Here is a 69,779-nt window from a genome sequence, read left to right as displayed (position 1 = left end):
CATAATGGGGCAGCGTTCGCGCGAGCCCTTACCCCGAGTTCAAACGCCCGTGAGGAGCTCCTGTTTGTGCGATTCCGATGGTCACGCTAAAGCCGAACTAATTACGGGGTCTGGGCGTCGCTGAATGAGTGGCTGGCGGCTGCAACAAGACACACAACCGCGAATAGCGAATGCAGCCGGTGCTGCATTTGCATCATCCGTACCGTTTTTGACGCTGAACGCGGTGTGCCATCGTCTACTTGCGTGTAGCTCGTGGCTCTCGGTAGCAGGTGGAATCTATTTTGTGCTCATTTGCCCATTGTCCCTTGCTGCTTCAGCTGCTGCTGCTGCTTCAGCTGCTGCTGCTGCTTCTGGGTGTCGTTGACGGTCTATTCCGACATAAAAAAAAAGTGTAGGGCCCATGATTGGCTATTCGAGAGGGCGCGGTTACGCGGTCTCATCCGCAGCTGAAGCAGCAGCAGCGTTATGTGAGCCAGTGGTGAGATTGGTTTTGTTTTGGAAAGAAATTATTTATTTACTTTTGCACCATCACCATGTTGCCGCATTTGCTCCACCTTCGGAAAATCAACAAACATCACCGCGGGCTGCGGATGATGGAAGACGATCTAACCGATCGTACATACATCGTCGCTTTAGACAACAGCGAGTGGAGGTGTGTTCTTGCGTGTCAAACGCGAACAAAGAACGCGAACGTCTTCGTCTTCTAAATCACATCAGTAACGAACTCAGAATGCGATTACAGTTTTGTGTGAATTGTTGTCACGCTTCGAGGGTCGCAGAACCATCATTCCAGGGCCACTCGTCGTCGTAAAGCCACTCGTAGTAATCTGTGCGCCGCGCCGAGTTTCCATTAAGCAGTTTCCTGCTAGCAGAGTAGAACGGACGGAAGTAGGAAGTAGTGGTTGCTGCTGACAGGCCTCCCTTTTTGGGGTGGAATTAATGCGAGGGAATTTGCGTTGGACATTCTTTCCGCAACGCATGCCATGCTGTCTGATGATGAACGCGCGCGAAAGACTTCAAGGTCGCTGAGACACGAAGCTTTATTTTCTTTTCCGCTTTTGGTTGCACTGAAAATCTCATGAAAAATGTCCAGATTGCATATTATTTCGTGGCCCAAGAAATCAAACGATGAATCGAAGCGGCATCGATTGCGGAGAACCAATGAACCAAAAATGATCTGGTTTCAATCGGCCGGGGGGTCCTCATTGCCACCTGATCAAGACGAGCTCAACTCCATGTCATTGGATGACAAACTAGCTCCAGCTCTGTGCTGGCGGAGATGCTGTCGAAATGGCGGGAGGGGGGAGTTATTGCATAACCGGACATTCACTTTTCAGGCTGCGATTGGTCAAGCGAAGACAGCAGCAGCAGCAGCAGCAGCAGCCGACCTGGAGCAACTGCTGCAGCTCAAGGTAGTCCCTTTCAGCTGAGGAACAAGGAGTCCATGTCGAATTCAATTGACCTGACCTTATGCATCCTCTCCCCGTGCGGTGGTGGCCAATGAAATGCGCATTGATTTCGTTTCGGTTTTGTATTGCTTTCCGCCGAGCACGCCGATCCTTTACGGCAAGACAGTTGAAAGGATTCCGAGGGCCAGTGAGGAGGGTACCGAATGAATGGTTTTGTGAATTGATTTGTGTTTTGCGCATGATGATGATGGTGTCGGCATTTTATTTCATCAACCTGCTTGGAGCTTGGAATGTGACAAAAAGCGGGGGCCTCTACATTCCTCGAGGAATCCGTACGATGCGCACCTTGTAGTTTGCTCGCAATTACCTAACCACCACCACCAACCACCAACCAACCAATCAACCAACTTCAGTTCAGTGGTCCAGTGCGTGGTTTTGACAAGCGTGATGTGCAAATGCAAAGCAAGAAAGCAAACGGAAACTACACAACCAACAAACAGCGGCAGTGGAAAGAGGAAACGTAATTTCGCCTGTAATATAATTGCCGCAATGCACTTGACTGACAAGGAAGGTTGTGATGTGTTCGCGGTGACACGCGCTGCGTGTGGTGTGCTGCCCCGTGCATGAGGTCATACGCGTTTGGAACGCTCGAGGACTCGCGCTTCGCGCATACACGGGCGGGCGGGCATGCATCTAATGAGCTACAAATCATAAAACATATACTTTTTACCATCGGGGAGTGCGCGGAGTGCGTTGCTCTACTTTAGATGGGGGATTGTAAAAAAAAAAACGTTAATGGCCACTCATCCATGTGGATGTCATGGCGGCATTCGTTTGCATTGCGGGGTATAACCACGACAGCGACTAGATTCGGTTAAGGGAGAGGCTAAGGTATTTAAATTTTCGTTGCGACATATATTTTTAAGATTTTTCCGAGAATGCTAATCCTTTCAAGAATATTGTGAAAAATTTTTGGGTCGATCGAAGTAAAACTGACAAAGATATAGATTTTTGAATAGCCGCGCTTCATACAATGCTCAATGCAGCGAATCAAAAGACTTGCACTTTTAAGCGACGAACCCGGTTTGGTCATAGATGAATTTTTCAACTTCAAAAATCTGCCAAGAATCGAAAAATTGGAGATTTGATAAACCTGAACAGGGCTACCTGGATAAACTAATAATCTATGAAAAGAATATTGATTTGCATATTTCGGATGACGCATCACGCAGCTACGATGCGCACTGGAAAAAAACCCTTTTCGAAAACACGCCTTCCTATATCTGATGTCATGGCTAAAGTTTTTAACAAATCTTCCCTAAAAAAGAACCAAATATTTTTGAAAAGTTGTACTTAAATATGACATTGACTTGAGAAAAATGTGTTGAAGGGTTTCTTCACAAAAAATTGCTAAAAATTAGCTTTTTCTTTGGCAACGGTTGGTATGCGATTGAGAGTTGCAAATAAGTTTTACGCGGTAACTGGAGCAAAAAAAAAACAAAGGATGCTCCAGTTGTTGCTCCAGAGCGGCTGCCGGGGCCGGACAGATGAAGCAAAGAAAGGCCTCAATAAGCTGGCACTAATTTGAGCTTCGATCCAACTGTCACACACATAGATATTAGCCGCTCGCGCGCGCACCGCGGCTCAATCGAGCGTGAGCGTCTCCATCCTGCGGCAGCGTCCACCGACTGTGCGGTTGCGACCTTGGCGCAGCTCAATTAGGCAATGTGCCCATCGATGATGCCGTGCTGCCCCACCGTCCTCCGCGCACGTACACCGCGCGTAACGACGCAACATAACTTTCGCTCTCGTTTTGCCACCCTTCCAACCGTTTCCACCAAAACATTCCCCTCCGGTGGCGGGTGGCTGATGGCTCGCACGCATGCGCTCCCGATTCTCCCGAAGCGGAGGGGATCGGAGGGCTCTCTTCTCCACGTGATGGACGTTCGTTCGTTCGCTCGCTCGGTTACTTCACTGTTTTGCTGTTGATTCATTTTGTGTTTGTTTCTTCTCCATCGCGCCAGCTGCCAGTGCTCGTACATCGTCCTCGTCGTCGTCGTCGTCGCTGTCGTCTATGTTACGAACCATTTTACAATCTTTTCCATCTGGATCCCCAGGGGGGGAGAGTGTGAGATGCAGTAGGTGCCACCTGCAACATGTGAGTGCATTGCAGCGGCACGTGCATTTCTGGCGCTGGAAGGTGAAAGACAATTGGCGCTGGAATGGGTTAAGAATTCGAAGGGACTTACACCGCTGTGCACCTGTGTGTGGTGTCGGGGCCTCGTCCGTACGGGGAAATGTATGCCACGAAATGCATAATGAATGCGAGAGACAGAGAGACAGAGAGATAGGAAAGGGTGAGAGTGACAGCTGAGAAATGGCGCTGCAGATCGGTCTGCACGCAAAACTGATCTCAACAAAGAAGACACCACGCGTATGTGGCCGAAAAGGGAGCCCTCCGTCTGTGGTTTGACCGCGGCCACATCTTTTGTGGCCAATTTGGTACTGTGCTCATTCCCCTCAACCCTTCCCCATGCACTCGATCTCGATCGTTTCTAGTGATTCCAATTAAGTGTTTCGCTCTTCTCCGTTGCCACATCGCACCTTCGCTCCGATCGCGAAGATGATCGCGAGCTGCCGGGGAGAAAAAAAGGAAAATAACAATTTTTCTGCTTCATTTTTTTATTATTATTTTATTTGGCACAATCGCCGCACCCCGCGGTTTGGCCTTTTATTTATTTCTCTCTTTCGATCGACGTCTAGTTTTGGGCAGTTTGATGTTTCGCCTTTTTTTGTTTTCCCTCCCGTCGGTTGTTTTCACAAAACAACGTTTTCATCATTATTGGCAGGATTGCAATTCGTTTTCTCTTTCAATCCGACACCGCCGTCAATGGCGCGAGCGAAGGCTAACACACGAACGGGGAGACGATCAACACCATCACCCAATGACGACACGGAACGGAAGCAACAAATGGTGGTGATCGCCGACACCAAACGTCAAGAGTTTGAGTTGAGGTTTTTTGTTAGTTGAGCAAAATGTGTCGAATGCGCACCGACCGAGCGAGAAAAATGACCGGAAAATTGGTGGAAAATGTGTGTGGAGCGACAACAAGAGCCGCTCGGTGGATCGATTGGCTAATGTGGGGTGCAGAAGGGGTGGAACCTCAAAAGCGAACCCCAAAGCAAACATCGATCATCACCGCCGAGCTGGCCAAGGGTGGTTTGCGCGGAAGCACTTGATCGGATAAATTAATTTACTGGCACCTCACTGAGGGGGAGGGGAGCGCTGGTGGGCTCTGAGTGCATCTGTTACGGTGTGCGGGCTGCACTCGAATCTGGGTGCCTCGGGGGCCAATCATGGCGCCTTCTGCGCAGGAGGAAATGCGGGCGAAGCAGCTGATTGCATGGCTGTAGCGGCGTGGCGGTGGAACTGCGACAAAGAAAGCACCCCCCCATCCCCCCGAAGCTGGCCTACTAACTAAACCCCGCTTAGCTGCAGGGCGTTTGATTATTAAGTCACGAAACGCACGATAACGTGCAAGGCGTGTGCGCTTGCGGATTGAATTGATGAAGGGAATTCCGTGGCGTGTTTCCTCGTGTTGCGAAATGGCACACCGTTGTGTGTTTATGTGTGAGAACACATTGTTGTTATTTTTCGGGAAATCCTTATCAATCTCCGCACCTGAAAGAAAAAATGCAAATGGAGCAAAACAGCTGAAGGGAGGTGCGAGTTTAATTGGAGCTTCGAAGTGACGGAAAATTGTAAATACACCAGGCTACACCAAAAAAGGGAAATTCCAATCGAAACAGCTACACCGGCAGCGGAATGTGGCCTTGGGGCGTTTGTTGTCGATCGATCGGGGGTCTTAACAGTGACCACACGACACTGCCACTCGTCACGAGTGTGCGTCACGAGAGTATTGCGCTAAAAACGTGCCTCCAATAAACAATTAAACGCCACGCAACCACGTAACACATACACATACGGTGAGGCGTCGAATGCAAAGCGACCACCGATGCAGACCGCTGTTGACCATATAATCAGCTGGCACATAAAACATAACAAGTGTCTCCGGCACTGCCGTTAGTTGGCTCATTCAGAATCGTCTAACGCTGATGCTCGCTCCGGTTGGTGATCGTTGGCCCCATCACGTTGCAGAAACTAGTTTTTCCTCTTCAAGCGGTCTGGTCCTAGTGCTGCTGGTCCCTGGGATCTGGTGAACCGGTACGATGAGTAAACGGAGTCAACGGGGCAGCGATGGAAAGCGATGGTCTGCAAATGAAAACGAACCAGGCGAACCGGGTCCAGGCGAGAGTGCGAGTTTGCCTCCCTCCTGCGTGAGGGTTGCGAGAACAAGAAAGATACGAAAGAAGTGTGTTAGTAGTGCCGTGCCGTCGATCGCCGTAAGCTTATGTAAGGTTGTGCGATGATCGATGCCGGTTCGCAACCGATCGGTGATCGCAAACGCAGCGTGCGTGCGTTCGTTCGTGCGTTGGTGGTGCACTTCTCTGGTACCAAGCCCCCCCCAAAACCGAACCGCAGTCCGATCGTCAACAGTAGCAACTGACGATCGTGCGCTCACCGCCCGGTAACTCTTCGGTGGAAAACTCATCGCTTTCGCGTGCGTGCGTACGTGCGTTGAGTTCGGCGCCCTGATAAGCTGGGAGAGTCGCGCGGCTGCTTCGGAGCGTGAGTGCCGTGCGGGATCGTGGGCTCCACCAGTGAGCCGTATTTTCCGTGGAAAAGTTTGCCCTCGGTGGCATTAACGGACACTGTTGAACTTTTGAAAATTTGAACCGAAAACTTCATTCGCTACTACTGATATTGTTAAATTGTTTTAAGATATTATTCTAGGCGATTATCACTTCATATTTTTGGACAATCCACTCGGATCAGATGTATTGAATTAAGGATCAGTTACTTTCATCTCAAACCACATAATTTGTCCTACTTTTTGCTTATTTCAAGAGCTGTTTGAAAGCAAATTCGGAAGCTTCTTCAACTCAATATTCATAAGAATCTTCAATCTTCTACCGTTTTTGTCAAGATTGATTTGAGATCAATCAAAGGATATGGCTCGCTCTAACCTTAGCGACTGATTAGAAGAAATAAACATATGATCCCTTTGAAAATGAAAACATGAGGCATCAAAAACACGTGGCATGCGATTTTAACGGCCATTTCAAATTCGTATCGTTTGACCGTTTCACGGGGGGGGTTTGATCCATTTTTAGCGTTTTGATCGTTTCTCAGAAGAAAGTTTGAAATCCGCCTTTTGGATAACGTTTCGGATAAATAACTTCAATTCATCAATTTCCTTTAATCCCTCACTCAACTAAAACCCACAAACCAAGAGAAATCACCCTTAAATGCACATTTTAGCTTCCAACTTGTTTTGGGCCAAGTTTGAGGCTTCCTTTCGGCTGACGACGGTGACGACGACGACGATTGATGGCGGTGATCGTACCGGCCGTACAAAGGTTGTCTGCGAGTCGTTAATTAGAAAATGACCGCGTACTGGATGGCCGCCAAGCCAAGCCACGTTTCGCCTGGTGTGTCTAATGTACGTGAGCACCATCGGTGATCTTAATGATTTCGTCTGCCATCAACAAATGCGTTGATGCCCCAAACACACATCAACCACTCAGCCCGGCAGTCAATCAGTCAGCTAGTCAGTCAGTCACTCGGTCAGCCCATCTGTCGAAGTATGGAACCGCAGCAGCCGCGACCTGATCTCGCGCTCTAAAGAGGCTCACATTGGCCGACGAGATGTTGCAATAAATTAATTTGCTTTCGTTTAATGTGACTGTTATTATACATAATGTCCATTTGGGTATGCGCGCGCGACCGAGTTATGATTAACGAACGCGCGATCACTGCCGCCGATGCCCCCGGGCCAGTGCGAATCCCTTCGATGTCCCTCTGGTGGTTCTGGTAGACCTTCTGCTACCAAATGGAGTCACCCATACGCGCGCCTCGCGTCTGTGTTGCGACCTCATAGCTCATACCGGCTGCGCGCAGGAATCAATCTTCGTAATTATCGTTTGCCAAGCGCACAACGCAACGTGCAAAGAGAGGGTCGCGGATCATGCAGACATGGACATCGTCTCGGGGGCTGAAGCACGCGGATTCATACGGAAAAGCGGTCCGATTGGAAAATGGTCAGTTTGCAAACAACGTGGTTTAAGACACACCGCAGCTGTGTACGTAAGGGATGAAATGTTAATTAGTGGTCAGTGAGCGAGCGAGCGAGCAAGCGATCGAAGGAAATGAATGCTTCATTAGATTTATCGTGCACCGACCCTGTCTTTATATGTCGGTTGTGCTTGAGCAATATCGGCGTGATGCGGAGGTAGATACACACTCCAAACTACCACCTTTGTCAGTGGACTTTGTCAATACCGTTGGTCAATAAGTCGGAAACATTTATGCTTTACTCGTCGTGGGGTCAGTGTTGATGATTATTTTATTTGCCAGATGGAAGGCAAACATATCGCAACATATCATCGTTCCAAGGGTAGCGCAAGAAGTGCTCTCGATGCAACGGGATTCAATAAAATAAACCCTCCAATAAACAACCCACACGCCGAAGATCAGTTGAACGATCAACGAGAATTGATTGATTCCGATCTCCTTCGTCAAACTCCCACTAAACACTTCGTTGCCTTCTTGCTTCGTCATCTTGGCATTCCGCGCACACAGACACACATATTTTTCACACTTTATTGCTTCGATGGAGCCTGGCCCGTTTGAGTGGTGCACACTGCATTGCTGGAATCCGGCAGCCGACCGTGCGATCGACCGTGCGCTGCAGCAAACACTGCAATTCGCGCACTCACTGATCAGCCCGATAATTGGTTTGATATTTCGCTACCAATCTCCCGGTACTCCCGGTGCTTACGCCGGTTATGTAATCGGCATTTCTTTATTTTTTTATCTTTATCGCCCAGTCAATCAGTGGCGTCACTGTGTGGTCGGGATGAAAGAGTTGTTTCAGGGCAGTGGTTCAGTCTGCGGCAGAAATGAGGAGGAGGAACTCAACTTTATGCGGCTATCAACGTTCATCGTTGATCGATGTCTTAATTGAGTGTTCGAGCGAACTGTCCGAAGCCAAGGATCTCTGCTCGTGCCTGATGACCGATCAGTTGGCCAATTAATTAATGCTTTACGCTTGACTATGTTAATGTTGCGAATCTTGGATCTTAGCTCGTGCATCTTCACAACTAGAATTATATGTCGTCTCCAAAGGCTGATCGTGAGTATTCCGTTTAATCCGGGATCAGCTCAGGGATCAGGCCACAGTCGGTCTCGCCTACAGGAACGCCCAGCGCTTATTGTCTTGTAGTCCGCCAAGTGTGTTGTGCAATCCATGATCCAGGTTCAGGTTCGTTTCCTGCTTGTTTGCAAATTTAAATCACTTACGCACCGTCGCCTCGTTGGTTTCGTTGAACGCGAAAGCCAAGGGGACAGATAATGTTCACACATTACGCACTCGCTGCTCCCGGTACTGGGCCGGGTTTTTGGGGAGGGAAAAAGTCAAATACTATGTGCTCAGTCGTTTTGCGCGCGAAAAAAAAAACCAGTGCTCCGAAACAGACACACTGTCACGTTGCTTCTACAGCTGCGATAGCATTGTGGGACCGAACTCCGGCTTCAGCGCCTCACAGCCTTCGTTCATGGCAATAAGGAAGTATTTGCTGAGCAGAAATCGTTAAATATCGTATTGCTTGGAACGGGAACGGGGTGCCGTGCTGCGTGGCGCAGGAAAATTAACGAGAGCGCCAGGATTATGAAGCGACATGAGGCGGGCCGGACAAGACGAGGTGAGCTGTGCTGACTCTCGCCCCGGTAAAACTCTTTTCACAGCACGGCGAGCCAGCAGCAGCAGCAGCAGCAGCAGCAGGAGAAATGAAACTTGTTCTGCTGGTGCTGGGCTCTATTAGGTAAGTGCAAACCGTATGTGCATGCTGGCATGGGCCATTTTGCATTGTGCTGGCCGCTTGCCAAGCTGTTCTGTAGAAGGTTCGCTTCATTCCCCATGCTCCGGACCGATACTGAAAGGATAGGGAATCATGTGAGAGACAAAACGCCACGATCGATAAACGCGCGCGGCTCTAAAGGTGCTCGCGCCTCCTCCAATATTCAAATCAGGTTTGGTGGCCAACCGTCCGACCGGCAAGCTGGCCATCGTCCAACGCGACGTGACGTGAATGCACCGCGCAGAACACCCGGCACTCATCGGGCCCTGGATTGAACAGAATTTATGTAATCGAACGGTCAAACGGGAGCGAAGAAGCCAGACAGGAAGGCAGGCAGGCTTTTGCTGGTGTGGTGTGGTGCGGCGTGGCCTAATAACGGGTTCGGCGTCACTCGCCGTAAGTCCCCGCAAGATCAAGAGAATACAAAACGCCAATTGCCGCATGGGTGTGGCGGCCAGAAGGGGGAGACCGATTGATCGGGAACCACCTCCCGCACGATATCGATGCTTGGAGCATAAAACTGATCAGCCGGGAATGGGGAAAAAAAACATTGCCCACATCGGGCTCCTATTTAGCTGGATTTGTGGATGATTAGATAAACGCAAATGCTTTCGGTGCGGGAAACGGCGATCAGACCGAAGGCGTGGACAGCTTTGGTCCTTTTTTTTTTGGGAGGTGACTCCAGATTTGATGGATGTTTGTTTTGATTGACACTTTCGAACCGTAACTCCCGATAGATCGTTAGATGATCCTTTCCATTCCGATCGTACGCACGCGTTGGGCAGTTTTGGGATGGATTTCATAATTGTTACAAGTTTCGTGGAGTTTCGTGGAGTCCCTCGAGAGATAAACGAAAGTGAATGCACGCATCGTTTATGCAGCGATCTATCGGTCTGGCGGTGGATCGGTTGCAGCATAACTCCTGCTGCAGTCCTCTCGATTGCTTCATTCCAATCTGCTCCACTTGCTGATCAGTCAGTTCAGTTCGGTTCGGTTGCCACCCCAAACTAATGACCAGGAACAGTGGACACACGTCAGAAATTGAATCACCATCCGGCTGACCTCGAAAGCAACGCCAATACACACTTGAAACCAATCAGCAATCATCGGGAATAGGCCGGTCGACGGTGTCACACGCGACCGGCATTGATGGCGCAGACTCCCGAAACCCGTTTTCTGCCGGCCTGCTCGAGGGCTTGCTTCGAATGAGCAATCAAACCATTGATTAGCTACCGGCAGCCATGATCACACCCTCCATTAGTCTAAAATGGAGGGCGCTACTAACGCTCCGGGTTGGCAAATCAAATCAGCGACAAAGAAACACCTTCTCGCAATCCACCATCCATCGCATCGCGCTTTTGATCGAACACGATGCGTCGCGGCGCAGCGTTGGTCCACAATCCGTTTGTTCCATTTGTTGGCATCAATCGGGTGTTGTCAAGGTCGTCACGAGCTGGAAGGGAGTGGCAGCGGCTGGTTAATTAAGCCATAAAGAAACGGAGGGAATTAACGCCAGCTCGAGTGCTCTGTCGCTTTTGCTGCGACACGTTCACCACTTTCCGGAAGGAGGCGGAACGAAAGCGAACAGAAAAGGGTGAAGAAAGTTGTGACGAATGTGTCGCTGCACTTGAGCATAATGTTGCTGGTCCTCGGGATTACGTGACACCAAAGGTTCAAAGCCAAGTGCAGCGGCAGCAGCAGCAGCAGCAGCAGCAGCAAGTGGATCACGTCACGCCAACAAATCGCGGCCTTCCTGGTGGACTTGTGGTGGATATCCGGTCGCTTGGGTGCAATTAGCTGGCTGATCGTTGCTGGTTGTTGGTGCTGCGAGGTGAACCCACTTGCCATTTGCTTCTCACAGCGCCACTTGTTATGCACCTGCCCTCGGTGTCCGGTATTACAGCATCCTTCGTGGGATGTCGTGGAATGCAGAGAGTGATCTATGTGCTGGCCTTGGCCACGATCACCACGTCACGTCAAGTGCATCGCAAGACACGTCGGGTGTTCTAAGTCGACGCACGCTCCGATCGTGCACTGGCAGAAACCAGGTTGCCCTAGATGTCGGCACCAACTGCGACTAATGGCAGATCACAATGCGGATCCAACGGTAGCAATTAAGAGAGAAAACAGGATTCTCGGCCGTTCTTGGTGGGCGATCAAGTCGGTTCGTGATCGGCGTAACATGCCGATCGTACGTACAACTGTCCGAAGGCTGGCTGGCTACCCGGATGGGGTGCTGGCTGAAAGTAAAAGTTGAACCAACGCGCGCGTCCATTCCTTTCGTAATAAGGGGCGGAACCGGAGGGGCGGGACGGAGCACAGGCACTGTGGACCAGGAGATGGACTGGGTTGACCTGTTCCGATCTCAGATCTCCGCCCCTCCGCGTAGCTCAACCTCTCAACGGAGGAATTAATATTAATGAGACACAACGCAGCAACAGGCAAAACAATGACGATCGTTATGGTTAGGAACGGAGAATCGGAGATCATATCCATTGGTCGCGATCGCCGTGCCGATCGCAGTTTGCAGTCCGGTACGCCTCGGCGACAATGTATCGAGCTCGGAGCGGACAGCATGCAATGCAGTTCGTGGTCGGGTTTGGGAGTTCCCATGTGGCAGCTGTTGGTGTGTCTTTCGTTCGTTTATTTACTAACTAACCTTAATTCATTTAAAAAAAATATTTGAAAAAAAGTATCAACATTTGTTTTCTTTAAGAAACTCATGTAATGTGCATTAACGAATGAAAATGAGGAATAAAAAAATCTGTGTAATAGTTTTTATGCTTCCAAGGACACGGTGAATTTTTCTAATGTTTTTCAAAATATTTATAAAAATTCTTCGTTTCAAAAATTAAAAATTAAGATGTTCCAAATAGTGAAATTTTAATAAATACTTCAGTATCATCTAAGCGATCTAAGTTTTCAATAAAAAGCAGTCTTGAACTACACAAAACATTTCTCAGTTTATCAGCCCACACAGCCACAATCTACAGATTATCGTCCGGATTGACGTAACCGTTAAACGATCATGATATAGATCGGACATCAATCGCTCTAAACTGCTCCTAATAATGCCATAAAAGGCTCATAAAATGCATAACACCTTTTCTGGACCCGGCTATCTCGCTCACCTTAATTAAACAAATGATCCACGATCGGGCGACGATATCACCGAGCACCCTTCTGAGAAATCATAAAACACATTAACACGCCCGCACTCCAAAGAGCGGTACGTACATTGTAATCTATTTTCCGCCCGATTTTCGTTTCCCTCTGAAAACGTTGAGATCAAGATGCTCGAGATCGCTGTAGCAGCAGCAGCAGAACAAACCTCTCGAGACATGAGATGGTAATGGTTATGCCATGTAATTTGCGATTGAGAAACCCCAGGCTCCTATTGCCCTCAAAACAACAATGAATGAACGGTTTGGGGAGGGCGATTGAAGGGGTGAGAGGGCCAGAGAAAAGCCCCGTGGCTACAGGAAAATGCGAGAGAGAGGCGGGAGAGAGAAAGAAAGAGCAAGTGTTTCACCGAGCCACGAGAACGGCCGCTTGCCACGCGACTCCCCAAAAAGGCGGCTTGACCTTTGTCGGTGGATCTCTCGTTGGATGCGGAGCACGCCGGCGCACCATCGGCAAAGGGGCAAAGTGGGTGAGCTGGGATGCGGTTTCACGCCTGCGCGCGCGCGCTGCGTTACCGCATCGGCGAACCAAACAATCGAAGACGAAGCTGCAAGCGGAATGCTGGAATAACGTTCACAAGATCGCGACGCTGCTGCTGCTGCTGCTTCGATGGCGTGTTTGCGATGGCAAGATGTAAGGCAAATTCCATTCTGCACCCACCATCAACCAAACAACCATCCAGTGCTCGTGCTTTTGGATGCACCATGGGTTGCAGATGGGAAGATGACTCCCTCACGGGTGGGTTGTGTGTGTTCTGAGTGGGCCACAACATTCCTAACGCGATGCTGTTATGGTGGGCCCCGGCTCTTCAACTAGGCCGAGTCATTATGCGCGCATACACGTGTATGTAGACGCCATTGTTGCGCAAGCGATGCAATTGGAAACGATCGTTGGATCATCTGTCGGTCTTGACGGTGGAGAAGCCACAGCTCCATGTTTGGTCCATGGTTTGCACTCAGAACAAATGTCACTCGAGGGTAATGGATGTCGGTGGCAGGCCCATAACTTCGTCTCTTTGCGATCAAGTTCGCAGCAGTCTTACGGCGCTGCTCACATCCGGTGTTCTAGGTGTTTTGGGCCGACCAACGTTCTGCTCATCATTGTCGCGGTGCTTGAACAGCGCACAACAGCGAGAAGGGGTCAACTGGAACGAGTTTACGATGGGAATGTCCTTGAAAAGCCCCGTGGCACTCAATGGAGCAGCTCGAACAGGGCCATTCCTAGTCTGCGATTGTCCAAGAAAACCTGATTCCAATTAATGTTTTATCCACGGTTGGCTTGTTATTGTATAATATCTTTGTTTCGTTTATTTTCGCATCTTATTTACACGTAATATATAATAAAAAAAAAAAACAGACAGACACACAATATACATCATGCCCTTTCGAGTGCGAACCTTCTCTTCTCTGCTTCTGCTTCTCAGCCGGAAGTCACCAACCACCGGACACCTGGTGGTCTGTGCGTCCGTGCGTGCGTGCGTTCGAGCGATTAGATCTCTCTCATCTCAATTCCAGTTTCCGAATTTCCTCTTTAGTTTGCTTTTGTTTGCAATTTTGCTCTACAAAAATGTCAAAAACAACTTGCTGCTCGACGCGACGGTTGTGCGACGCTAAAGTGTCTAAAAAAAGTGTCGCTAAAGTGACGCACGGACATTTGGGCGCCTCCATCGTGGTGGTGGTGGTGTGGCTGATACTCCCATGTACTAATCGTAGTAATGCATGATGGAAAGAGGAGAAGAAGAAGAAGAAGGAAAAGACAGGCAGTGTGGTTGGATGGTGGGTGGGGGGCGGGCAGTGCGTTGCGAATCACGATCACATTATCACAATCGTCGGCGCTATAATTGATCAGACCTGATCTTGTTCCGTTTTCCGTTCCTCATCAAACCAAACTCCGGCTCGATGAGCGATGAGTGAGTGAGTGGGGAGTATGTGAGATGTGGTGAGGGGTGAGAAGGAAGAAGAGGACGATTGGTGTACTGGTGCTCGATGATGAGGTCGATAGCTATTAAAGGATCGAGATGGCTCTGGCTCTCGGTCGTTCTCGAGTGGTCAAGACAGAGGAGTGTGCTCCGTGGCAGGTGCTTAGTGGTTCGTTAGTATCCCGATTGGTTGTGTCCTCTATCCCTTGCCCTCTTGATCTCTCTCTCTCTTGGTGTATAGAAAGAGTTCTAGATCTAGATGCTCTCTCTCTCGCTTTCTCTATTTCCTTAATGGTGATAGCTGTAGTCGTGACCGTAACCGCTGAAGCTAGTATAGCTCACATCATGATGGTGGTGGTGATGATCGTGCACCGGAACCGGCACGGCAACTGGCACCTTCACCGGTACCGGCACATGCTTCTCGACCGGAATGTGCTTCTCAACGTGCACCGGGTATGGGCGATCGATCGGAACCTTGACCGGGTACGGCACTGGCTTCTCCACGGTGTACGGAACGTGCTTCTCGACGTAGTAGGGCTGTGGGACGGGCACCTTCACCGGGTACGGAACCGGCTTCTCAACATGCACCGGATAGGGACGATCGACTGGGACCTTCACTGGGTACGGGACAGGCTTCTCGACGGTGTACGGGACCGGTTTCTCAACCTCAACCGGATACGGTGCTGGCACATGGACTGGATAAGGACGATCGACCGGAACCTTCACGGGGACCGGGACCTTCTTCTCCACGGTGTACGGCACTGGGACGGGGACCTCCACCTTCACCGGTACCGGCACATGCTTGGTCACTTCGTAGGGCTGCGGTACCGGTACCTTCACCGGGTATGGGACATGCTTGGTAACTTCGTAAGGCTGCGGAACCAGCACCTTGACGGGGTAAGGACGATCGACCGGAACATGGACCGGGTAGGGGACCTTCTTCTCAACGGGGTATGGGGCCGGCACATGGACTGGCACCTTGACGTACTCCTTGACATGGACTGGGACATGCTTGACCACCTCGTAGGGCTGAGGAACGGGCACCTTCACGGGGTATGGGACATGCTTCTCGACGGTGTATGGAATGTGTTTCTCCACGGTGTACGGCACCGGAATTCCCTTTACCAGTGTGACCGTCTTGGTGACATCCGTGTGTCCACCGAGGTACACTCCGTGACTGCCGTAATGGTGGCTGTGGGCGTCATGGTACGCTCCGCCGTGATGTCCACCACCGATGTAGCCCACATCGAGCCCATTGATGCCGTACCCGTAGCCCAGACTGAGCAGACCACGTTTGTCCAGCTTCTTCTCCAACGGGACCGCCGACTTACCGCCCTCGGTCGCCTCCGACTTCTTCTGCTCTGATTCGGCGTTGGCCGAAACCAGCAAAAGGGCCGACAGACAGATCTGCAGAAGAGAAGGAACCCAACGGGGATTAGAAACTGTTGAGCACACGCATGAAGGCTTGCGATCGAAGATTCCACGATGGCCACGTTGTGTCACTTTTTGAACCAATTTCTAACGAGAACGAGACTTTTAAAGACATTGAAGAACTTGAAACTCTTGAACTAAAAGGTCCTGAAGCAGGTCCTGGGAATTTTTTGATCAACTAGCACACTACAATCGCTTCACTAGACTTCGCTTCACTTTTTTTCGATTCATGGCAACTACTCTTCACTTGGGCTACTAAGATTAACGAGAAAAAACGGACACAACCAGGGCAGGCCACGAAGAATCCTTAGATCCAGGCTCCAGAAGATCCAGATGCTTGGTGACCACCACCCCGCTGTACTCACAAACAACTTCATTGCGACTCAGCGACTGCTGCTGCTGCTGCTCCTTCGAAGCGAAACCACGTGTGCGCAACTGTGGCGGTTCCAGACACCGAACTGGATGCTGATTTGTGCTAAGTCGCCGCTTTTATACTACTTAAAACGGCGGAATTCAGCTGCTGCTGCTGCTGCCTTCCCGTCCCCTTCTCGGCACTGTTTTCTGCATTCAATACCACCGCCGTCGTGTGCGACACCGTCGGCGTCTCCCACCCTTGGTTGGTCCGGCCAATCGTTCGGTCGGACGGTCGTTTGGTCGGTTTCGAGGGTGGCAAAAGCTACAGCGACCGAGCGTCTCCCTCCCAGAGTGAATGAAATCGAAAGGGATGAGCACCCCAGCACGCATGCGATGAACCGGCGGTTGAGTGGCCAGCGCGCTCCACTAAGTCACCATCCGCGCGATCGCGTACTATTCCGCTGAGTGCACGATGATCGTGAGTTGCTGCCGCCTCGAGAGTGGTGGTAAGCTAGCTATCTCCTCAAGCTGGTTATCGGTGGTTCACTGGAGGTAGTGCCCGAGATCTAGAAGCGTCACTGGAGAGCCGCGGATTGGATCTTTGGTTGGTTGTCGATGGAAGGGGCTCGACTTTTCCGGGGCGTGAGTTCCAGGAAATGTGTTTGCGGCTGTGAACCTGGGGCGTGTTTGCGAACAGGAATTTCCCACGTCTCTCCGCTCCGCTCTGAAGTACGCTTTGCGCAAGATGTCGGTCAACCTTGAAGTGCGACCATGCAAATTCGTCCGCTCGTTCGTACGTTCGTTGGTTTAGATAATTGAGAACGAAGTGAGATCGCTCTCGAGCGTGCGTTGTGCGTTGTGAATGGCAGCGTCTTTGTCAAACGGGAAGGAAGTCGTGTTTCCGCTGCTTATGTGGCACGTTATGATTGTTTTCCACGGCCACGCCAACACGCCGGTTTAATTGATCATTTTGGCGGCATTCTGTACAACCTTGGGTGCGTTTGGCCTAGATTAGCCGCAGTTCGCAGTTCACAGTGCGAATCGATGTGGAAATGTGGACGCACGAGGCAAATGAGCGGCAATTTTATGCTCATTTCCTTCCGTTCCTCACAGCTGAATGGTGCCCTCCTGCACTGAAGGATGTTCTAGTTACCTTAGGTCCTTAGTGAGCTGGTGAGAAGAATCTACTCGAACTCGTTGACCTCGCACGCAAATAGCTTGGCGATTGGCTAACAACACCACCACTGCCATCGCAAGCGACCGGTGCGCGCGAGGTCTATAATGTCTCTCGAGACGACTACATTCCATCTACCACAGTCACAACGTGGTTCATGCTCTCATAACGCAAGAACCCGATGCGAGCTGCTGATGGTGCGACCGAGTGGCTCAAAAGCTAAAATGTTGTGATCGAGCGCAGCGCGATCGAGACAAAAGATAAACTAATCATCGCTAATGAGATGGGATGGGATGTTGATGGTTAATCGCGCTCATTGTCATGGTTGGTTAGCAAGAACGCAATGGCAACGATTAGAAAACTGAACACAAGAGATGAGCCCATAAATTGTGGTATCCACTGCGGTGTGTGACTAGTTCGCGCATCGTAAAACCATCGTTCACCTCCCAGTGATGGTCTGATTTGTCGTGCGACAACAAACCCCCCTTCCAAGGACACCTCAGGGAAAGCAATGAGATCGATGACCTTGGCGTCTCTTGGTGTGGGTGACGTTCTCAACCTTCAGACACGACGTTCAGGTCGACCAAATGCGTGAAGCCCACATCTGATCAGCATAAATCAAGCATCCAGCCAGCCGACCAGCACCTGAACCACAAACATCATTTCTCAGCCTTGAACGGAGGACAGGCCCTGCTGGTGCTGGTATGCAACCGTCCACTGGCCACCTTTTTGGTGTACTTTTGATGGTGGTTTGACCATTGTCGTGACGACGACGTGCGCGTGGTCGACATAATTAGTTCAAGATTACTCACCAAGACTGTGGGCAGCGTGAGATGATGGTGATGATGATGATGATGATGATGGTGGTCACCAGCACCACCACCATCTGATGCCATCGGACGCTCAATCGAGCTGAACACAACACACTCCGGTTGCTGCTCCGGTGCCCGTAGCATAATCGGTACGCTCGGTACGCAGTCAACCAATCCATAAATTAATTAACCTGCGTGCTCACCTCGCTGTCCGGTCACTGCTCATCATCACAGCCGATGTTTGGACCGTGGCTACGGCGTTCGTTCATTTGTTTGTTTTCGTTGCGGACATTGCGGAATGGCGCCACACTTTGGTTGGCGCTCCGGATTCTTGGGCAACCGTTTGAGTAATCTCGGGCCAACAATCGGGCGGGCGGGGTGCCAAGCATAAATACACACCCACCCCGAAGAGTGACACGGTGACCCTTGACTTGGCCAAATTTGAATCCATTACTCAACACCCGGTCACCCCGGGTCTCGTTCCGGGTACATGTGTGTTTGGCAAATGGGTTGAGAAGCAGAACGCGGAACAGAGAATGCAACAAGGGCGAAGGCAGTCACACGATATATGGGGCCGTTCTAGATCACCACACACGCCATGATGCATGGGAACACATGGTGACTGCTGCAGCTACTGAAAACGTGGCTTCTCGGTGCAAATGTCGAGCATGGCAATGGTGTGGCCCCCCGGGGTGGAAGGTGTGGTGCTCAGCCAGCCAGCTCTCAATGTTATCTCCGGTCCTGCATCAGATCATGCAAAACAATATCGCACGCTCGCAAAAAGGTCCAACCGAACCCCCCGGGGTGGTGATCTTGTGACCTGCGCTACACATTAAATGGTGAGATAATTGTGGGGTTTTGGGTTTCCCGAGCTGCCGTGGAAAAGGCGTTCGATGTTGTGGCTGCAAAGCGAACAAATCGAATGCAATGCACACTAAAGCGATAGTTTTTACATGTTCTTGGGTGCGCCCAGATTTGAGCAAACATATTTTTCCTCTGTTCCTCGCGCTCTTTGACATTCGCTGGAGGCTGGGTAAATGTCTTGGTACGATAAAGGTCTTGTGAAGGATTCAATTTGCATCGTCTTCAATTAGAGTTGACGCAAAACAACACTACGTGACTTTTGTGAGGACGCATTTGGGTGTTATTTTTAAATTTAACTATTTTCAAGTTGATAAGCGCTGCAGCTGATGTTGATGCACACCGTACCGTACCCTCTCTTCTTATCGAACAATGCAGCATGACTCGACAGAAGCAGCAGTTCGCCGAGTTCGGTTGCCAGCGCATGCCTTTTGAAGCCGGCAGCATGATTCAACCGGCTACTGAACTGAAAGCAGGCGACAACACACAACAATAACGGCAGCAACACCGCTGCGCAATTTCGCTATCAACGCTACGGTCTCCCTTCCCTTCCCCTTCCCTTGAATGGGGCCATCGACCCTTTTGCAGTATTTAGGTCGGTTGCCCTAAAACCTACGCCAATGCCATTTGCGCGTGTCCCAAGGATTCCTTCAACACTCTTTCTCAACCATTCAGCTCACGGACGGACGGACGCATGCACGCACACCAGTGACGCAGACGCCCTCGTGATGTGACTCGTGAACATCTCTCCGGCCCCAAACAAACTCGCATGATCTGGCTGCTGTTTTATTTTTTCGCAATCCAAAATCGGTTGCTTGCTGTTGTTGTGTGACGCATCGACCCACCGGTTAAGAAGAAGATGTAACAGTGTGGGAAAACCCACACGCCCGTTGTGCGAAATGTATAACAAACCGAATTCCAATCCGCCGAATACCGACCACCTTTTATCCGCAGTAGTCCATTGTGTGGTCGCAAATCTCGTACTTCGAATCTTTACCATTTTTCAACGGAGCACCGAGGCGGCTATCTTCTTTTGGGGGACAATTTACGGTCAGTGATAAGTCCATTCATCATCAGAACGTAAGATGAGAACACGATAAACCAGCTAGCGAGGGCTTTAATGTGTGCGGTTCATGGTTTTGTTAATGATTTATGATATACGATCGTCCGTCGTGCTCTTGGCTACTGGATCATCGGGTGCTACTACGACGCATAGAAGATGATTTAATCTTCCTGCACGCCGAGGAGGTGCACGCTCGGGTCTCGCGATGAGCCGGCAACCAGCGCGCGGTAATAACACACGTGAGCGAGCGATCGTGTACGGTGGGAGCTAGGGGTGTTGTGCGAGCGAGTACTATTTGGAAACAGCGGGAGCTCCCGCGCTTGATGGCAACATGCCAGCATGCCAAGATGTGTGTTCCACTTCTTTGAACACTTCGACAATTCGGTTAAGTGTATTGGCGGTTTTCTGCCCATCAACCGATCGCGCAGAGTACTCTAATGGCAAAATGCCTCTTCAACCTCTTATGACGACTCAAACAAAAGTAGCTGTAGGCTATTCTCTTATGGTGGATTCATTTGAGATCATTTTGTCAAAATAATTTCATTTAAATGATTAATTTTCAATTAGATAATTACATTTAATAACGATAATTTTATTTAAATGATTTTATTTTCATTCAACATATTTGCAATGATCGCGGTAACATAAAAGAAATGAATGTGGCGCCTCTTTCGGCGTCCGCGATCAGCATTCACATTCGATAGCCACCTGAGTGAGTGACATTCACAACCGATCGGCGATCCGCGAATCCGCGACAGGTGGCAACCATTATTGGTCAGCCAAAACCAGCATAGGGAGCATATGCATACACTAGATTGCACATCCCTGCTCCCTAGCTGACAGTTGCGCAGCGCAAATACCGCCGCCGATGACGTCCGCGCAACAAACAAAACAACAGTCGGCCATCCCCCCCGGGAGGGGTGCTGGTGGTGTCGAAATAAATTACAGTTCCCGTCTGGTCGACTCCGAAACTCCTCCATCGAGACCATCGCTGGACTGGACTGCATTTATGCGATGCAACCGAATCGAACGACTCGGAGAGAGGGTCGAGGAGCGTTCTGAGCATCCTGAGTGAGGTCGATCCTCGCAATGCACCTCGAACCGTATGTTTATGCTCTCCTCCTCCACCGAGTGGGACGCTGACGGCATCATATGCTGTCACCCGTGTGTCTGTTGGCGGTCGCGAGCAGACTGCATACCATTGCATCATCGTGGAGCAGGTTGAGGGACGACGACAGGGGACGGGGGCTGGCAGACGTCCATCGGGGTTTCGGTATCGTTATGGTTTCGCGCTGAGTCAATGACAGTCAAAGCCGCTGCTGCTGCCGCTGCCGCTGGTGCTGCTAGACAGCAGACGAAAGATTTCATCATTTGGTAAGCGACGAACCCCCCAGGCCAAGTCACATCTTCTGGACTATCTAGTTTTTTTTGCAACCCCCCGGCTGTCCCTTGTGCCCCTTTCCTTTCGATTCGTGATCGCGTGATCTGATTTTGTGTGCGAGCTTCCGTTTTCCCTACCAGCACTCGATGCAGCGTCGCCGTCAGTCGGCGCAAAAATATTGTAATATTCAAATAATTATCATGCAAGTGAGCTCAATGCGCGGTACGACGGAATCGTTGTTGACGTTTTCCTCATTGGTATTCGTCGCAGGGCGAGTGCATGATGGATTATTTATGCATCTTACGACCGGCTACCGGCCTCTAGCGGCTGCGGAAGAGCCTCGCCCCTTTACGGACGATCGGAATGATGGATCTGTTGGCCCGGTTTCGCGAACATCGCACACAGTTCGAGACCGGAGTGATTGATCCTGCGAGCTCAACAACTCAACAAAAACAATGTCGCTGGACGCGCGGCATCGTATTCACTTCGATAAGACGAAATACTCGCTAAAAAATACGCCTGATCGCTGGTTGCCGGTCACCATAAACCATCCACGGAAGTGCAATAAATCCCGCACAATATCAATTTACGTTTGGTTTGGTTTGTGGTGCCGCGTAAAGGCGACCTCAACGCCACACACGTTCAGCGCACATTACATAACAACGTTTGCCGAGGAATGACACAGTTTTGGCGATCGTCAGCAGGCACACAGGCACACAGACACACGTGCGAGCGCGACTTAGTGATTTCGCGTTTACTTTTCATCATCTAGAAGAGCCTCACGGTGCTACCGTTACTCCGTGCAGAGCCCATTCTTCATCCCACCTACCAATCATCGTTCCAGGCGCCAGGTGCATTGACAAAGCGCTACCTGGGCTCCACAAATCATACAAACTGGCACCGGCTCGCTGTTCTGGTGACGATATGTCCTTAAGTTAATAGACAATTGCTCCGGGCGCCGCCATCTGTGCGATCTTGTGGTGGTCTGCTGCTGCCGTGCTGCTTATTGCTAAATGATTTTGCTCTTGGGCGCGCTGTCTACTTAAGGGGACCGTAATGAGATAAAGAGCGCAGAGCCTTCACTACCGCATTGTCCAGTGTGCATGGTCTGTTTGCATTAGGCAAAGCGCTCTGACTAAAGCCACCCTGATCGCTGTCGATCGGCCACGATATGCAAACCGGGCGCACAGCCATGGGGTTCCCTTCTGGAGCAGCTACCTTATGTAATGAGCCACACTGGCCAGCAAGCAAAGCACCACGGTCTCTGGTGGTGATCGGGTTCGTTCTTGGTCCGCTCCAGCAAGGAAGGCAGGCAGCAGCAAATGAAGGAATCAAACACCCGAACAGCGTCTGGGCTCGTGTGCCTGGGTAGAAAATAGGTTATGGATGGTCTTACGCGCCCCGAGCGTCACCCGGAGAAGCCAGAAACCAGTTGCAGTTGCTGCATGAAGGAAAAGCTCCATTGAAGCGCGCGACGTAAGGCGACGTTGGAAATGGAGTTTGACTCGATCGCTTGCCCCTTCCCGGTGGCAGCGACGAGTTCTCGAGTCTGGTTTCGAGATCGTTTTGTGTGGAGAGGTGCGCCTGGGATTAGTTTAGTTTCTTCTTCATCTTTTTCTCCATTTTCGCCCACCCGGCTCCCTGTGACCGATGGCCGTAGCGGTCACGATGAGCCACGAGTGCTACTGCGCGATGCTCGGTTGGTTTGGATTCTGCAATAGAATTTGCATGTCGAGCGAAGAGATGTCGCGAGGTGGTTACGACTGACGCCGGGTTTTGGACTCGGTGTCGGAATGCACAATGTTGCTGTGATGCCCTGTTGTACCCTGGTTGTTTTTTGATGTAGTGGAGTGTAGTGGAGGCCAATTTTCATCATCGTAATTAGCATTTTCATCTCGCTACATTTTAACATTTTAACACAGATCGCCAACCTCCTGTTGTTCCTTTGCTGCTGCTGCTGCTTCAAATGATGATGAAACCGAGCTCTACCGTCGCGTCAATCAAACAGTCAAAAGGCATTTAAACTATTTGTTGCACCTTACCAACGGCAACATTGACAAGTGGACAACAGGAACTCTCGTAGAATTGCGCCACGTCCATTGCGGGCACAAAATTTTCCTCTCGTTCTCGACACGCTCGCTCGCTCGATGCTGTGATGATGCGATTGATTGAAAGTGCCCATTAGTACCAGTACCTTCCCTCCCTTCCGCCCTCCGAGGTAAACCAGATGGCCAAGCGGCTTCTGTGATCGACGATTGTGGCTCCGCAATGAGACATTTCGCCAACTCCATGTGTCTGTGTGTTTTCCGTGGCCCAATGCCTCGAGAATGCCTACGCACCGTGCGCCACCGTGCGCAACATTGCGGATGTTTTGCGCTCAAACATCCAAGCTCGAACGTACTTGAACTCCGGCCAACCAGTTTGGTTCGGTGTGCCAAGTGCCACCACTAGCAGCAACGGCAGCATGTAGAAGAAATTTAATGACATTGTCAATCTGAAGAAACGGCCGGTTTTGCGGTTTGAATGCGCCAAGCCAGCCAGCCAGCCAGCCAGCCAGCGCGCGCTGGTAGTGGAACTAAATGGATGCAAAAAGTCAGCAAATCGCACACCATTAGGGGGAGTGTTTTGGTGGTAGCGAAGGAAGGTTGGGGGTGGCTAGTGGCATTGCGATCTCGGCGTAAGATGAGAGATTTAATTACACTCGTTGTCGCCACCTACTGCCCTACTGCCTTGGTGTTCGGTTCGGTTCGGAAGGTTGGAAAGGATCGCGACCGCGTGTTCGCGTGTCGCGGGCGCTCGCTGTAGTGACCATGAGGGAGAGGAACCAGCGCCATTTCCTTGAGCGTACGGTGGTTCTCCATTTAAAACTCGCTTATACTGTGTGCGCTTAGTGGATGGTACTAAGTGACGCGACATGTAATAATGTCGTTGTCGAAGGCAAGGATTCCAGCATTTTCGCAAGCGTGCTCGGAGTGCCCTGGTTCCCTTTCGATTTTTTGTTTTGTTTCTATGTTTTGAAGTTCATGCTGCTACCATCTTTGGCTCCTGTTTGAGCAACTTGAGCAACAGGCGACGAAAACCGAGAAGCAAATAAACAATAAATCAAGCAATGGAGCGAAGGCTCAAGTTGCGCTCGATCGGCAGCACGAAACGACAATTATGTTGCCCCGAATCTTAGCGCCAGGTCGCCGTGGTCTCGCCGGGCCGGTAATAAATCGATCGCGATCGCGATTGAACGATCCGCGGATCATCGGTAAGGTGTGATATTGCCGGTGCACGTTAATTTGAGGCCATAAATCACTCGCAAAACGCCTCCAATCATCGAACGGGCCCCTCAGACACCGAAATTGGTGCCGTCTGCTTTCCTGAGATCGAGAGAGCGACGCCGTGCGCGCTTCTTATCGCTTCGTTCAGCGCGCTCCAGAAGGCTGTCGACACCTTTCGCTTGCTGGTGGCCGAGAATAAAACCATCAGTGTTTGTGGAATGTTATTGCCGATTTATGTGGTGCCACCATTTTAAGGGTTCAACCGGACTGCATTCGCAAAACAGTTTTATGGTTTCGTCCCTGAGATGAACAGAGAGGTTCTTCGGATAAGGTGAACGTCTTCGAAGGTCTCCTGGATGGAAGGGATTCTTCTTATCGCTAGTTGAAAGCCTGGTGACACTTTGCGCCATCCAGTTACATTTTCTTAATTGTCGTCGAACGATTTTCATTCGATCTGCTTCGAACCACTGACTTCTGATCACTCTTGGTCACCGATTTTAGTATCGATCGCCATCAGCCGTTCCATTTCTCATCGGATTAAACGGCACTCGATCGATCGTTCGATCGGTAATTGATTGCTCTGCAACGAAACCAGATCATCTTCGGCACGATCGGTCGTCGAGGTTGAATGGATAAACTGCTGCTAGCTGGACCGTCCGTCCGGCGCATTATCGCGCAACCGTTCGTTGAAGAACCGAGCTGCTGGAGTGGAATGTTGTAATCTACGTGCTCGAGATGACCCCGGATTGGTGGCTGAATCACGAATCACGATCACCGCTTGTGCCGCTGGACGCGAAAGAGGCTGGTAAGTGAAGCAATCCACCAACGCGGTTCGAACGTTCCAACCGGACATAATTCCGCTGCCGTGTGTCCCTCATACCAACGTACTCGATCGCTCGCCTCACGCTTGATCCGGCTAAGTGGTCGCGCGCTTCATCGTCTGTCTCGAAGCTCCGGGGCTCCGTTCGAAGTGAAAGCCCTTTTGCGACGCGAACGGAACCAATCGAACGGTTGGGAGGAAAGGGCAGGAGGAGGGAAATTGGGTCACCAGGTCCGGCATGTGCGCCTGTGCGGGAAATACCGAACAGGGACGCGACCTTGAACTGACCGAACCGGAATGGCCGGCCGGTCGCTTCCCTATTTTGCCTATTGGTTTCACTTGCTGGCGGTGTTGCGCGATCGCGACCGAATCGAATGCGAAGGGCAATTCAAAACAGTAGCACGGCGTCCGAACCTGCACAAATGTGGGTCACGTGCGGTGCGTCGCGTTCGCCAAAAACATCCGGACGGACGTCGCGAGCCGCAAGGAGGAGGAATTACGTAAAACTCACAACGGGGTAGCCAGATCTGTAGCTCGAGCGCTACTGTCTGTCCAGGTTCATTATCTTAAAGGGGGGGGGAGGATTGAGTGACAGTGATCGAGCTGGTGCACGCTGGTGGAAGAAGCAGCAACAAAAAGAAGCGTACGCAATGTATGATTGCTGTGGTTGCGTTGAGCACCCCGATCTGGAAACCGCGTCTCACGGGAATGTCCGCTGACGTTCTGCATGGCGACATATGTACCAACATGCTTGCTGTCTGTCCGTCTGTCAGGTTACTAGCGAGCATGCGCCAAGGTACACGCATTTGTTACGCATAAGCATTCCAGCAGCATGGAGCACCGGCGATCAGGAATTCAACCGTATCCGGCACATTGCAGCAGAATCTACAAACTTGTGGCCTCCCCGTTTCCAATCTGACCACGATTGATTGAGACATTCAAATGCTACTTCATCCACAACCTTTCTTCATTCCCAATCGATTCAAAATGTGCTGCATGGCGCATGGTGCGGTGACATTCTCATCGGCACGTCCTCACCAACGAGAACAAGATGAACTGGTTTTGATAAGAACGATCCCAAGGGGTTCCATTGTCGTGAATGTCGTTCAATTTGTACCCTACTGGTGGCCTTGATATTTGCAATGTCTATGCACCGACATCGGCACCATTTCTTAATCTTCTGGCACTTTGACGGGGCGACCGCTAGCCGACGATTGTTTGCAAGATGAATGACGACACCAAACAACTCTCAAGGCACGATGAATCGATATTTGGATTCAGTTTGGAGATGCGCGCAATCGCACCAACATAATTGTGGTCAGATTAATGTTCGTTTGGCGTATGGCCAGTAGCGTAATTGCGTTTTTTTTTGCACCGAAAATTCATCCCCCCAAGAGAAAACCCAGCGCTACTAATGGCAGATGAGCAGAAACCATCAACCACCATTAAACAAAAAGAGAGCCACTAAACACATTTGTTGGTTTTTTTGGGCACCTAGCGTCTGCCAGTCCATAATTCGATGCACTCGGTACATCACGACCACTACCACCGATGGCCCCCTCATGGGGAGCCTCAGCTCGTGCCGTGCCATTTATGACATTTCTTCTCTCGAATAGCGGCGACATACGCGGCGCCGCGAAACCTTGAGCGCGGTGCATGATTCGTGAAGAAGTGCTTTTGGGAGATTTTGGGAAGGGATTGTAACCAGCTGCCGATGACCGATGCTGATGCTGACATTTAACGGCTTACCAGCGGCTTGTAAATCACCCGCTGGGGTTTAGAAGAAGAAGAGAACTTCATCTTAAAAAAAAGATCGCTCAGTGCATTGCTTCATAATAGCGTTGGACCGCTGCAAGCTATCCCGACATGATCGAACCAAGCGTTCCCGTTAATATATTTGCTCGGCGGGAATTTGAGATTAAACGAGTGCCCTGCGATCGTTTCTTTTCAATTTCACCGTCCCATTTTTCCCGGCAAATGCAGCCCATAATGGCCAATGATCATGATCAACGTTTGCGGCGATTACGCGGACGCGAGGTCGCGATCGGAGGAAGGGTTTATTATGCAAAAAGCGAAGCTATCTAGCGCTTGTCTGCTGTGTCTCTCTCATTATTTCGAACGGCCAAAGGCGGTCGCGCCAATCGCTGGACAAGCGAGCGCACAAGAGCTGTCCGTTCTGGCAGCTTTTCCGCAAAAACGATGAAAGAGCCGCCATCCAGCGAGTAGCGAGCTCGCTAGCTGCAGATTTCAGATCGTAGATCGAAAAGCAGCGTCTGGCCACCGCTGCTACTGTGGAGCGAGTGGGTTGTGGGCTTAACTACCGGCAGCTATCAATCAGATTGTGTGCCACCGTTGCTGCTGCTGGTACTCTGAATTGATCGATCAAAAATTATCAATCAGCACTAGGCCGAGGACCTTCACCGAGGGATTGATATGCGTTAAGTCACAGTTCAATCAATCGACCCTTCGGTTGAGGTCGATTTTAATCAATCAACACAGCACTCAGCACGCTCAGCGAAGGTTACGGATGAAAACGGATCAGATGCTGCGGTGTCCGATTGATTGCTCCGAGAGAAGCCAAAAAGAGCTCGACGGGTGTGAAGCGGTAAATTTAATTAAGGACCCAACCCGGGCGAAATGTCGAGCGCCAGTGATCAGTAGTGGCCCAATGGCTGGTGTGTGGCACTGAGAAAGAAAAGGGGTGGTAGTGTTTCAGGTTAATAATTGACATTATCACTTGTTGTTGAAAGCAATTATAATATTTGCTCTGTTTCTCTTTGACTGCAGTGGTTGCCGTTGCTGCTGCTGCTGGTGGTAATCAATGATTGCCTTGCTCCCGTTAATGGGAGACGGCTCGAAATAACGAAACAGCGCGGAAAGCACACCGGGCACCTGGATCGATTGTTTAGCAAGGGAACACAATGTGAACCGTGTTGCACCCTTTATGCTGCTGCTGCTGCTGCTGCTGCGCATGGCGCATACATGCATTGTGCAACACGCTGATCGTACGTACCGATCGTCTTGCCTGCCGTGGCCACGTGTGTGCGTTTGTTGTGGTGCTCGGTGGGTGAATGCATGCCAGACAGAGCCCGCTGGCTTTTCTCTTCGCTGGGCGATCTTGCGCGGGACTCATTCCTTTTCCTTTTCCTTTTTGCTTTGATCGATCGTTTTGTTTTGATCTTTCTCGCTCGTTCACTCGGACGCTCGTTTGGTTTACATTAATCCATCCTTTCAGCCTTTTTGGGCTGGACACTGGGGAACTGGGAGGGTTTGAATAGAAACATGGTGGCATGGTCGAGGCGTGAGTGGGCCAAACCTTTTTTTAAGTAGGTGGCACGCGTTAAGCAATCCGCCAGCAAACGATCAGTGCATGAATGCAACGGGCCCTCAATTCTTATCCGTGCATCTTTTTCGATTGGCCGTCTGTTAAGCGTCGCTTTGTCGGTCAGTTCAGTTCAGTCGCGGGCTGCAGGGCTTTTCACCTCACGTCAGTCGCTTGTAAAATGACTAATTGTTATACATTTCTCGCTCATAAAGCGTTCCCCATTTCGCCTCCCGCACCTAACTTACCACACTTTTTCCCTTCATTTTCTGTTCCACAGATACTTCTTCTCGAACGTGTTACAGTTTCAAATCTATCGCTCGCTGTGCACCGCGTCCGGCCAGTACGACCCACGGGATCCCGACAAGCCGTTGCATAAGTGTGACATCTACCGGCAACCGGCGGCCGGCAACATTCTCAAGTGAGTATCCCGGTTCCCTGTTCAGGTTTCCGCAGGTTTGATACAGGACGACAGCTGTCAATACGACGCTACCTCAAGGACAGAACGGTGGTCTTCCAGACGGCGGCAAAGTGGTCGTGGGACCGTCCGTTGCGCTAAATGTCATCTCAGCCATCCGACACTCTGCGGTTAATGGAGGAAAAACAAAACCCCAAATGTGACCCCATTTTCACTCTCTCCCCTTCTCTCTATCTGGGTGTGATCCAGTTAATTTTTGTGCTTGTTGCGCTTCAGGACCACATCCACATGGTCCATAGGCCGATGATGGGATTTTGATAGTTACATCAACCGGGCCGGGAACAAGTGGTCTCTGGTCTGGTTAACCGGCATAGGTTGGGGCCAGCCTTTCTACCATTAAATATCAGCTAGCCAGCCGGCCGGCTGGTGGATATTTTTGTGGGCAATTCAACTCCACACGCGGCACGCTTAAGGAGAAGGAGATTAGGTAATGCGGGAATAGGGGTTAATTCCTTTTTCAGAAATTAACCAGAAGGCGTATGGGGAGCCCGTTTGCGTGTGCAACGCGATAAGCAGCATGTTCGAGATAAGTTCGAGCGCGTGTCAATGGTCTCTTGTATGTCGTTTTGGTTAATTATGAGCCCACAAGGATTAGCTGGGGTGCGTAATGATGTGCTAAGCAGGAAACTTAGGATTGGTTTTATCGAACGGAGATGTCGATAATTTTCTTGCGTAGAGTGTCATAATACTCTGGAAGGCGATAACGAAGTCTGGACACTCGTGTATGGTGATTCAAAGCGAATCGTGAAAGTGATACACTCATTTGGAGAGAACTCGAAATTGTTTGCTAATTAGAAAAACGAAAAATCGATTATTAATGGACTATCTCGCCAACATGGTTAGTTCTGGTCAAACGTTGATAATTCTGAAGGCATAAAAAATAAGAAATGTTTTTTAAAATGCTGGATACCAACTACTTGGTGTACACATTTATAAAAGAGTAGTTGTTTTTTATTTCAAGAATACATTCTGAAATTTCAATTCTTCTTTCACAAGATGTTTGTTTATAGCACATTTGTAGTAAAAATAATCACATCCATTTGACTGTACTAACTAAAGATATTTGCTAGAATATTTTCACTAAGGATTGATAAAATTTTGGTGATATTTAAGAAATGAAGAGCTGCGCTCGGTATAAGTAGATTCTCGATTTTCTAAGCATGCATTTAAGTCTTTTCTAAGAGTGCATCTCAATCCCAACAGCTGACGGATGCACTCAACACAAGAATGACTAGCGCGACAGAATTCGATCCTATGGCGTGGCTAGGCGAGGGCCTGAAAAAAGTAACGTGTCACGCTCCGCTCATTACGCCACTGATTGACGCATTGTCACCCATAAATCGTCGCCCGTCTGCATGGGCTTATCCCCCGTGGGTTAAGATGTGTGTCACAGCCACAGCCACAGCCACAGCCTCCGCCACAGCCTTTTGGCCGTAACACTTTCAAACGCACACTGGCTTCTGGTTGTCTGGTTCATGCTCGTGGCCGGAGCATACGATGCCGACGCCGACGCCAACGATGATGATGATGATGCATCGAGCGTCTCTGGTAATTGTAGCTCGCGAAACGTTTGATTTGCACCCGCTGGGAGTGCAAGCACTTGCGTAATGCGTGAACCGCCAGTCGCCCGTCGCGTGGTCTGACTGTGAGATGCAGTTGCAACTGACCAGCATTTAGGCAGCAGGGGGCTTGTGAATGCCCACAAGGAAGAGGCATCCTGGGTGAATGGCTTTGGCCGTTTGTCACTCGCAGCGGTTGCAACGAAATATTTAAAAATGAAACAGGGAAAAGAGGCGACCACAAATCAAGCCACTAATTCCATTCTCTCTCTCTCTCTCTCCCCGTCTCACTACTAGGAAGCTGATGGAACGTGGAGCATCGCAACCGTGGCAGCAGGTCCTGCAGGAGGTGATCGGCGAGGGCCGGCTCGATGGGTCCGCGTTGCGTGAGTTTTTCCGGCCCCTGGAGGAATGGCTGCGGAATGAGAACCTGCGTAACAACGAGTACGTCGGTTGGATCTACGACGGTGATTACTGCAAGCACAGCATCGAGACGGCCAACCTGCAGGTGTACGGTGGGTTCTACAATGTTGCGGTCCAGCTGCAGCTCACCAGCTGGTTGGTGGTTTCGATTTCCTGCATGATCGGTGCCCTTGTACATCATCAGCTAAGCTTCGGTTGAGAGAAGGAGGACCTAGTTGTAAGCGAAAAAACAACAAACAGGGCAACGAAGTAGCAGCAGCTTTCGTTTGTAGAGTTAGTAGCGTAATAGAGGGTAATAAACAGTGCGTTGTCCATCGTGAAGAAGAGTATCCATCCGTGCTGCGACGTTCAATGTTGATGACTCGTCAAGTTCACGGATTGTTCGTTGCAGGAAAGCGGAACTTGAACTCGACAGCGCCGTGGGTACAGTCAACTCGGTGGCCTGTGAGTGCCAAGACAATTTGCTTCAATTGAAAATGACGCTGACGGTGGATGACGATTTAGGGGATCGTTTTGTTTCTGTTCTGTTGCTCCCCGGTAAGTGGTCCGATCAATGAATGGGCGGAAGGGAGCGCCTTTTGCGGAAGAAACCCGCGAGCAGTCGGATTGCGAATTGCGGGATGATCTCACATACTCCGTATCCGCCACTCGAGACGGTGATAAACGATGTTACGTCGAGATGCTCTCGAGGAAGTATGAGCTCTTGGTTTAATCTTAAACAGGGTGTGCCTTGGTTATTAAATTAGAACATCTTCCTTTCGCATGACTGCGTGGAGTGAATCTACATTCAAATTACGTTTTGGGATGGCATCCAGGAGGTCATTAAGCAGCAACACAACTAGGATCTCGAGGATCTATGTGGCAAACAGACCCTCTAAGGGAGAACATACACGCATACACTTGCTAGATATGGACTTCAAAAGGTCATCACAGGGTGCCCAGTTCGGTAAGCACGGAACCACTCTCGCGGCGCTGACAAGCGTCCATAATCGTACGCTGGATCAACGACACCCGCATCCACACGCACATGCACACGGCCAACGGCCAAGATCAAGTGCAGCTTCAGTTGGCCCGACGGGCCCTTGCTCGGCAATGCCCTTATGTGCCCAGCATTGGCGCTCAGACCAAATGCGTCGCCGTCCTGCCACCGAGATCGTTGAGCTAAATTGAATTTGATCTTGTTACGGCGCTTCCGAGCGTGCAAGATGATGATGCTGCTGCTGCTGCTGATCTTGATGAGATCGACGCCAAGGGGTTTGCCTTATCCTCGGCCCAAAAGGCACCCAGCTCTCATCAGTGTTCCGTTGACTTCTGACCGATACGAAGCGGTCCATCGGTCCGTTCGATAGTGTCCGTTCTACAGATCGTAGTACTTCCGTAGTCCTGGTGTTCCTCTGTTTATTTGTGAAGTGACCAGTGAAGAGATCTAAAAAACACTTCACGAGAAAGTGCCATTCATTCTGTGAGAGGTTAACTATGCGTCTATGTTTATGCTACAATCGCAATGAGGAATACCGTAACCAGTGATCAATCGCGGGTATTACAGTTTTGGGCAGAGCTCTTCTTGATACTCCAGTGTCTCATCACTCCTTCAATCGTACTGTCTCTGGAGGGTGATAATGTTTGCTATCGTTATGAAAGGTTGGTATCCGGAATCACACGATTCCCACGGAATCGGTCAGTTGCCCGTGTAGCAAAGGCCCAGAAGGTGTTAAGTTGAGTGCCGATAAGCCTCTACAAACCCAGAAAACGGACAGACAGACCTGCCGTTTCGCGTGCCAATAGCGGATCTATTAATTGGATAATGTCTTACATTGCCCACCCCTCCCGGGTTAGTTGGGCGCTGCCCCCCCTCGCGAGTGAGATATCTACGGAAACGGTAACAGCGTCGGTAATGATCGAGTCGCCTCAAGCGGTGCAGTCATTTCCCACCGGGCCTTCACTTGCTTATCCAACCAGCAGCAGCGGTGGCACTCTTTAACTGGACCTGGAGGCCACCGAGGATGACGGGCTTGCGGGCAGCGGCGTCCTTCACGTTGAAGAGGCGCGGGAAAACCTTTGCCCTGATGGTGACCTGGGCGATTATTGTTGTTTTATTTTTCTTTTCTTTTCTTTTCTTTTCTTTTCTTTTCTTTCGGCCGACCGATTGGTCTCGGTCTAAACTGGGTCTCCGAAAGGGGAGCCTTTCCAAATAGTTTGTTATGGGACAGCAACAATGATGATGATAATGGCACACCTCTTTAGCGATCACCTCTGCTTCCGCCTTCACGTTTTGCCTTCGGTACCATGGTGCGCGAGAAAGTTATACTTCTAGCCTAGCCAGCTGTTCGAAACATTGCATAAGAGTGGCCAAGTGGTTATTTAGAGAGTGCCAAGTGCGGATGAGTGAACGGAAAAAAATCATCGCGAAAACGGGAAAAACGGGAGACACACCGACGTGACCGTTTTTCATCCCTCTATGTTGACCATGTGCGTTAGCGTGTGTGTCCCGGGGTGTCATTTTTCCAATCACGGCTACGCAACCACCACCGACGACGACGAGAGGATGGTGGCGACCGATGATTGATGAGAAACTCGACTCGACTAGCCCTTGACTAACGAGCTCGCCTCTGGAGGTTGTCTGTAGTGCAATCACCTCAGAGAGACAGGGACAGGGAACGAAAAGAGAGACGAAAGAGGACACACTCCTATGCTATGGGTAATTGAGAGAAAATGGAGCGAACCCACGAACACCACTCCGCTTAAACGTTTCTAATCGATCTCGAGCTCGGATCGATCATGAGGACAGCACGCTGTCAACCACGGAGGCTTTACACGGCTTTTCGATTCGGTCGATGTGGGGACATCGTCCTTGAAGCCCTTGATGCTGCTGCTGCTTTTGATGACCGCGGCGAGGTGAGATGAAACGGTCCAGATCAACGGCACAAACGGCCGTGCACCTTCGTTTTTGCTTCTTGCGTAACGAAAGAGCGTGTCCAAGCGGTGCAAACGATTGAGCGATGAGAGGACCAACACACAGGGCCAATGCCGCAGCCATTGCCGGCTGCCCGGTAATTGAGGCGCATAAATCATTCGCTCAATTGCGCCAGTGCCAAACAGTTTCATATCGACAAAAAACGCGATCGAGAACGAGATCGGTTCTTCGGGACCATCATCGAAGCCGGGGGGGACCTTTTTGGGTAGCCTGCTTCGATGTACGTCAACATTGTTGCAGAACTTTTTATTTTTCAATATGAAAAGTAGCCCTTGAGTTGATCGCGTTTGGCAAGATTCGCAAATTGTGGATTGGTGCACCAATTCCATGCCAACCAGGTGTTATGTTTGAGCTTGACTTCGACTCCTAAAGTGTGTGCCGATTATGCATCACGATACCGCGCTACCTTCCAAGCACCCGCGTCCCAGAAAACCAAATAATCGGCGCGCTCTCAATCCTCAAAGATGCTGCCCGCTGCTGGCTCATTAGCCGCTCGGTGGCAATGGCCGTTAATCTTCGGCACACGACACACCACGGCATTTCCACGGCTTTCCATGGCTGGCGAGCAATTAAAAGCAGTGAGAGAGAGAGAGAGAGAGAGAGAGAGAGAGAGAGAGAAATGCAAATCCAAGGCAACCCGGGATTGTGGCTCTGTGGCGTCCTGCACGGTGGCTGCGTATGTGAAGCATAAATGTGAACATCGTGAGTGATGCAATGCATGGCGGTGCGGTTTGTGCCAAGCACGAGCTCAGGTTACTCTCTCAGCACTGATGCTGCTGCTGCCGCTGCTGCTCCGATGCACTTGCACCACTCCGCGGTTGGGAACGATGATGCTGCCGTCCGACATCGAGCATCGCCCGCCATTTTCGATCGTGCGCGGCTCCAGGTGGTGGTGCACCAACGATGCTGAAGTCCCTAAATTGACTGCAAAAACGACTGCTCCATTCATTGCTTAACTAAGCTGAGGGGTGCTTTCTTTGCTGCGCTGATCATGATCCCAGAGCGGTCAAACATTGTAAATGGAAGCCAGTTCCCTTCCGTGGCCGCATTGCTGGTTGATTGCCACCTGCCAGGAGCGATTTATTAAATTGACACATGATTAATGATTTGTGGCGTGGCAGAAGAGAATGAAACCAACGGCGGAAGGTGAACGGTGGTTCGTTGGGTGGTTGGTTGATCGAGCAGATTGGCTGAGGAGTGTTCTTGTTGATCATTGCTGACAGCAGCCGCCGTCGATGCTACTGCTGCTGCTGCTGATTCCTTCTTGGCATCTTTTCAGCTATACTGAAATGGAGACTATCCCGCGGAATCAAACGGTACAGGTCCTCACGAGGCAGTGGTGTCTGGAAATACCTCCACGCTGCACCTCCTACCGTACGGAGATTAAGGAAGTGTTTGTAAAGCAGGTAAGTGAGTGTTCCTCCGAAAATAAAATGAAAAATTTAATTAATACAACTATTTGCATACCATTTGAAAGGCCCACCCAGCATGCTTGGTTGCTAAAATCCAAAAGAAAAAAAAGCAAAACGGAAATCCGACTGGACGGTCCACTGTTTCGCCATTATATCCTCCATTCACACATTCAGCACCCGAAACATCGCACCCCGAAAACGGGTGTGCGTGCACAACAGATCGTAAACATCAATTACTGCCACTTTGATGATGGTGATGATCGTCAGCAACACCACTTTCGGTATACCGCTTTCGTCCCTCGCTTCTTCCATTCCATTCCATCGTCCGACACACCGACGTCCATCGGTGACTTCCGCTCCAAAGCGGTAGATGAAGATGTTTTGCTTCTTTATCGTGTCGCCGCTCGCGCTTCCGAACAATTCTTCATTCCCAGTCCAAAAAAAAAATAAAGACAACGAAGACAAACCAGATAAAACAAACAAAGACACAATTCACCCTTCTTACTCGGCTACTGGCTGCCGCTGAAGTGGTGCGTGATGAGCATCCGACAAGTGTCTCAGAAGACAACACAGCACAGCGGTATCTAGAAGAGAACAGATAGGCGCGTTCGTTGCCGGATTGGACTTGGGGGGGGACGGGAATTATGGGAGAATCTTCTCCCAACTACTTAGTATTCGGATCGGATGGACGTGTGACGGCGATATCACTCCCCCCCGGGCTACGTCCGCCTTTTGTTCTTCGCTGCACTTTGCGTTCTCGCGGCAAGGAAGGATTGAATCTTTGATTAAGTCAAGATCCTCCGCCGCAGGCCGCGTTTTGTGCGTTTTGTTTTGCTTTCGGATTTTAATGCCACTTCAGGGTCAAATGGATGATAGTGTGCCGGTGCCGCCATGCTAGAAATGAAGCATTAATATGCCGAAATAGCAACGCCCTGGAAGAAGGAGCAGTGAAGCGGAAACATCGGCATTACCAACGCCGATAAATTTTGAATGCTTCCACCACGTGAAGGGATGATCACTAAATTCAGGAAATATGAATTTATGTTGGGAAGTGGCGGACTGAAATTGGCTAGAGTGTTTAATTGCTTTCGATGCACTGTTTCGCTGCTGAACAGTGTAGCTTCTCGTATTATTTTACATTTTTTCGCATATCAATGGAATTTTTAAATAACATATTAACTTTAGTCCATCAAATGATTGTTTTTCTTCTTAAAATATAATATATTCTAGAAATATGTATTCATACACCATTAGCTCATATCACGTAAAAGAACTCTCAATCCTTAGCAATATGGTGCCCGAAAATGGACCGGGCCAAACGTCTTCTACATAATGCTCGCACGGAAAGATGATCGTCTACCATTGATATGCATGTTGAACGATGTTTCATTGCGTCACACCATGTACGGGTGTGTCGGGTGCTTTGCTTCCGCTCATCATAAACCAAAACCTCAAACGCCGATGGTTCTGAATTCCTAATGAACTCTTTGATCAACGTTAGTGTTCAGTGTTGGTGGTGTAGAGGGTGTGTTAACGCGTTGTTTGAAATGCAATCGACAGCGTAGCATTAGTCCAAACCTTGTTTGCAAAATCGGCAGGACTGTAACGAGGGAAAGGGCGTTGGGGGAGGATGATGGGGTTCAATTTGATGCCGACACGCCACATTCGTCATCATTTGGGCCATTAAATGTCACATGCATGGACGCCATCGGTAGGTGTGGCGGTGAATTGTAAAACAGGTTCGAGAGCGCCACCGTCGCGTATTGGTGGTTCCTTTAACGAAGTACATGCACTTCCGGCCATATCTGCATTAAATTTCTTTCTCTTTCTCTGTGTCTTTCTCTCGCACAAAAATGCACATAGAACGTTACCAAAACTAGGCGCGTGGAGTTTTGCTGCGAAGGCTACCAGGAGCAGCGGAGCGGAAGAGGCGACGAAGCCACCAGCGAATGTCATCCGATCTGCCGTGGAGGATGTATCCATGGGGCCTGTGTTGCGCCAAGTGTTTGTAGCTGTGAGGCCGGGTTCAGCGGTAAACATTGTTTGCAGAGTAAGTGCATCATTCCGTTAGCATTGGGTCCTTTTTTAACATTGGATTCTTTGGTGACAGGATGCAAGAATGGTACTTGGGGCGTTAACTGCAAGAACCGATGCCACTGCCAGAACCATTCGCTGTGCGACACGAAAACGGGTCACTGTCGTTGTGTGGACGGTTGGATGGGCAAACAGTTGAGTATTATCTTCACCTGGATGTGTATCTCAGTTCGAGTTTCTTTGGTCGGAATCTAATGGATTTTTATCCATCAATTCAAGCTGTGAAACACCGTGTCCTGAGGGGTTCTATGGTACGATGTGTGGGGCCAGATGCGACTGCAAGACCAGACACTGTCATCCGCAGACCGGCGCCTGTCTACCCGATGACGAGATCGTGATGTTCGACAACATCACTCGGACGGTGGAAAGCAGCTACTCGTCCGAGAGCACCGAGCGGATCTCGGCCGAACAGTGGATTAAGGTCGAGAATGACACCACAACAACCGTTCCGTCTACCAGCAGTGTTGCTACCGAGGAGCCTACAACGAGTAGTAGCAACTCATCTTCGACGACCACGACGACGACGACGACAACGTTGGCGGATGGATCGAGTCCTGAGCCCAGCAGCGCCGCAACGTACGCGGAATCCTATCACGAGTATCTCCCAAACAACACCGAGATGAGCATGGTGCTGACAAAGGGCCACTCGCGGTACGCCAGCAACGACAGCGTGTACGAACTCGTCACCACGACGTCACGCGTCGAGATCACTTTTATCGATACGGCTGTCCAAAAGGTCGAAGATCACGCGCCGCTCGGTAACGCTTCGGCAGCAGAGGAGCAAGATCGGAAGGGGGAGGGTGCTGATACGGATGACACCGCAAATGTCACCGACACCCAGCTCGTCTATCTCGAGTCATCGAACCAGCCCGTTCTGGTGGGCATACAGACCACCGACCAAGAAACGGACCGTAACCGACGTCAAGATGAGTCGCGTGACCGTCAAGCATTCGTGACGATCTCCTGTTTGCTCATCACGCTCGCATTACTCTGCTCGGTCGTCGCATACCTTAAACGATTGGATCGGAAAACGCTCGTCAAACCGAGCGGGGCCGTACCACCGCCACCGATCGTCAAGATCGTGGACGGGAGTGTACAGACCGGTATCGATCCGAATCGATCCTCGGAACCGCTCCCCGATCTGCCACACGTTACGTACACGCGAGTCAAGCCCAAGCAGGAACGGAACCTTGGTGACCTTGGTGAGTGTTGCATTGACGACAACGATGGACTTCTAACCCCAAGCCACTCTCTCTCTCTCTCTCTTCCCACGTAGAACATTACGATGTGCCGGCCAACAACAGCTTCATCCATCGAGCCAAATCATCACCGTACAACTACAACTTCTCCGGCAACAGCGTCAAACCACCGCCTCGGAAGTACAGTCTCGAGCATATCTACGACGAAATACAATACCCTCCGGTGGCAGAACTCGCAGCCAGCACGACGGCACTGGCTGATAAGGACACGCAGCTGGCCACGGATGCAACGAGCGATGCTGGGTACTGCAAACCGATGGTCAGTGGGACATAGTGTGTGTCGAGTGAGAACTTAGGCTTTAAGATACCGATTTTTGTAGCAATAAATGGGGATTCCCCGAACGGCCGACGAGAATGACAATGAATATTCATCAGAAGAAACGCGTAATCATCGTTATTAATATTTACTTTGCCATTCTGCTACTGGCATACCGATTCGTAGACGTGTTTGTGCGATCATTCGGTAGCCTCCGTTGAGATATAATCTCCAGACCGCACGCTATTCAGTCGAGAACTCGAGAAATGTCGCCCACGATCACCGCCCTGTATTGCCGTCATCGTTTTGACCTCGAATGCACACACATCCAGTGTTCGCGCCGCTTCAAAGCCTCGATAAACCCGGACCGGGACACGGACTCGGACCGTGGTTTAATCCACCAGGAACCTCCGGAGTGGTAAGTTCAGGAGCAGCAACATCTCGCGTGCGAACGGAATCGAAATGGAAGGCTTCAAGTGGTGCCTGCTGGTATCGTTGGCACTGTCGGGCCAGTTTGGGCTCACACCCGCCCAGGATGGTGTTAAAACGTGGCGCAAAGGTGGCGGAGGTGTTAAGGGAGGTTTCCCTAATGGTACGATGTTGGTCGAGATGCAGACTCTTGGTAACGCACAGAACCAATCGTCGTCGATGAGTCTGCACCGTTCGAACGACTCGCTCAGTGCGCTGGATCGATTTATGAACAAAACAAAGAGCCAAATTCCGACCGGAGTTTGCTTCGAGGAAGTACCGACCGTCTCCCTGCTGCAGGGCTCCGCTCGTGGTGATGTTCCGGTGGGCAATGGGGTAAGTCTAGTGGGTTCTGTTCTTTCCGGGAGTCTAATCGTGCGTGCACCTTCCATTCCAGTCCAATCCATCGCTGAGTCGCGTACAGGTTTGCTGTGCCGGGTACGAGCGGAACGTCCACAATTTCCGCAAGTGCGAACCGGTCTGCACGGAACCGTGCCAGAATGGACTCTGTGTCGCACCGAACACTTGCGAGTGTTATCCGGATTTTGTGCGAAATGCACGTGGTCGGTGCGTTCCGACTTGTCCGATCGGTTGCGAGCATGGAGATTGTCTCGGTGGATCGAACGTTTGCATCTGTCACGAGGGCTACGAACTGGATGAGGACAAAGGGAAGCTGTGCGTGCCCAAGTGTACCGGAGGTTGTGGAACGGCCGGACGCTGCGTCGATGTGGAACGGTGCGAGTGTGCCGAGGGCTACGGGTTCCATCCGGAGCACAAGTGCGCTCCGGTGTGCGAGGGTGGCTGCCAGGGTGGTAAATGTGTCGCACCCAACGTCTGTCAATGCGGTGCCGGTTACGAGAAGGTTGATTCCATCTGTGAACCCATCTGCTCGAGGTAAGTACGAGCCGTGAGCCGTCAATTGAATGATTTAATCCTTTGAATGTGTCCCCTCTGTCCTTTAGTGGTTGCTTTCATGGTACTTGCACCGCTCCGGAAACCTGCACCTGCAAACCAGGCTACAAACTGATCGGAGATCAGTGCACCGCTAGCTGTGATCAACCTTGCCTGAACGGCGAATGTACTGGACCGAACGTTTGCAGTTGCAACCGAGGCTACGAGCTTGATGCCGTAAATCCTTTCCAGTGAGTATACGTTAGCGGTGGACTGTGACGCAGTAAGCAGGGGTCCGTTCCTATGGCGCCATTTCTTTGTTTCCTTTCGTAGCTGCATTCCCCACTGTCCGAACGGATGCCCGAATGGGGTGTGCTCGGGACCTAACATGTGTCTCTGCAATGCCGGCTTCGTGAAGGATCGCTCGCTGAAAGGAAGTCAAGCTTGTGTGCGGCGCACCGATGCCGTCAAGTCGTAGATCCCTTCGAGCGGCGCGAAACAAACAAGACGGACGCATGGATGATAGCGAGTTTGCACTGCTAGCAGCAACATTTGCAACAACACTTTATCGGACACGAATTGTGTGCTGCCAGCACTTTTGATAAGCGCGGTTATCGCGGTTGCAACGGTCGGTGGTCACAGTATGCATCTTTTGCTTTCGTTGCTTTATTGCGCAAAATAAATATCACATTCGGTCCAGTTGACCAACTATATATATAAGCTAGGAACGAATAACTTCTACATATATTTCTAAAAGAGTTACCAGCAGTATGTTGAAAGAATCTGATATTTTATGTTGCCTCTTTCTAGTTGATTAATTCTTTTTAGTTTCATTTTGATTTTCGGTATGCTTTTAATCCATACCTTAGCACTCTAGTGCTTGGATTTGCTATTGGATTCGAAGGAATGTGGTTCTTATGTAATTGAAGAGGTGATTCACTTACTCACCCAGAACGCGACCGCTAGCGCAAAACGATTCAACATCGCTTCAAACTTTCAATCCGGCTTATCAGTTAGCTTCATGCCACAGCAAGACATAGTATTTGTTTGTTTTGCAACGGATTTTGCGGTGAACTGATGAGTAACTTGTTTGAATAAACATTTCAATAAAAAAAATAATCCTTTCCCTGCGCCACGCTGCGAGGTTTCCTTATAGCTACAGAGCTCGCAGTCAGACGCTAAGAAGTCTTATCAGACACATGAGATGCGAAATGCCCCGACCCACTATCACCAGAGCCATAAATATAGAGAGAGTACAGCATATGGTACTGGAACACCATGCTGTAACCCATAAATAACTTCAAAATATATCCGAATGCAGCACTCGGCGCACAATAGCCGTTCGTCAACCGTCTGGCGACTTTCAAGTGGCCGCTTTATGCCGCTCGTTTGTCATCCGTCGTACACCCAAAACCGATGAATGCAGCCATTAGAAGGATCCATTAGCTTCACTAGCATGCCGCACCAGAACCACATTGCCACCTTCACTCAGTCTCTGGGGAGTAAGATCAGTTCGAAAGCTTCCAAGCATGGTAATGGCGCTATCCGCCATCGGTTGTGGGTGACCGAGGCGAAACCAGATGGACGAGTGGCGGACGCGGTCATTGTGCGTGCGATGCATTTCAATTGCAAGCAACCCGTCGGTCTCTGTTCTGCGTCACTCCAAGAGGTCTAACCGTTGGTGTGCGAGGAGTAGCGATCTGTTCTGTTCCTTCCGGTGTGTGTTCTCGCACGCACCAGCCTTACGAGGGAGCATGTGTGTGTCGGGCATGTCCAATCGGGAAGCATAAGACAATCGCGGGAAACGACAGAGGATTCATTCTTGATAAGTTACTTCAACCCAGCGACAGAAGGGTGCTTCGGTCATTTGATGTGGCGATCGTGGTGCCATTCCTCACACTCTCTTCAACGGCAACAGATCAGTTCGATCGTTCCCGAGGAAGCAGTTAAAACAGTGACAACTGATCCGCATGTGATATCAAGCGTTTGAGCATCACATGGGCGGATTCCTCTCAGTTTGAGGACAACTGTCAAAGCATAAAGAACGTGCACCTCCGGTGACTCCGTTTGAACTTTGCGTGAGCCAACCAGTGAGTTACGATCATGTTCTACTTGAAGATCATCTTTGCGGGCGTCCTGTTGATGGTGGTCCTGCTGTCCAGTGGGATTGATGGCGCTTGTTCTACTACTAAGGCGTAAGTTCGGCCGTTTGCTGCTAGCATCTCTTAGTTCTATCTTTAATTTTTCCTCGTATCCTTTTGCTTCCGATTATTAGAGAAATAGGGTACCAGATGAAAGGTAATAAAAAGGTTGCGACAATTAAGGTACCATGCTGCACCGGATATAAACGCTTGAAAAACAGACAATGCGAACCAATCTGTTCTCAACCGTGTGAGAACAGCAAGTGCACGGCACCAGGCGTCTGTACTTGCAACGAAGGATATAGGAAGCTAAATAATAATAGGTAAGATCATGAAGCCCCATTACGGTCGATTTGTTAATGGACTCTGCAATGTACTTTGAACCATTCAACCTCAGGCAGCAAGCCAGATTCAGAATTTCATACTCAGACAGCAAGTCATAAATGAATTCTTCCACACTAGCAGCTACCAAGAAGCTCGACGATCATAATGCCATTTCTTATCTTCTTTTACTGCTACTTCCTGTATCATCAACCCTTCCGCTGTCTTTCTCAGATGCATTCCACACTGTGACGAGTGCGATAATGGTGTCTGTATAAAGCCAGGCTACTGTCAGTGTTCGACCGGTTACGTTAAGAGTGATAACGGCACGTGTGTGGCGGAGTGTAACAACTGTTCCAATGGGTTCTGCCAGTTTCCGAACGAATGTGAATGTTATGCCGGTTACCAGCTCGTCAGAGATGGCGATACAGGACACGAGTGTAAGCCAGTGTGTGAGGGAGGATGTTCCAATGGCCGATGCGTCGCTCCAGATAAATGCGTTTGTAACGAGGGCTTCAGCATGGCCACGACCGGAGAGTGTGTCCCTGTTCCACGATGTTCAGATGGATATGAGGAGTTTAAGGAAGATGATGAAGCCACCGTTCAGTGTCGGCCAATCTGTAGTGAACCTTGCCAGCAGGGACACTGTGTAGCTCCAGAGCAGTGCGAATGCTATCAGGGATATTCGAATGTTAACTCGAGCTCACCGCACCAGTGCCTTCCGGTGTGCAATGGAGGATGTATCAATGGTGATTGCGTTGCACCGGGCCAGTGCATTTGTCGGCCACAGTATGGCAAGATTGGGGACGAGTGTGTTCCGTTGTGCGAAAAGTGTTCGCTTGGCCATTGCGTGAGGCCGAATGAATGCGTTTGTGATCGTGGTTACCGGTTGACGAATGGTGATTGTGAACCGATCTGCGAGATGGAATGCATCAACGCGATCTGCACCGGACCGAACTCCTGCACGTGTTTACCGGGCTACAATTATACTGACATCAACGCGTTGTTTGATTGTTTGCCAGTTTGCGACGAGGAGTGCATCAACGGGCGCTGCGTTGCTCCACAAACGTGCGAATGTGACGAAGGTGAGTAAGAGGATATGCGCATATGATTTGGCTTTCAAAGACAAATAACATTTAGGATCATGTTCTTTAAACACTAAGCTTCTCTGCCATGGAACTTATAAGAAATGCTCTCATTGTTTCTATTCCGACCATTCCTTCTAGGTTACGTACGAGATGATGAGAACATGTGCGTTCATCCAGTGGAACTTTGCCGCCAGAAGTGTGCCAATGGTCAATGCCGTGGTGCGGAGTGTTACTGCAACGCAGGATATGTGAAAAGCGCATCCGATGGACACTGCGAGCGAACCTGTCCCAATGGCTGCACAAACGGTGACTGTCGTGGAGGCGCATGCTTCTGCTACGAAGGATATCAGTTGCATCAGGACAACGAATCAATCTGTGAGCCGGTGTGTGGAGAAGATTACGACTATAGCAGTACGGGTTGCATAAATGGACGCTGTATTCGACCAAACGTTTGCCAGTGTGACGATGGATACGAGTTCGTCGACGTCAACCAAACACGCTGCGAATCGAGTGAAGAACTGGCACGACAGAGAGCAGCTCAGGAGCGAGCCGCTCTTTGTCAAAAGAACTGTCGCAATGGCAAATGTCGTGCGGGTGAGTGTTGGTGTGACGAAGGATATGCTCGACCGGAAGGAGATGGATTCATCTGCAAGCCGGTGTGCGATGAGCCCTGTCGCAACGGAACCTGCGTGTTGCCGAACCGATGCGAGTGCAATGCTGGGTTTGTGTTCGTGAATGATAGCAACAGTGTGTGCCGATCGGAGGAAGATCTACGAAGGGAAGCCAACGAACTCTGTACTGCGCTGTGTCGGAATGGTGATTGCTACGGTGGGGAGCGATGCATCTGCATGATAGGATACCGTGCACCGGAAGATGAACCCTACAACTGTCAACCGGTGTGTGGACGATCGTGTGAAAATGGATACTGCATTGGGAACGATCGGTGTCGGTGTCACGATGGTTTCGGGATGAATGCAGAAGATGATCATCTCTGTAATCCGATCTGTACACCCGATTGCGTCAATGGAACTTGCATAGCACCAGATCAGTGTCAATGCAATCCAGGATACATTCGTGACGAGAATCAGACAAATGTCTGCACGAAGCAGGAAACACCCGAGGAACGGATGGCACGCGAACGACAGACCAAGTGTGAGCGTGATTGTCGTAATGGCCAGTGCGAGCAGGGAGAGTGTCGGTGTGATGAAGGCTTCCGTCATTCACCGGGGAATGTGCTACAGTGTGAACCATTCTGTGAACAGGACTGCAAGAACGGTCGATGCATCGGCAATAACCGTTGTGAGTGTTTCGAACAGTATAAGTTAGCGGAATCGTTTGTTTGTGCTCCAATCTGCGAGGCGGACTGTTTGAATGGCGTATGCAGTGCTCCAAACCGATGCCAATGCGAAGAAGGATACCGCAAGTCAAACGAATCCGACAACGAATGCAGACCCGTTTGTGGTGATACAGACTGCACGAATGGTGTTTGTGTGGCGCCGAACGAGTGCAGCTGTTTAGATGGATACTATCCAGACGAGGACAATCCGTTCCACTGTCTTCTTGATGCGAAAGCCATTCTGCTACCACGTGAAGGAAGGTAAGGTTGTCCCAAGCCATGTGTTGAACATTTATTACTTTTAACAGGACACTAAATACTCTTATTCTCTCCGGTGCAGTGAACGTGACTACTATAAGATGTCATACATGCACTACTTCATTCCGGTGGTCGCCAGCGTGGCACTTATCCTGACGATTCTCATCATCAAGACGATAGTGCGGAACCGACAGAAGAACTACCATGTGGGCAAGTTGGGTAATGTACGGCAACGATCACGCCGCAACACCGCAACCCGTACCAGCAACACCGCTCACTATAACGATTACAATCTGGTCGTTCTCTTCCCCACAGAGAGCAAGGAAAACTGCGTCTACTTTATGCCGAATCCGGACTCTAAAACTGATGAGCTTACGAAATTGAACCTTCCCATAGAAACAATTTGACTCTCTTGACGACTTTTGCATTTTGGAATCTCTTCAAATCTTTTGAACACGCAAAAATAAATGACTTGCCCTCTATTCCCCACTAACAATTGGAAATTACTGATGTTTACTTAACAATTGGAAATCCTAGTGGTATGTAGGAGTTTTTGAGGCTGGATAGGCTCTGTCCATTCGTTCAGAAAGGAGAGTTTCCCACCTATGAGTAGTAAATTTCAGCAAAACCTCGGTTATAATTGGAGCAATCCTAGCAAAATTTTCCATGTGATACTTTCAAGTTTCGAAAAAGGTTTTACCAAAGGGAATGTTTGCCGACTTGTCTCATTAAGGTAGCCTGTCTTCAATATTTGGAACGTTGGAAATTTTGTTTGCTGTGCGTGGACTTGTGGCAGATTATTTTACCGTAAAATCATATTTGAAATATTGGAGGAAGAACAGTTTTTTTTAAATGACTCACAAAAGCAAAAGCATGGATCAGATTTCAGGTGAATTTTTCATGGAAACTACATAATTTTTTTATACATTAAAAGGATTCGATAAACGTAAAAAAGGTGTGATGGGAGTCTAATGCGTATAAGTTTTTACTAAGTAGTGTTTGTAAATTTAGTTGTGTTGGTCAGAAGCCACGAATTGAAAGGGTAACTTATTAACAACAGCAACTGGAAATTCAGATGTATTTCCTGTGTATAAAAGTCACTATTTACGGATAGTGGAAGTGCAAACTACTGGAAATTCTCAGGAATAAAAATTTTAAAAATCTTATAGGCCAGCACGAATATAATTGGAGATATCCGAACAAAAGCAGGGTTCTTCCTTTACCACGAGAATCAACTCATGTAAAGTGAAGCTAATTCTAAGCTAATGTAATTTATCGAGAACTATCAAGAGATGATTTTATCTACGAGGAGCAAAGCTAAAGAGTCCAACATGTTCGTAATAATAACTCTACCCGGCTATCCGCAAACCTAACGAGTTGTGGTCAGAATGCGCTGCGAAGTCAGAAGAATCGAGAACAATCGAGTGATTCACTTACTGACCCGGAACGTGACTGCCACCGCAAAATAACTCAACGTCGCCTCAAACGTTCAATCCGGCTTATCAGCTAGCCTCAAGCCTCAGCAAGACTCACTTTTTTGTTGTTGTCGTTCCTCAGTGGAACCATTTTTTAAATAAACATTTCGATAAAAAATATTGCAATCCCTGCGACACGCTGCGGGATTTTCGCGCGCACTATCACCAGGGAAATGAATAGAAAGAGTACAGCATATGGTACTGGAACACCATGCTGTAACCCATAAATAACTTCAAAATATATCCGAATGCAGCACTCGACGCACAATAGCCGTTCGTCAACCGTTTGGCGACTTTCAAGTGGCCGCTCTATGTCGCTCGTTTGTCATCCGCCGTACACCCAAAACCGACGAATGCAGCCATTAGAACAGTCCATTAGCTTCACTAGCATGCCGCACTAGAACCACATTGCCACCTTCACTCAGTCTCTGGGGAGTAAGATCAGTTCGAAAGCTTCTAAGCATGGTAATGGCGCTATCCGCCATCGGTTGTGGGTGAAGAAGGCAAAACCAGATGGACGAGTAGCGGACGCGGTCATTGTGCGTGGTGCGTGAGATGCATTTCAATTGCAAGCATTCGACTGTTCCTATTTTGTATCATTTTAATCCGCTACGGTGATCCAGACGATCGATGAAGAAAAAGAACTAAGAGTTAGTGATGCGATGTGTTCTGTTCTTTCCGGTGTGTATTTTCGCTGGCCACATCATTTCCATACGAGAGAGCATGTATGTGTCACGTTTTTCCAATCTGGAAACATAAGGCATTCGCTAGCCGGCATGATAAATCTCGTTCCAGTGCTCTTAGTTCCGTTGCTCATACTCTTAATAACAGCGACAGTACAGCTCGATAACTCGCGCCACACACGCAGCCACATGTGATATCAAGCATTTGACGAGAAAGTCGTCCGATTCATCTCAGTTTGGACACAAGTGTCGAAGCATACAGACCGTAACTACGACTCAACCTTGCGAGAACCAACCAGTGAGTTGTAACGATCATGTTCTACTTGAAGATTATCTTTGCGGGCGTCCTGTTGATGGTGGTCTTGCTGTCCAGTGGGATTGATGGCGCTTGTTCTACTACTAAGGCGTAAGTTCGGCCGTTTGCTACTAGCTATTCGTAGAATTAAATTTGATTTATGTTTGCAATTTTTTGTTTCCGATTATAAGGGAAATAGAGTACCAGATGAAACGTAATAAAAAGGTCGCGACAATTAAGGTACCATGCTGCACCGGATACAAACTGTTGAAGAACAGACAATGCGAACCTATCTGTTCTCACCCGTGTGAGAACAGCAAGTGCACTGCACCAGACTTGTGTACTTGCATTGAAGGATTCAAAAAGCTGAACAATTATAGGTAAGATCATGCAGTCTCCTATTACCATTGCTAATAATTGCTCCTTGCTCCACTCGAGCAAATTACATGTTATGTGCTACTTGCTTTATCCCGGAAGTAAGTAGCAGATTTAATTGAATAACTCCTCTAAGGATCTCGGCGACGCCGCTTGCTCAATTTACTACCAGATTAAACCAGAACTTTTCATCGCTTTGCATATCATCAACCCTTCCGCTGTCTTCCTCAGATGCATTCCACACTGTGACGAGTGCGATAATGGTATTTGTATAAAGCCAGGCTACTGTCAGTGTCTGCCCGATTACATTAAAAGTGATAACGGCACGTGTGTGGCGGAGTGTAACAACTGCTCCAATGGGTTCTGCCAGTTTCCGAACGAGTGTGAATGTTATGCCGGTTACCAGCTCGTCAGAGACGGCGATACAGGACACGAGTGTAAGCCAGTGTGTACGGGAGGATGTTCCAATGGCCGATGTGTCGCTCCAGATAAATGCGTTTGTAACGAAGGCTTCAGCATGGCCACGACCGGAGAGTGTGTCCCTGTACCACGATGTTCAGATGGATATGAGGAGTTTAAGGAAAATGATGAAGCCACCGTTGAGTGTCGGCCAATCTGTAGTGAACCTTGCCAGCAGGGACACTGTGTAGCTCCAGAGCAGTGCGAATGCTATCAGGGATATTCGAATGTTAACTCGAGCTCACCGCACCAGTGCCTTCCGGTGTGCAATGGAGGATGTATCAATGGTGATTGCGTTGCACCGGGCCAGTGCATTTGTCGGCCACAGTATGGCAAGATTGGGGATGAGTGTGTTCCGTTGTGCGAAAAGTGTTCGCTTGGCCATTGCGTGAGGCCGAATGAATGCGTTTGTGATCGTGGTTACCGGTTGACGAATGGTGATTGTGAACCGATCTGCGAGATGGAATGCATCAACGCGATCTGCACCGGACCGAACTCCTGCACGTGTTTACCGGGCTACAATTATACTGACATCAACGCGTTGTTTGATTGTTTGCCAGTTTGCGACGAGGAGTGCATCAACGGGCGCTGCGTTGCTCCACAAACGTGCGAATGTGACGAAGGTGAGTAAGAGGATATGCGCATATGATTTGGCTTTCAAAGACAAATAACATTTAGGATCATGTTCTTTAAACACTAAGCTTCTCTGCCATGGAACTTATAAGAAATGCTCTCATTGTTTCTATTCCGACCATTCCTTCTAGGTTACGTACGAGATGATGAGAACATGTGCGTTCATCCAGTGGAACTTTGCCGCCAGAAGTGTGCCAATGGTCAATGCCGTGGTGCGGAGTGTTACTGCAACGCAGGATATGTGAAAAGCGCATCCGATGGACACTGCGAGCGAACCTGTCCCAATGGCTGCACAAACGGTGACTGTCGTGGAGGCGCATGCTTCTGCTACGAAGGATATCAGTTGCATCAGGACAACGAATCAATCTGTGAGCCGGTGTGTGGAGAAGATTACGACTATAGCAGTACGGGTTGCATAAATGGACGCTGTATTCGACCAAACGTTTGCCAGTGTGACGATGGATACGAGTTCGTCGACGTCAACCAAACACGCTGCGAATCGAGTGAAGAACTGGCACGACAGAGAGCAGCTCAGGAGCGAGCCGCTCTTTGTCAAAAGAACTGTCGCAATGGCAAATGTCGTGCGGGTGAGTGTTGGTGTGACGAAGGATATGCTCGACCGGAAGGAGATGGATTCATCTGCAAGCCGGTGTGCGATGAGCCCTGTCGCAACGGAACCTGCGTGTTGCCGAACCGATGCGAGTGCAATGCTGGGTTTGTGTTCGTGAATGATAGCAACAGTGTGTGCCGATCGGAGGAAGATCTACGAAGGGAAGCCAACGAACTCTGTACTGCGCTGTGTCGGAATGGTGATTGCTACGGTGGGGAGCGATGCATCTGCATGATAGGATACCGTGCACCGGAAGATGAACCCTACAACTGTCAACCGGTGTGTGGACGATCGTGTGAAAATGGATACTGCATTGGGAACGATCGGTGTCGGTGTCACGATGGTTTCGGGATGAATGCAGAAGATGATCATCTCTGTAATCCGATCTGTACACCCGATTGCGTCAATGGAACTTGCATAGCACCAGATCAGTGCAACTGCAATCCAGGATACATTCGTGACGAGAATCAGACAAATGTCTGCAGGAAGCAGGAAACACCCGAGGAACGGATGGCACGCGAACGACAGACCAAGTGTGAGCGTGATTGTCGTAATGGCCAGTGCGAGCAGGGAGAGTGTCGGTGTGATGAAGGCTTCCGTCATTCACCGGGAAATGTGCTACAGTGTGAACCATTCTGTGAACAGGACTGCAAGAACGGTCGATGCATCGGCAATAACCGTTGTGAGTGTTTCGAACAGTATAAGTTAGCAGAAGCGTTTGTTTGTGCTCCAATCTGCGAGGCGGACTGTTTGAATGGCGTTTGCAGTGCTCCAAACCGATGCCAATGCGAAGAAGGATACCGCAAGTCAAACGAATCCGACAACGAATGCAGACCAGTTTGTGGTGATACAGACTGCACGAATGGTGTTTGTGTGGCGCCGAACGAGTGCAGCTGTTTAGATGGATACTATCCAGACGAGGACAATCCGTTCCACTGTCTTCTTGATGCGAAAGCCATTCTGCTACCACGTGAAGGAAGGTAAGGTTGTCCCAAGCCATGTGTTGAACATTTATTACTTTTAACAGGACACTAAATACTCTTATTCTCTCCGGTGCAGTGAACGTGACTACTATAAGATGTCATACATGCACTACTTCATTCCGGTGGTTGCCAGCGTGGCACTTATCCTGACGATTCTCATCATCAAGACGATAGTGCGGAACCGACAGAAGAACTACCATGTGGGCAAGTTGGGTAATGTACGGCAACGATCACGCCGCAACACCGCAACCCGTACCAGCAACACCGCTCACTATAACGATTACAATCTGGTCGTTCTCTTCCCCACAGAGAGCAGGGAAAACTGCGTCTACTTTAGGCAGGACTCAAACTCCAAAACGAAACTGAATCTTCCAGTGGAAACCATTTGACTCTCATTCTTCCTTCCAAATGCCAAATTTTCGTACTTTTCCTGTAAATAGCTCTATTTGCGACGAAGAGCTACGATCGAACTGAATTTTCATTCTATATAAGCCTATAACTAGCATGTATTGCTAAATCGCTTGCAATAAAAGTGTTTGAATGTATGTGGTGATTTTCGATTGTTGTACGTTTGAAAGAATCCTGAAAAACATTCGAACCACATTGGAGCGTTTATTCCGTCGTCCTTTTATTAAGTTTTTTGTTAAATCCAGCATTCTTACAAATAAATAATGGTTTAAGGATAGCGATTCTGGTCACGATGTGCATGATGAGAGATGAATACTGGATCGCAACGTAGTGAGTTCGAGGGCATTATACTCGTTCTAGGCTCAGCCTAGTTTCCAGGATATGAATTGCGGCTTCCAATGTATTGTTTCTTAATCATCCGATACCTCCAGATTAGTACCGGTACTGGAGCATACGATGCAGCAAATAAGATATAGCAATCAATGTTATCACGCTAGCATGCGGGATAGTGCTACCGGAATCATCCATAAACCCCGTTACTGGCTCAGTACTCCCCAAATCGGTACTCTGATCGAGCAGCTCGACACTCTCACCCGATGGTAAAACTACACAAGCTCGCTCCGAGGTGATTACTCCCGAGTCACAGATACATTCTCGAGTTTCCGGAACGTAGCGAAACCCTTCATTACAATCCTGCTGCGGTTCGGTGTGATCCTGTCCATCCGCCCATTCATCATCGTACACATCGTCATCTTCGGAGAGGCGCTGCAAGATGCGGTTCGCTTCATGTGTTCGCTCGATGGCCGCTAGACAGATGTGGTCGTTGCGCAGCACGAATCCATCGTCACAGTAGCAGCGCCCATCGAGACAGGTGCCATCGATGCAATCAGGTTGACAGTCCCGATGGCACACGCCCTCCAAGTCCTCCGTGTATCCTTCCATACAGCGGCAGACGTTCGGTTCGGCACAGTAGGCTCCGGTTGGGCACGTCTCATCACAGTAAGCCTCACATCGGCCATCGAACGTTTCGGTGTAGCCCGGCAAACAGACGCACACTTCCGGCTCGGTACAGATACCGTTCGTACAGTCTTCACTACACACCGGACGGCAGTAGACAATCGATTCCGGAGTGACCGCAAGCTGATAACCATAGTGACAGGCGCAAACATTGTTCTCGATGCAATCTCCGTTCGCACAATTCACGTACAGCTCATCGCACACAACAGGTTCATCCACTGGTGGTGGTTCGGGAGTTGTTGGGCAAACGAGTGGTGCCGGTGTTGGACAGATTTTCTCCGGACAGGGTGGTGCCGTTGGGCACGTTGCTGGTGGACTTCTGGCTGTGGTAGGTTTCGTTGGTGGAACAGTAGGACAGACGACCGGCGGACATGGTGTTGGTGGAGGTGGCGATGGAGGACAGGTGACGTTGCATGCAGGTGGTTCCGGTGAGCGAATTACCGGACAGCTAAGGATGGGACACGCGGCCTTCTCCTCACAAACACACTCCTTCGTCTGGTTCTCAACCTCGTAGATAATTATATCTTTACTACAATCGACCGGTTCTGGTAGTAATTCGCACGTCTGTATCCCTGTCTCGTTGTCCAGCGTTGGATAGTAACCATCGAAACAACGGCAAAAGTTCGGAGCTCCACAGATACCGTAAGTGCAGTCGACGATATTTGGATTACAGTCGGGAACACATTGGTGTCCCATCACCATTTCTTCGGATTCGCTTTCGTCCTGATAATATCCTTCGTGGCAGCGGCAGATGTTCGGTTCGACACAGTCACCATGAATGCACTCTGAGTTGCAAATCGGTTCGCAGTGATTTGTCTCCGAGCTATACTCATACCCATCCTGGCACAGACACCGGCCCGGTCCCACGCAACGCCCATTGTTGCATCCACCTTTGCAGTCCGCTAAACACTGCCGAGGTTCACCGTTTCCTGGCAGATGTAGGTAGTACCCATCGTGACACTGACAGCGATCGGGTCCGAAACATTCGCCATTTTGGCAATCGACCACCTGTGGATCACAGACCGGCTCGCAACGACCCGTTTCCGGATCGTGCTGATATCCTTCCAGGCAGACGCACCGATTCGGTGCAATGCAAACCCCGTTCTGGCAACCACCCGAACAGACCGGTTCGCAGATGGTCTCGAAATGGTCCGACCGTCTATATCCTGGATGACACTCGCAGCGCCCTTCCTCGACGCAGTACCCATTGACACACCGTTCACCGCACGCCACCGGTTCACAGATCATCTTGCCCTGGCGGATACCGAGCGTATAGCCATCGCCACACTCGCAAACATTAGGCTGCGTGCAGCGCCCGTGGCTACAATCCACGACCTGCTCATCACAGATCGGTTCGCACACGTTGGTACTGTTCTCGGCAAACCGGTGGCCGGCCAAACATTGGCACACGTTCGGCCGAATGCAGTACGCGTTGACGCACTTGTTGCGACAGTACGGTGTGCAGATGGAGGCTTTCGAGTTTATTGCTGAAACGAAAAAGGAATTCCCAGAGGCTTCACCTTTTGCACCCACAATTCAGTTCTTTGCTGGCCAATCTGCCTCCAATACTCACAGTTGGTAGTAGCGAAGTAGCCTTTGTGGCACTCGCAGTGATCCGGAGCAACGCAGCGACCATTGGAGCAACCATTGGAGCACTTGGGCTCGCACACGTTCCGGCTGTTTTCGCTCTTCACGTAACCTTATCAATGGAATGGGGAGAGGAGAAATCGATGAGCACCACAGAGGTCCTTATCGGCCGGATGCTCCCGAGTGACGACATACCTTTTTTACACTCGCAGACGCCTGGTGAGACACACAACCCGTGGACACACGGCTTCGGGCACTCTGGTACACAGGTGCCCGATGTCCTCGGATCCAGCTGATAACCTTCGTAGCACTGGCACTGGTTGCCACCGATGCATACTCCATTCCTACACGGTTCCGAACAGTGCGGCTGACAGATACCGATGGTTTCGTTGTAGCGGAACCCTTCGGTACACTGGCATACCCCCGGTCCGATACACTGGCCATTTCCACATCCGGCAGGGCATTCCGGTTCGCAGATGTGTGGTGTGCTCTCATTGCGCACGCGATAGTTCCTGTGGCACAGGCAGGTATCAATCGCTACACAATCGCCATTCTGGCAAGGTTCCGCACAGGTTGGCACACAGGCGAACCCATGCTCTTCGCTGGGACTGAAGCCCTCGGGGCAACTGCATCGCCCAGGTGCTACACACTGGCCACCGGGGCACGGCTGCGCACATATAGGAACACATCGGTTCTCTTCATCCAGCTCGTAGCCCTCGTGGCAAGCGCATTCATTTGGACCGACGCATTTCCCGTTGTAGCATCCATCCGCACAAACAGGCAAGCAGATAAATTTGGAATCGATGGACGGTGCGTATCCTGGGAAAGAAAAAATTGTTATCGAGCGAAATTACCCACCACTTTTGCTCGTTTACACTTACCAGCCTCACACTGGCAAACGTTCGGTAAAATGCACGTTCCGTGCTGGCATTGTTCGTCACACTGCGGTACACAGACATTCCCATCGGCCGGATCCGGACGGTAGCCTTCATCACACTGGCAGATATCATCGACGCAGCGTCCGAATCTGCACGCCCGGTCGCACTTCCGGCGACACAACCCGGTACTGCCATCGCGCTCGTACCCTTCTTCGCAGAGACACACGTTTGGTGCTACACATTGGCCATTCTCACAGGGCGTCTCGCAGACCGGTTCACACCTGGGGAATGCAATTCGGATGGATTCGCATTCGGATGGATGTCGGATGGTTGAATGTGTTCAAACACTTACCGATGGTCGCCTACACTCTGGTAACCGCTGTAGCACTCGCACGTATCCGGTGCAATACATTCACCGAAGATGCATTTCAATCGACACGTGGGCAGACACTCGGAACCAACCGAATGATATCCTTCGCAGCATGTGGGCTTCTTCTGAACCTCGTAATTAAGCTACAGAATGGAGAGATAATAACGATCCCAATCGTGAATCATATTTGCGGAACTTGTCACACTTTCTTAATGGCACGATCTACTCACAGAACAGTTTACTTGATCCGTTAGCACCGGAACACGGATCGAGTACTCGGTGAACATGCAATAGTAAGAGGTTTCACCATAAAGCATGAGCGGTGTTGTGTTTGCTACCAACTTGGGCACTCTGTAATAATGAGAAGCACGTTAAAACACATCACTAAAGGGTACTTTCCACGTCCATTACTTTTCCTCTTCGTAGCACAGTTTCCCAACAGCCAGCGTCGATTGGCATTTCAGCACGATCACCCCCAACCAGAGCACTAGCACTGCAGCACTTACAAGCCGTTCCATGCTGCTGGAACAAAGCGGAACGGTTGGTTGTAGATCAAGAAGTGCGTGAATCCAGACCGATCATCGAATGGTAACTGAGCTCAGCACAGCCTCCGAGGGGACCATTTGGCGTCGGGAAGATTCTGGCACTCGACGTCCGGTCTGGCGGATGGATCTGGATGTGACAAAAACGCTAATTCGAGATTAAGAAAACCGGTCGAGTCGTCTGGAATTTGATTCGTTTGGCTGATTTGGAGCAGAGATTGCCGTGGTCTGGGGCTCTTGGCGATAAGAAGTTATGAAATTTATTGGTGTTATTTATTCAACAGTTCCCGGGTTCACGGAGAGCATGACCACTCGAGTGTGTCCTCAACCAGGCAGCTTCTAATCTTAATGTTCGTGGCCTATAATGTCAATACTTGCGATGACGATGGTGTAATGGTAGGTCCAGGGGGAAGGAAGAACAATTGCCAGACATCACATGATAGATGGCCGGTTTTCACCGGGGACAAATTAACATTTGTAATCACACGCCTCGAGGAGCAGTCTCGTTGATTCACGCCGGTTAACGTGTTGTTTTCATGGATTTTCGGAATTCATTTGGAAGGTCGAGCTGCATAAAGCACATAACCCATTCTGTCTACGCTAGAGCCTTTGGTTTCGGATGAGACATCATACATTGCGCAAGCTTTTATAAATATAGCCTTGCGTCAGTGTACAGTGATAAGAGGTTTCCGTTACTGGACACTAATCAATCGTCGAATCTGTCCCCAATACGTACGCCATGGTCATGGGCAGCTGAATCGAAGTTATATAAGTAAAACAAATGTGACAATTCTCTTTGCAGAACGAAGTGCAGCGCATGAAATGCTTGTTCGTCTCGCCTCATCGTGCTTATCGGTGTGCAACCTTCTCGGTTTTGAGCAACGGTTATATGGGTCAACAAAATGACTAACCCGCCCGATACTTTGAATTAGTGATGCGACGAATGACAACGTGCGATGTCAGCAGGTCAGACCGTAGTCGACGCTGATAACGCACGCTGCGGATGTCCGCCGTTAGCATAATGTTCTGGAAGAGAATGCGGTTCGATTTGGCAGCATTTCAGCTAACGACAGGGTTAAACAGGGTTGTTCGCAACGACGATAAGCCCGCCAATAGATCAAGAGATTTGATTGCATCGGTTTATCACAATATTGCTGAAAGACCTGACCCAATTGATAGGACGGAACATGGAAAAAATCGAACAAAGTAAATCGAAACTTTTAAACAAACAATTTTATGTAGAACGTAGTAAGCTGCGAATTTACAATCAATATTCATTGAATGATTCCTTGAAGCGTGTTCCCCGTGTTTCCGATAAAGGACATCATCCTGGACCATTTTAATGCTTCATTTTAACGCGGAATGTGAAAATGTATCGCCCAAATGAATTGCAATAATCGATCGCGGCATTCGTCACTCAGCGGTCTCCCATCCGGTTGGCTCCAGCCCGTCAAGAACAGTTTCCTTTCGGCACGGGTCATCATTTCCCACAGCGCCTGGTATGGTGGAATTTGTGATGAGCCATTTTTCCGTACACTCCTCTTCGAACGGCTTTTTCGAGTTTGAGTTCGTGAAACCTTTCGACGACGAACCATCTTGCAGTTTTAAGAAGACACCTTGTTTGCGCCAAATTGTGTTTCTTTCTGCCGGCCACGTTTCATGGCAACGGAAAAGTTCCACGTTTTCATTGGGATTTTCAAAAATATCGAAAGCGTTACGTAGGTGCGTTACGAGTTTGCGTTACTCATGAGGTCTCGTCCACAACACCCGCGACAGTGCAGTGTAGCATTTTACTTTGTGGAAATACGGGTAAAAACTCCTCTCACTGATTGCCTGATTTTTAGCACAGGTTTTTTAGCCAAAACTTTCAAACGTAAATTAAAGAATTAGGAATCTTTTTGTGGAAAACTTTTTGTTCGACTAACGGTTCACCCTGTTTAACCCTGTCGATAACCGCTGTCAAATTTGACATGAAAACATTTTTTTTCAATTTTTTTAATTTTGGTGTATTGTTGGCACTTTTCCTGTTCCTGCGTGAAAATCCGGGAAAATAAGGGCCGCTTTTACGCCGCTACCGTTTCCACAGGATGGGTATGAACGTGAGTCGTCAGGTGGACCTGACCGAAAACGAGTTCCTGCAACGATTCGTCGGGAAAAGCCACGTCCCGGCTTATGACGACGACTTCTGGAACAACTTCCTGCAATACCACATCAGCCTACCGACGAACAGGTAAGAGTTTCCACCGGCCCTTTGCCCGCCAGTACGGTCATCACGGTTTTCCCACAGCCAGGAACAGCTGAGCCTTGATTCGCGGCTGGAAACGCTGTGCCAGAGCTTCATCAGCCACAATCTGCTGACGGGGAACTTTGGCTCGCTGGTTAACGTGTTCTTGCTGAAGGTTTCGGAGCTGCTAACTTTATCCGATGCCGAAAGGTGAGTCGCCTTGGTCTAGTTAAATACCTGCCTTAACAACGATTTACTTTCGTCGTCGTAGCAACGTCCACATTTGGCACGCGTTCAACGCGCTTTTCATCATCCGCTGCCTTGTGAAGTACATGATCGAAACGGGCTCGGAGTACCAGCTGTTGCAACACTTTGAAGCCCTACCGGTACAACCACCGGATGAGGGGACCGATAGTTCAACGGGGCCGTCATCGGCCGACCCGAACTCTACCACCATCGCCATCGATGCGCGGGTCGTGGAGGAAACGAAAGCGGCCGTAGCGAAGCTAGTCGATGGTACCAAGTTCGAGACATTTCTCGAGGCTCTCGTCAACATCATTGTTGTTATTCCGGTGAAGTAAGTTACCCGTGCGGTGGATGATGTGGGGCGGGTGTACCATGCATAACCCACGATTCCGTCTCGTTTGTCTGTTTGCAGGGAATTCACATATCATTTGCACCTGGAGGCGGTGAACTGTATGATCATACTGCTCTCCGTTAGCCTGTTTTCACAGCAGGCCATGGAAAAGTCAACCATCTACCGGGCGATCTATCGCTGCCAACATGCCAACACCCTGATGAGTGCGTTGCTACACTTCCTGAGCCGCATGAGCCAGGCACCGCAGACAATGTTTGGTTTTGGAACTGGGGGTTCGTTCGTTTTCGGCATCGCCGAGTCACTGTGGTCGATACTGACGTTCGCGCGTAAGCAACCCGACATACTGACCGCTCACGATCTTCCAAGCGCCTTTCGGGAGCACTATCCGCTGGCTAACCAGAGCCTGTTGCTCATTCTGATCCTCACCAATCACCATGCGACGAAAGATAATCCGTATCGAGTTAGCCTGTTCGGTTGCTGCGATTCACAAGGTACGGTTGCGATAGGATAATGATCCTGATCACTATTAATACATTTTTTTCTCTTATGCTCCACAGACTCCCCGAAAGATCAGCCAGCAACGTTCAAGATCGATTTTACCGCACTTTACAATACGTTGTGCCGGATAGTGACCATCGATCAGGCCACCTTGCTGCTCTATCTATTGCTGTACCGAAACCAAAGATTCCACAAGTACGTGATGGCTCAGCAAAACCTTCAGCAGCTCGTAAGTGACCTTCCTTGGTTGTCCAACTTCGTAAGATCGCCCAACACTAACACATCTTCCACCTGTGTAGGTAATTCCTATTCTTCAGACGCTGTATAACGCACCCGATAGTACTTCACATCACATCTACATGTCGCTTATCGTGTTACTGATACTGAGCGAAGATGATAACTTCAACAAGAGCGTACACTTAACGGTAAGAAGCTGCGCGCATTGCCACCACGAACACAATCTCTATTGTCTCGGTTACGCGTTTGTTTGTTCAGATGCTGAAGAACGTCACCTGGTACACGGAGCGCTCGATCAGTGAGATCTCGCTCGGTGGGCTTCTGATACTGGTCGTGATCCGGACGATTCAGTACAATATGTTAAAGATGAGGGACAAATACCTGCACACCAACTGTCTCGCAGCGCTAGCCAACATGTCTGGCCAATTCCGTCAACTTCATCCGTATGTGGCACAGCGGTTGGTGAGCCTGTTCGAAACGCTAGCAAAGAAACATGCCCGGTTGGATCAGCAGCTTAAGAACCCGGAAGCGAATGGCGGTGACGCGGATATTGCAATACCAATCGGAGGTCCCGTAACCTCGGAAGACATGGTAAGCTATACTGCTCCTCATTAGTTATTCAACGATAGCGCATCAATGGTCAAGTTTTCCTCTTTTTTCCAGATGCAGGATCTATCCGTTCTGGAGGAGGTACTGCGAATGGTGCTGGAGATACTGAACTCTTGTCTGTCGCATCAACTAGTCTACTGTCCAAATCTGGTGTACACTCTGCTCTACAAACGCAACGTCTTCGAGGCCTTCCGAAGTCATTCGGCTTTTCAGGATATCATACAGAATATTGATATGGTACGGTCCGGTCGAGTCGATGAATGTTGACAACGTGCTTCATCTGTTTCTCGTCTTTTCCCTTTTAACCAGGTCGTTGGATTCTTTTCCTCGCGGTTGCAACGGGTACAGGATCAGCGCGGTGAGCTGGGCGTTAGCGAAGTACTAGAGGTGATATCGAAAGGGGCTAGCCAGTGGTCCAGTGACCGATTACGGGTACGTTTTTCGCCTCGAACATTTTTGCAGCTGACCCCTCTGTTCACCTACTGGTTTCAATCTCTGTTTGTAGAAATTTCCTGACCTTAAGTTCAAGTACGTCGAGGAGGACGCACCGGAAGAGTTCTTCATACCATACGTTTGGACGCTGGTGTGTAAGGCAGGCTGTGTACATTTCAGTTCCGAAACTATCAAGGGCGTTCCGACGGACATCGTTTGTTAACATTGCAACCGTTGGTAGTAGAAGAGGTCTTTCGTTGTTGAGCAGATTTTATTATGATTTTTTTTTCTTAATTCCATTTTTTCCTATTCGGCCTATCGACGATTACTGCGTAGTGGCGTGCACTTGCATTTCCAATAGTTTCTCTTAAAACAATTGAAGGGAATCAGATACTGCTTCTTTCGAATCAAGCTTCTTTTTAACCGTTATGTTATTGTTATTGTAAAAAACCACCAGGTATATTTATCCTTTTGTTATCAATGTGTTCAGGAAAGCTAGTGGATGAGCATTGGCTAAGTGAAGACGAGAGCAAAACAGGCAATAATGAAACATTACTAGGCGATTGACTATAACGAACCATTGCTGGTACTTTCTGCGATGGGAGTGTGGCTGGTATTCCAGTCGAATGAGATGGTGTAAAGGAAATCCGCAGCAAACGCGCAATATTCCAAACATGATGTGCTCGAATGGCAAACAAATCGTCCTACGGATAAACTACTATTTTAAGGTGCAGCGTAAAGGAGCCTAAGGTACCGCTTGTAACCAGCCGGTACGGTGGTATTTTACAGACGCTGGTCGCTATGTACAACCATGCTATTGGACCGCTGAGAATCGAGGGCAACTGGAAGAAACAAGTTAACCGTGTTAAATTACGATGCGCAAAACACAAAAACAAATGAAAAAAAACATTATTAATCAACTGGTAAAGATAAAAAAAAGCAGTAAAGAAAACAATATAACACTTAAATATGATTAGCCTTTTTTCTCATCGACCAGCAAAACACGCACACGAGGAGAAGAGTTTTAAAAGTTTCAAATGCTTCTTTATTACAACGAGTTTGTAAGAGTGGAGCAATTTTAAAATAAATAGCATACAAGGTAAGACGTCGAGGATTCGAGTGGAAGGCTTATCGAACTACGATACTTCTGTTCTTGAGAAGCACAACAGCAAAACACAAGAATGGAACGCTAAACTTAAACTCTACATATCACTTGGTGGGGGACGACACTTATGTTGGCTGCTAGTGATGTCGTCAACTGTGGCCCTGGCATGCGCCTGGCGAAATGCGGATGTCCGTAGCAGCAGCAGCAGCAGCCGGAGACGATCTACACTCCCTTGCAGGCATCCATACACTGCTTGTAGGACATGAAGTTGTTCGCGTTGCCGTCGCATCCGCCAAACTTGAACTCGATGCACTCTTTCTGGTCCGGATCGTATCTGTCGGAAGAGAAGACGAAGGGTTACAGTGAGTGTTCTTCGAGAGCCTTCAAAAGAAAGAAAGGCAAAAGCTAACAGTAAAAACACGTTGCTACGAAAGCATCCTTATTGGTTATTAGATAACAAGAAGATCTAATGGCACGACGCTTTGGCACAGTTTGGAGAAACAAAAACAACTTCATTTTCGCACAAATTAGGAAGCTCGCCCGATCGATGTCACGATCGGTGTAAAGTTGACCGAACCGATCAATCCACTGGCCCGCAACGCCACGTAACGGGTTCGCCATCAACGTAACGGTTAATTCGCAACCCATCATCACCATCAGCGCCACCTTCTCGTGACCGGACAACTTTCACTACAATCATTTACACCACCTCCCAGCCGGCCCAGCTGGAGTGGACAAATGTTTGTCTTTGCATTTGAAAGGCTCATCCCCCTCCTCACCCTAATGGCGGAATGCATAAGCAAAGCGCGAGCGAGCGAGACAGAAAAGGAAGTGCAAAACAGGATGATAGTAGCTTACCTGTAGCGCGGTAGCAGGGCACGACAGACACCACGCCGCGGTGGCAGTTTACACTGTTCGTCCCGGCCGGCCGACTCGACCCGATTGCTGGTCTGCAGTGGTAGGGAACCACCCTTCTCTTCCCGGTCCTGCGGTCCATCCTCGTCCAGCTCATCGTAGTCACCGAGATACTCGAGCATTTTGTAGAACATTCGACGGCTTTCCGAACCGAGCTGGTCGATCATATCGATCGGTTGACCGGTGGCCGTATCGAGTGCACAAGACAATAGCACAACCACCGCACTCGCCAGTACCAGTCCGCCACCGGCGCTGGTCACTCTTCGCAACGGGTTTCTCCTAATGTTGAACATTTTGTATTGCACGCAAACGGGAAGATGTCTCTTTTTCCGTAGACGCAGCGACTTCACTTTCACAATAAACACACACTGTCGCTGAAAAAAAAAACACTGATGCCGATCCGTTCGCCTTCGTATCACGCTTGCAACTGACTCGGTTGCTCACGGTGGCACACGATCTTATATTTATTATGGAGCCGGTGCCACGGATCCGTGCCCGCTGCACGTCGTCACAGCATCGCCACCCCGTACCGTTAGGCAGAGCGTTGAGTGGGTTGATGGGGAGGACAGAAGAGAGAAAAAAATGGAAATAAAAATAAAATAAGCCGCCAACATTACAACACATGCACCGGAACGGTGACGACACACCGTCGGTCGGCTGGTCGGACGGTGGAACTGGTTTCGTGGAAACATCGGCGACGGCAAGCAGCCATTCAGTGGTCGAATACGATCAAACGACTGCAGCGCCACGTGAGGCGACGAACCCCCGAACAACCGCAAGCCCTGGAGCACAGCAACAAAAAAAAGGCAGGGTGGAAGGGCTTTTTGGGGCCAGGTTGCCCAGGAGGCGCGTGCCCGTTCGCTCGTCAACACCCGCGGGTGGCCCTTTCGATCGCACATGACAGGTCGCACGGTGCCATTGACCGGCGAGAGACTTCGCCGCTGGTGGGCTGGAGGGAAATGGTCGATGATTGCCCAGCCTGGTGGGGAAAATCGATTCGCGGTCGCAAAACCATTATTCTCCGGTGCCATTCGGTTGCGGAAATGGAAATTAGAAAGCTCACACCAACCAACCGACCAGGTGGCAGCGACATAAAACCAAAGACTTTTCGCAACTTTTCGTAGCAAACATCAGCGAAGTGGCACCAAGACCGTCGATGCCGTTGTGCGTGTCCGATTGATCGATGTCGGGGCGATGCCGGGTAATTCCAGCTTCACCGGGATGTCCGCTTCCTCATTCACGGTTTAGTGAGGTGTGCCTCACCGCATAGTTATGCGGGGTCAGAGTCCGCACCACTTGTTGGAGACTGGCGGGATCTGAGTAAACAAGTTGGATAACTGTTTCTCAATGGTGTTGCCCGGGGGGTACAAACGGGTCCACCACAAGCCGCGACGTCACGTCGCACTCCGACTCGTGAAGGTGTTCCGCGGTGCATCGATACATTGCGGGTTTTTTTTTGCCGCCATTGACGTCATAGCTGGCCCACAACAATGACGGAACGGATGTGTTCTGCGCTGAATTCTGATGCACCAACCATTAAAGGGCATCAGGAAGAGGCGAAGATCGGTGACGTAGATGGCCACTCTGAACCATCATCTTGCGCGCAAAACTTTGCCTTTTGAGAGTGTCAACATGCTTTCAAGAGTGTCGGAACACCGGCACGGATTAGCTTTACCATTGGAAATCGGTTAACGTGTGCGCCGCGTGGCCAGCCGGTGAAAACAGTTGCCAAATCCCCCTCGCACCAAAAGCATGACAACAATCTTACAAACAACTTCAAGGATCTTTCAATCGAGGGCTCCCCACCTTTCCACTTACTCCACTTACTCCGCTGTCCCCGCTGTGTCCAATTCGAAATTGCATACCCGCTCACCCTGGTGGCGTCGTTCCCTGTGGTGTCTTTGCTGGCAATGGCTTCACTTTCTTGGCATTCTGGTCGCGCCGTACCGTGCCGTGCCGCGCCCGAAACGCACCCGCAACCCAAAACAAACAATGTTGACATCATCGCTGGATGTGATATTTTAATTTTGTTTTACATTTGTCGCCACTCCGCCTTGACCACGCCGCCATCCCCACCGCTCGCTAGCTAGTTGTGAATGGACTCAAGAGTAAAATAATAAAACGGACACATGGCGATTCGTGCCACTGTGCAGAAGTGTATGGTGGGTGGACACAGTGAGTGAAGTTATTGCATAAGCGATCGGTGACTCAAAGGACGTGCGAGCGCAATGCCGGTTTCTCGAAGTGGAATTTTCTAGAGTTGTTGTGTTATTCTGGAAGAATTTACATTGAAAGGAATGCTGTTGGAATACAAATTTAAACGGAATTTAACAAAGACAAAAATAAAATATAAAAGAATGGATTGGAATACCTGCGAGGGAATAAATATATACTGCAGCTTTTGTTGACTTACATAAATTACATAAATCACCGTAGCACTATCATTAGCCAACATCAGTATTACATTGAGCTTGGTGGGAATTTCTACAAAAAGTTGCTCCCAGGGGCAGAGGAGGATGAGAGGTTCAATTGCCTCTCCACTACCAGGCAGCTCTCATTCATTCATCACACTTGAGATCGATTACTCGCCACTCGTCTTGGATGTCTTGGAAGTTTGCTCGCTTCGTTCCGTGGATTCAATTGCACCCCCCAGATGGTGGCGATGGCGCCATGTCTCTCGCCAGTTGGTCACACTTTGGAAGGTGGCATTAGTCATGCTACTTGCCGCCGAAGCTCAATTACAAGTTTCACGTTTTGCTTCGCGCCATCGGTTGATCGCGTGCCAAGGTTGCTCTTGCGTTTCGGCGCACAGTGCGACCAGCTTTGAGTCAGTGACGTTGCCGGTGCGATCGGCAGTTCAGTGACCCTTCCGTGAGCGAAACAAGCGATCAAAACAAATGCCGAATAAAGTTGGATTGGGGTTTTGTTTGGGATGGAGCAAAGTGAGAGGAATCTCGAGATACCGGCAGGTTGGTCGCTTTAAGAGACGAATGGGACGAATTGAAGGAGTTAATGCTTTCGATGCTGTTCGATTATACTTTCACCGTTGCTTAAGCGGATTGACACATTCCTGGAATGAAAACATCTCTCAATATCAATGTACACTTACAGAAGCATTAAATGAATCAGTTTTGTAAACGTTTCAATGGCGTTTACGTTCGCATGTCAGTATATTTTTGTAATCCATGTGTCTTTCATATGAGTTGAAAAGCATCTGTTCCCCTTTAACTTAACGTAATATCCTTATATTTGTATTTTTTACAAAGGTCTTAACAAATGTTTAAATGTGTGAAATATTTTATGAAAACTGTAAAAAGTTATTTTTGGGAAATTAATATCAAATGACCTATGATGAATTACCAATATTCCAGTAGTAAAGTATTGAAAGGCATTTGAATTAATTAAACAATTTAAAGCTGCCAATGTTATCCGGACCGGATCATCCCTTAACACACTGATTGACCTCAACATCATCTTTCAAACTTTTTATCTTCTTTCTAGTAATACTTGATGCGACCAGCACCGATACCACCTATGCTCAAATATTTATCATACGCTCGAAAGCAATCATAAATGGAAGGCAGGAAGAAAATGGCGCTAGCATCGAGTTCGAGCGGCGATTCCCGAACGTTTTGCAGAATTAACCGCGTGTGGAAGGAGGTGGCACGTCCACGGCGAACGGTGCGCGGTAAAAGCCGAAGCGAAAATATATAGATATATTTCCCAAACTGCAACAGGTGTTGAAGTAATGAAATAATTTACAATCTGTTCTATCCAACGTCTGCTCGCCGCCGCACGAGCCCGAGCACCGACTGCGGTCCCTAGTTTGCCCGGCAACTCTTGGTGCCGATGGTGCTGAGGAGGATGCGGCTCCTTGGCTTCTTACGGGTGATACTCTTCCATCGTAATCCTTCCTCGCGCGAGCGTAACAATGGACCGATGCACACACATATACAAGCACCTTCACACCCTAGATACACGTGGCATCCGTACAGACATCATACGAACGTACGGTCCTTGGCATTCCGGATCGCTTCTTCGGTTCAGCCCGTTCAGGACCAGCTTAATTTCCCATTCGGACTCTCTGTCTCTCTTTTTCTCTCACTTGCTACCGGTCAGTTGACCGTTCTCCACCTCCTCCGTCTCTCGCCCCTCATCAACCCACCTTTAGTTCATTTCTCAATGGATTTTCCCGCGCCCCGGCACAATTTTCCGCCGTGATTTAATGCTTCGCGTAGCCTCTGGACCCGGGCACCAGTCCAGTGGCGGGCCCTGTGCTCGTTTCCTCGTGAGTATTTCGCTCCGGATTTCGATTTGCCGGCCGCCAGCAGGCAGCATTTCCCAGTGGACTGGCTGCCCATTTCGTGCCCGTTCGAGTACGCAGCTGGTTCGAGGATTGTATGGCAGAGTGGAAGGGGGGCAACCAACCGGACTTCCTGTTTGGAAGTTGGCTTCGTTGCTCGGACACTCTCTTGCCCCCTTTGCACCGTTCACCGTGACTGGTAGGTAATGAAATGGCTTTTAAAGGATATTTGTGGGCAATCATGGCAATGCGGTTAACGGAGCGGCTTAGCTGGCGATTATGAAGTTGTTAAATATGGCTTCGGGATGTCACGGCATCCGCACGCTCCGCTTTCGATGCTGATTAATGAGGATTCCGTTATCGGTTCGTTCGCTGTTGTATGTTTTATGTTTAAATGCTTCTTCTTTTAATGAAAGTGCTACAAGTCAATCGTCGACGTCGATGACTTTTCATCAAAACTTTTCCATTTACGTTTGGTCCTGCCTGGAGTTATGCTATTCAAGCACAAACTCACTCGTTGTATTGGCCAGAAAATCTCGATTCCAATCGAATGGCCACCCGTTGAAGCGAGTGCCCCGAGATTCCCAGGAAACTTTTCTCTCGAAACAAGAGCGACACTGTCGATGTACAAGGGCACGGGGCTGACGTGCTGCAAGAGTGTCTCATAAACTGAGATAAACAATTGAGCGAACGGGGAAAAACGGCCAAGAAAACGATGAGCTTCGAGCAGAGTGGATACAATTGAACGGAGCATCAGGAGCACCGGGAGCAGCAGCAGCAACACAATAATCAATTTGTTTTTCATTTGAATAACTTTCGAGCAACTTAGGCCCATGTATCGAAGTTCCGGGATCTTGTTCTACTCATCCTCCTCTGCTGTGAGTACACAGCAACTCAGATCTCGTTCCCGTTCGCCGGTATATCTACACGAAAACGGTGTTAAACTCTCGTGAACATGCTAACGAACAACTTTTCCCAACCCCTTTCTCTCTCCCGCGAGATTCTGTGCCCCATTCTGTGGCTTCTTTTGTAAAACTCTTGCCTTCTCGACACTCGACATCGGCTTCTTTGGCCACTTTTGCCCTGGTCCCCCACCTCGCAACACTCGCACATTTTTTTGTTTTCGCGATCGCGTCGACGTCCCGTGATTTCATTTGCGTCGTTTCCTCCGTTCTAAACTATCTTCCCCGGCGGGGGTGTCTTTCTCTAGACAATTCCACCCACCCGAGGGTGTTCTTTTCAAATACACAACTAAATTTGCCTTCGATTGTTTCTCTCGGGAAAGTTGGAGCTGGCTTCTTGCATTCTTCCCCGTTCGTTCGGTGTTAATCTCTCGCTCGCTTTCAATTGTTAATTTCGAACTCGAGCCCCACAACCATCGCATCATTGTCAATCCGCTGCTTTCATAAATGGATCCATCATCTTTGTCGTTGGCTTTTCTGCAGCTTGGTGGCGCAGTATGGCCAATCATTGCTTGTAGACCGAGGACTCTCACTCCGTTTCTCACAACTGACTGGAGTACGGTACCTGCTGCTGCTGCTGCTGCTGCTGGTGATGGAAATTAAGTTTTCCGATACGATCGAAAGCCACAGGAAATTAATCTGCTTGCTAGGTTGGTTGGGATAATCATTTCTTCAGCATTCGGTGCAAGATAGTGCCTGGGGGGTTTGTTTTGCAAAAGAAGGAGACATTGCACGGCCCATTGCTTAATGAAATAGTTTTGAATTTACTGATTTCGGGACGTCAGACGAGTGACGTCGCTCTGGGCGCGTGATTTACACTTTATTGCGTGAAAATTCGAGGGAAATTAAATCAACACCGTGGGCTGTCATATGTTGCACGCAGAATGTCGCGACCATTAGTTGCTACTCTCTTCTCCGGCCAGATTGTGCCACCTTAATTGGTGAACCAGTGGCTTTTTAGGAGTTTTCATTTAGCTCACTTCGCGCGTCGCACACAATGCGCCACAACAGCATCGCGAATTCATACCCGTCTCAGCGTGCCAGGGGGAGCATTTTGCCAATTAAAGATATACTCCACCACCGTGGTCGACCACAACGACACCGGCACCCGACACCGGTGGAGTCCCCGGTGTCAATATCGTCAAAAGCGGGAAAATCCTCGCGCTAAGGGAAAACTTTCACAATGAAAGTTCTTCTCCGCCAACAGTGGCCCCCGCCCCTCCTCGTTAGGCCATTCTTTGCAACTTCTTCTCGAGAACTCGCGAGCGAGCGTGCTGCTGCGGAAAGAAAGTACCGCACCCGCCCACCCTCCACCCAACTCGGCGGTCCCATTCCGGTGGAGTGATTTATTTTTATATCGGAATAAATCAGTGCACGGTGAGGGTATAAATTTTCTCACCTGCGTCCCCGGTCCACAGGGCACGCACAGCATAGCAGGAGTGTTGTAGGAGAAATCCCACCCCCGGGAAGGGCGGGAGGGATTCTGTGGTTTAGTAGGCAGGGAGGCAGGCAGGAAGTTCGCTTCACTTTGCCGGTCGCGCGTGGTGCCGCCCAGAAGGGTGTCGCTCAGATTATTGCCCGTTATTAGTAGCGTTCTGTTATTATTATTTCATCCATCATGGGCCGTACGACGGGGACGGGGAGGACGT

The 69,779-nt window shown here is 49.6% G+C and overlaps 6 protein-coding genes across 6 annotated transcripts; 3 read left to right on the top strand and 3 right to left on the bottom strand.

Moving 5' to 3' along the window:
* Positions 1–13,874: 13,874 nt before the first annotated feature.
* Positions 13,875–16,444, bottom strand: LOC126572513 (skin secretory protein xP2-like). The gene is made up of 2 exons (XM_050231888.1): positions 16,287–16,444; positions 13,875–15,897 (listed from the first exon to the last, which is right to left on the bottom strand). Exons 1-2 carry the CDS (start codon positions 16,296–16,298, stop codon positions 14,779–14,781), a joined length of 1,131 nt encoding a protein of 376 aa, XP_050087845.1. The 5' UTR covers positions 16,299–16,444; the 3' UTR covers positions 13,875–14,778.
* A 16,313-nt stretch (positions 16,445–32,757) lies between these two features.
* On the top strand, positions 32,758–46,689 carry LOC126577521 (fibrillin-2-like). The gene is made up of 15 exons (XM_050239201.1): positions 32,758–33,075; positions 35,688–35,814; positions 37,684–37,870; positions 37,931–38,048; positions 38,134–39,116; positions 39,191–39,436; positions 39,824–40,233; positions 40,295–40,791; positions 40,860–41,039; positions 41,122–41,263; positions 42,907–42,983; positions 43,064–43,252; positions 43,485–44,335; positions 44,477–45,935; positions 46,015–46,689. Exons 1-15 carry the CDS (start codon positions 32,939–32,941, stop codon positions 46,337–46,339), a joined length of 5,928 nt encoding a protein of 1,975 aa, XP_050095158.1. The 5' UTR covers positions 32,758–32,938; the 3' UTR covers positions 46,340–46,689.
* A 1,664-nt stretch (positions 46,690–48,353) lies between these two features.
* LOC126581573 (fibrillin-1-like) lies at positions 48,354–51,875 on the top strand. Its single transcript, XM_050245319.1, has 5 exons — positions 48,354–48,496; positions 48,577–48,765; positions 48,992–49,842; positions 49,984–51,442; positions 51,522–51,875. Exons 1-5 carry the CDS (start codon positions 48,405–48,407, stop codon positions 51,832–51,834), a joined length of 2,904 nt encoding a protein of 967 aa, XP_050101276.1. The 5' UTR covers positions 48,354–48,404; the 3' UTR covers positions 51,835–51,875.
* A 410-nt stretch (positions 51,876–52,285) lies between these two features.
* Positions 52,286–56,223, bottom strand: LOC126577514 (fibrillin-2-like). The gene is made up of 7 exons (XM_050239189.1): positions 56,117–56,223; positions 55,936–56,056; positions 55,688–55,848; positions 55,339–55,616; positions 54,653–55,276; positions 54,444–54,569; positions 52,286–54,357 (listed from the first exon to the last, which is right to left on the bottom strand). Exons 1-7 carry the CDS (start codon positions 56,221–56,223, stop codon positions 52,286–52,288), a joined length of 3,489 nt encoding a protein of 1,162 aa, XP_050095146.1.
* Positions 56,224–58,256: 2,033 nt separating this feature from the next.
* On the top strand, positions 58,257–61,839 carry LOC126570742 (dymeclin). The gene is made up of 10 exons (XM_050228715.1): positions 58,257–58,477; positions 58,535–58,681; positions 58,743–59,048; positions 59,130–59,560; positions 59,627–59,796; positions 59,867–59,992; positions 60,063–60,395; positions 60,468–60,650; positions 60,723–60,845; positions 60,919–61,839. The coding sequence occupies exons 1-10, from the start codon at positions 58,335–58,337 to the stop codon at positions 61,066–61,068; spliced, it is 2,112 nt and encodes a 703-aa protein (XP_050084672.1). The 5' UTR covers positions 58,257–58,334; the 3' UTR covers positions 61,069–61,839.
* A 38-nt stretch (positions 61,840–61,877) lies between these two features.
* Positions 61,878–63,287, bottom strand: LOC126569174 (inter-alpha-trypsin inhibitor-like). Its single transcript, XM_050226099.1, has 2 exons — positions 62,809–63,287; positions 61,878–62,284 (listed from the first exon to the last, which is right to left on the bottom strand). Exons 1-2 carry the CDS (start codon positions 63,156–63,158, stop codon positions 62,173–62,175), a joined length of 462 nt encoding a protein of 153 aa, XP_050082056.1. The 5' UTR covers positions 63,159–63,287; the 3' UTR covers positions 61,878–62,172.
* Between the last annotated feature and the right edge of the window lie 6,492 nt (positions 63,288–69,779).

The sequence above is a fragment of the Anopheles aquasalis genome, chromosome 2, assembly GCF_943734665.1.
Source record: "Anopheles aquasalis chromosome 2, idAnoAquaMG_Q_19, whole genome shotgun sequence".
In the NCBI taxonomy this organism is placed as follows: domain Eukaryota; kingdom Metazoa; phylum Arthropoda; class Insecta; order Diptera; family Culicidae; genus Anopheles; species Anopheles aquasalis.
This window is presented reverse-complemented; position numbering and strand designations above follow the sequence as displayed.

Excerpts from the sequence above, each read along its gene's own strand:
- LOC126577521 (XM_050239201.1), top strand. The coding sequence starts at position 32,939 with ATGAGGAATACCGTAACCAGTGATCAATCGCGGGTATTACAGTTTTGG. Across the intron at positions 37,871-37,930 it reads CGGTAAACATTGTTTGCAGA|GATGCAAGAATGGTACTTGG; the intron begins GTAAGTGCATCA and ends CTTTGGTGACAG. Across the intron at positions 43,253-43,484 it reads AGGAAGCTAAATAATAATAG|ATGCATTCCACACTGTGACG; the intron begins GTAAGATCATGA and ends TGTCTTTCTCAG.
- LOC126581573 (XM_050245319.1), top strand. The coding sequence starts at position 48,405 with ATGTTCTACTTGAAGATTATCTTTGCGGGCGTCCTGTTGATGGTGGTC. Across the intron at positions 48,497-48,576 it reads GCTTGTTCTACTACTAAGGC|GGAAATAGAGTACCAGATGA; the intron begins GTAAGTTCGGCC and ends TCCGATTATAAG. Across the intron at positions 48,766-48,991 it reads AAAAAGCTGAACAATTATAG|ATGCATTCCACACTGTGACG; the intron begins GTAAGATCATGC and ends TGTCTTCCTCAG.
- LOC126577514 (XM_050239189.1), bottom strand. The coding sequence starts at position 56,223 with ATGGAACGGCTTGTAAGTGCTGCAGTGCTAGTGCTCTGGTTGGGGGTG. Across the intron at positions 55,617-55,687 it reads CAGAGTGTAGGCGACCATCG|GTGTGAACCGGTCTGCGAGA; the intron begins GTAAGTGTTTGA and ends TGCATTCCCCAG. Across the intron at positions 54,358-54,443 it reads CTACTTCGCTACTACCAACT|CAATAAACTCGAAAGCCTCC; the intron begins GTGAGTATTGGA and ends TTTTCGTTTCAG.
- LOC126570742 (XM_050228715.1), top strand. The coding sequence starts at position 58,335 with ATGGGTATGAACGTGAGTCGTCAGGTGGACCTGACCGAAAACGAGTTC. Across the intron at positions 60,651-60,722 it reads TCATACAGAATATTGATATG|GTCGTTGGATTCTTTTCCTC; the intron begins GTACGGTCCGGT and ends CCTTTTAACCAG. Across the intron at positions 60,846-60,918 it reads GGTCCAGTGACCGATTACGG|AAATTTCCTGACCTTAAGTT; the intron begins GTACGTTTTTCG and ends CTCTGTTTGTAG.
- LOC126569174 (XM_050226099.1), bottom strand. The coding sequence starts at position 63,158 with ATGTTCAACATTAGGAGAAACCCGTTGCGAAGAGTGACCAGCGCCGGT. Across the intron at positions 62,285-62,808 it reads GCCCTGCTACCGCGCTACAG|ATACGATCCGGACCAGAAAG; the intron begins GTAAGCTACTAT and ends CTCTTCCGACAG.